General features: G+C 43.9%; 1 protein-coding gene and 1 pseudogene across 7 annotated transcripts; one reads left to right on the top strand and one right to left on the bottom strand.

The window, feature by feature from the left end:
- The first annotated feature begins 1,376 nt into the window (after positions 1-1,376).
- On the top strand, positions 1,377-59,705 carry RASSF2 (Ras association domain family member 2). Of its 7 annotated transcripts, XM_060396887.1 has the most exons (12): positions 1,377-1,682; positions 5,728-6,044; positions 33,288-33,375; positions 34,831-34,906; positions 37,186-37,337; positions 40,853-40,941; positions 47,090-47,250; positions 49,752-49,853; positions 51,634-51,685; positions 52,195-52,316; positions 53,734-53,831; positions 54,982-59,705. In XM_060396887.1, the coding sequence occupies exons 3-12, from the start codon at positions 33,317-33,319 to the stop codon at positions 55,049-55,051; spliced, it is 981 nt and encodes a 326-aa protein (XP_060252870.1). In that variant the 5' UTR covers positions 1,377-1,682; positions 5,728-6,044; positions 33,288-33,316; the 3' UTR covers positions 55,052-59,705. The 7 variants fall into 7 exon arrangements, with proteins under 7 accessions (XP_060252870.1, XP_060252871.1, XP_027832619.1 ...); XM_060396888.1 differs by lacking the exon at positions 5,728-6,044 and having other exon boundaries at positions 1,377-1,437; XM_027976818.3 differs by lacking the exon at positions 5,728-6,044.
- LOC121816200 (histone-lysine N-methyltransferase SETMAR-like) lies at positions 12,402-13,415 on the bottom strand (annotated as a pseudogene).
- Positions 59,706-60,948: the final 1,243 nt, after the last annotated feature.

The following is a 60,948-nucleotide window of genomic DNA, read 5'->3' as shown; positions in this document are numbered from 1 at the left end:
GCATATGTCTGGGGTGGAGGGAAGGCCAGTCTATGATGAAAGAGAAGAGCTGGCTCCTCAGAGAAGACTTTCTGGGTTACTGGAAGCCCTTCAAGTTCTATATTTGCTTCTTACGGAGCTCTCCCTGTAATTCTAACCTTAATGTTGGAGGGAAATCCTCATGTCCTCATAATACATTTCCCTTCTGAAGGTGCTCCTATTATCTGCAAAGCAAAGAAGCTTACTGAGAATTAACTCCAAAGTTTGGGGTGTGGGAGGGAGGATTAATGATTGAGCTTTGTGTTTTACAGCTCACTGGAAAGGAACCAGAAGAGTTTTTTCCTATAGAAAAAGTTGATCAGTGGTCTCCTTGTTCTGGGGTAGCTGACACAGTTTTCACCACTAACCTTCAGCTGCATTTTGGATTCAAAAGACTTTTGTGGCCAGCCTGGGAAGCACATCACCATTTATAACATTGTTTCTAAGGGAAACACATTCCATGCACCAAACAATGAATTTATAAAGTGTGTCTGGCTTCCAGGAGGGATGAGCTGACCCAGCTGTACCCTGAGGTATAGTTTAACCCTTAGTCTCTGACACCAAAAGGCCTGGAGATCAACTCTACAGGTCTGGAGTATGTATGTTAGTCGCTCAATCGTCTCTGACTCTGCGACCCCATGGACTATAGCCCGTCAGGCTCCTTTGTCCATGGAATTCTCCAGGCAAGAATACTGGAGTGGGTTGCCATTCCCTTCTCCAGGGGATCTTCTCGACTCAGGGATAGAACCAGGTCTCCTGCATTGCAGGAAGCCCATAGTATGTTTGTGGGGCTGGGGGAGAATTGCGATAAGAAGGAGGGAACAGATAAGGCGCCCCTCATCTGGGGTGCTCTAGGGATCCCTGTGCACTGAGAGGCCATGAGGCTCAGGGATGGCTAAGAGGGGGAGGTGAGAGGACAAAGAAACTTGGCCTCCATATTGGTGTCATGTGTGCCAGCCCGCGAAAGCCCGCGAAGTCCAAGGGGCCTTGCTCAGCTCAAACCCTTTCTGGAATAAGCAGGTGTTAGAAAACATATCCCATATTCTCTGCTTGGGGAATCCAGGGCGCTCGACTTGGGCTTCGCGGGGCAGAGTGACTGATCTCTGGGAGTGGCTATCACCGTCCAGAGCGAGCCAAGGGCCAAGACTACATCCCTTTCGGAGGTTTTGGAGAACGCGGTGAGCAAGCCAGCTCATTCTCCCCACCCTCTTACTTCTACCCCTCCACCCCAGGCCGGAAGAGGCGCTGGCAGCCTGAGCCCTGACTCGCAGGAGGGAAGGAGGCGACGCGCAGCCACAGCTTTGTCTGGGAGGGAGGGGAGAAGCCCCGCCCCCAGGGGGCGGGGGGCCGCGAGAGGAGGGGGAAGAAGAAAGGCTAGGGAAGGAGGGTGGAGGGAGCGGTGGAGAGCTAGAGAAAAGAGTAAGGGAGGGCGGTCAGATCCGATAGAGGCAGATAAAGACGGAGGGGCGGGAGAGAGGACAAGGAAGGGCGGAGGGGGGCGGGGCGCCCGACCCCCAGCTGCGCGGCTGCAGCCAGCTCTGCCGAGCTGCTAGGGATCCTGGCCCGCCGATTGCTGAACGAGCTCCGTGGCCACCCCCGCCCCCCTACTTTCCAATTCCACGGTCCCCGCAGCGCGCGCGAGATGCAGCCGGTTCCGGACGCAGGCAAGGCGCGGGGCGCGGGCGGCTGGGAGCAAGCCTCCCGGAGCAAGTTGCGGGGCGCGAGGTGTGGTGTACTGGGCGGTCCTCTCTCCCCTCGCTGAAAGTTTGCTCGCAGTGTCCCCTGCTTCTTCCGTGTCAACCCCTCAGTGCCTCGGCGCCCTCCTTTCCCAGACGCTGGGGGTTCCAGGCTGTGCGGGCTCCGCTGGGGCCGCGTAGGCGCGGAACCCCGGCCAGCCTGCCTTCTGAGGGACAAAGTTGTGGTCCAGGCTCTTCCTTCCCCTTCGATTCCCTGGGGGTTTCTTCCTTCTCTCCGCGCCAAGGGCGGCGGCAGGAAGCCCCCCACCCCCCAACCTTATTCCCGGGGTCCCCCGGGACTCCCTGGCGAGAAGTTGCCGGGCGGGCAGGTGCAGGGACGTCAGACCCCGACAGCCCGGGGGTTTGGGTGGGTGGTGGTGTCCGATCCTAATCCGGTTCTCTTCTTCCCGACTGAACCGAGGGTTCCCTGGAGGCGCGTTCCAACCAACAGCGCCTGAGCCTCCCTTGGCCTTCAGAAGGGCGTTGGACGCGTTGGGGGCCTCGGTCCTCCTTGCACTTCCCCTTTGCCGGCTCTTGGCCTGCCTCCAGAGCCTGAGGTCGTTGAGAACCTCGGCTTTGCGTCCTGTCTCACTGAAGAGGCAAGTGCCTTGGGCCGACTTCGGCCACCACTGCATTTTGAGCCCCTGCATTGCACTCAGTTCCTAAGCTGGGAAAGCCCTAGGGACAGAGAGAGACACAGTCGCCTGACAGGGAGACATGAGGCTCCATTTTATCCTGGGGCGCTCCTTGGGTCCTGAGTTATTCACTGCACCTCTGCCCCTCAGTGACAGAAGGAGCTGAGGGCCAGGCTTCTGAACCCTGCGATGCACTTTATTCCCAGGTGCGTGGAATCTGGATCCCTAGAGCTTGTTCTCCCAGAGAACAGAGTTGTCTAGAGCTGGCCAAGTTCATAATATGTACTTTACATGTGATGAGTGAATGTAGGCACCAATGAGCTGACAAATAACAATCCCTGTCACAATTGATCTTGGCACAATGGGAAGAAAGAATTAGAAACAATGATTCTTTTAAACAGCTGTGAGACAGAACCAGGGGCCTTCTTTCCAGAGCATCTGGTTGAGGAACCTGGGGTTGGATTTATTTTATTCATCAATCTACATTTACTTACTGGAAACTTTTTCTTCAGGTGGTCTGAAGAATTAAACCTCTTATGGCTAAGCTATATTACGTTGTTTGAGAAGAGGTTTTGTTTGTCTGTTTGCTTGTTTTTGTTGTTTTGTTTTAAACTTGTGTCCAAATTCAGTGTTTCAGGGACTAAAATTGAAGTCAGCCTGCGAGGTGCCCATTTGGGATCAGAGACTCTGAAGTAAGGCCATGAGTATGGGCAGCAACTGTGCTTTCTCCTCTGAACAGGTCAGCCTGATGCCTGAGAGCTGCAGCAATCCAGTGGGCCTCAGGGGGATAGAAGAGGGCCTCAAAGGATGACTGAGCTCAGAGAGGCAGGGTAGCTTTAGAAAGAGGGTAGTTCTTCCCCTGGGGTAAGGAGGTAGCGATGCCTGGGAGTCCAGCCTGGTTCAATTCAGGATTCCCTGTGCTAAGAAAGCTGGAAGGTGAATCCTGCTCCTCCTTCAGAAAAAGGGAGAGCAGAAGTGGAGTACTGAGTAGTAGATCTGTGACATGCAACCTAAACATACCCTTGTTTTTATGCTGGTGAAATCTGGTTGGAATGATGAGGACACCTTTGGGGGACCTGGTTGAGAGAAGGCCAGTGGACCAGAGCCCCTAGTCACATCCTTGTCCAGGGGAAGGTAATATGCCCTCTACACCTGGCCGAGCAGGCCAGGGCCTGCACAGTATCTGCCCCTGCTGTATTTCTAGCTGGCAGCATCCCCACCTTCCTGAGAGTGGTTTCACTCTGCTCCAGAGTCCACTTCTCTGGGGTTGTGCAGAGGTGGGACGAGATTATCAGAGAATCCCTTGGAGAGTTTGGGGAAACTGGACGATCCCAAGAGCAGTCTCAGGATTTGTCCACGTTCCTTTTCCTCTGCTCAGAGTGAGAAACTGGGAAGGTCTCAGCAGGGTTTTGGGGGATGGAATGAGACATCCAGTCTGTCTTCAAGCCATAGTTGCAGTTTATAAAACTAGAGCAGTGGTCCTTTTCTGCACCTCCTCACTAATCCCACTACTCATCACAATATGGTCCAGTTATTTATCCCAGTGACATACCGTGCCATTTAAACACTCCCTGCCTCTCCAGAAGAATTTTAAATAAATCCTTAAGGCTGGGTTAGCTACCACAGGCCCATGATTGCTAACTTCAATTGTTTGATTATTTGTGGGTTCCTATGGAGGATGAGGTGGGGGAGGGGATGGAGCTGGAGGCAGAGGGGAAGCAGAGCGCAGTAAACAGGAACATCCTCCAGATTCCATTGGCTAGGTGGCCAGGAGGTCATTTTTAATCATCCCTTGGATGGTAGACTCTGGAGCCTGTAATCAGAGGTTGATGCAGCTGCTCAAGGACTACGGCTTGAATTCTTGCCTGTAGAATTCTTGCCCAAGGCAGCTGTGACTGAACTAGAGAAGGCAACCTCACTGAAGAAGGGGCAGGGAACAGGCATTTGGTTAATTCTTGTGGGATGAACAAAGTGACTTAGAATGGCTTTTCCTAATCCTTATATTGATAACAATTAGCAAAAAGATACATTTTATTTCCTTGGACATGTTAAAAAAGTCATTTGGCAAATACATTTACTTTTACCAGCATGGCACTTTGCCCATAGTGTTAGTTTGATTAGCTACTCCTTTCTATAATGAAAAAGGTATTGGATTTGGAGTTTGAATGGCTTTCAAATTTTCTACCTGCATAATATTGGGCAATGGAATAGATGCTGTCAGCATCCATTCTGTGTTCCCTTGACCTCAAACAACGCTCTTGGGAGCAAGTCTATAAATGCTCCAGCTCCCTCATTTCTCTGTTGGGGCAGCTTTGGGGCATAGTCTATGCTGTCTTTCAGAGTTGCTTAGTAAGACCATTTCACAGTGACTCCCGTCACTGGCTGCCTTCCCTTCCCTCTTTCACTTTCCCACTCCCTTTCTACTTGCACTTGAATCCTTGTCCTATGGGCAACCTCTGGGGGAATCGACCTAAGTCTTTAGTTTGTAGTTAAAAGTCATTTTAAGTCTGTGTCTCCATCGAGAATAGACCTTGCCAAAGGGGAGGAGTGCAGGAGAGGGTTGGATTAGGAGTTTGGAACCAGCAGATGAAAACTATTATATGTAGAATGGATAAAAAACAAAGTCATATTGTGCAGCACAGGGAACTATATTCCATATCCTATAATAAACCATAATGGAAAAAATGGAAATGGAAAAAATGGAAAAAAATGGAAAAAATAAAGTTCTGATAGAAACTGGTTCTGATAGAAAGTGGAAGATTCCTCTCACGCAGCAGGACCTGAAAAGCTTGGGGCCACATTTCCAGCTACGTCCAGTGTCACTGCATCCAGGAATTGTTCCCTGACTGTGCCCCATGGGAATATGGCCCCATCTTTTGCATTCTTATTCACATTTTGCCCATCCCTTTCTTCCTTGTTCCATTGTTGTCTCTCTCTCACCTTGTACAGTTTGAGAGCTGAGTCCTTGATTGATACTTCAGTAGCATCCTACAGAATGCTTTTGACATCTTGGATTCCTTTTAAATATGGTTGAGTTAATAAAAAGTGAGAAGAAAAAAAAGGCTCTGAGTCTCAGTTTCCCCAACTGAATGATGGAAATGATAACTGTCTCACTGTAATACGTACTCAGACACAGCGAGCATCCAGGCAAATGTTTGCTGGCTCTTTGAATAGTACAGGTGAGGCTATGATGGATTTGGGAATGGGCATTGTGGTGGAACATGAATTATGCTTTGGAGAGAGAGGCTTGAGAGCCAGTAGGACCCAGCTCCAGCACAAGCCTGGCCTTGACTGGCCTGGGATGTGATCAGTGTCTTAATTTCCGATTTTGTACACAGGTGAGGAGGATAAGAATTACCTAGGTAATTACTAGGAGAAGGCAATGGCACCCCACTCCAGTACTCTTGCCCGGAAAATCCCATGGATGGAGGAGCCTCGTAGGCTGCAGTCCATGGGGTCTCGAAGACTTAGACACGACTGAGCGACTTCACTTTCACTTTTCACTTTCATGCATTGGCGAAGGAAATGGCGACCCAGTCCAGTGTTCTTGCCTGGAGAATCCCAGGGACGGGGGAGCCTGGTGGACTGCCATCTATGGGGTCACACAGAGTCGGACACGACTGAAGTGACCTAGCAGCAGCAGCAGCAGCAGCAGGTAATTACTAGGTAAAAAGAAATACTAGGTGTCGGAACTCCCCGGCAGTCCAGTGCTTAAGACTCCACACTTGTAGCGCTTCCACTGCAGGGGGCGTGGGTTGGATCCTTGTTTGGGGAACTAAGATCTCACAAGCCGTGTAGCATGGCCAAAAATATTTTTTAAAAAAGGATTGTACTAGGTGTCGAAATTTAGGGTATGTTCAGCTGTGTCCTAAACTGGCTGAATCATTGTGTATGAGACACTTACGGGATTCAGTTAAAAATTACTGAAGTGTCTATGCTCTGAGTTTTAGGGGTGGGGTGGGGCCTTGATTTCCTCTCCTCCAAGGCTAGAGATTAGATGATTCCACAGGTCCCTTCTAATCCTTGGTCTCCTCAAGAAGAGTCCATTACATTCTCCTTCTGTCCATACAAAAAAAACCTTTAACAAAAGAAAACCTTTCATGTGTCTACACATAGGTTATTCACCATGGGGCACCCAGCATTGGGCCATCCTAGAGTTTTAGTTTTACTATAGTCTTTCCTGCTGTCACAAGAGAGTTCAGTAGAACTGTCTCAGTATAATTTTGCCTTCCTTGTGTGCCAGTTTCACTTAATGACCTAGGCAGGCATGATGTGTCCCCGCAGGAGGACTGGGGAGTGGGTAAAGAGGATATGGAAATGATATGCCCTTTCCTGAACCACTGTGCAAAGTTGTAGACACCCACATGGAATCCAGGAAAAGTCCATGTGGAGGAAGACACATGGCTTCTATATGACAGAATTCAGCATTCCTGGTTGGGTTCTACTCATAAGGCTCTGTTGATAATCCTCCTGAGGGAGTCCCTGACTCAGCAATTCCACCCAGAGGAATTGGACACATGCAGAAAAATATGTGCATGAGCAATGTCCTGTGAAACGTTGTTTATAATAATAATAAAACCAAAAATGGAGACTCAATTCAGTTCAGTTCAGTCGCTCAGTCGTGTCCGACTCTTTGCGACCCCATGAATGGCAGCACGCCAGGCCTCCCTGTCCATCACCATCTCCCGGAGTTCACTCAGACTCAGGTCCATCGAGTCCGTGATGCCATCCAGCCATCTCATCCTTTGTCGTCCCCTTCTCCTCCTGCCCCCAATCCCTCCCAGCATCAGAGTCTTTTCCAATGAGTCATCTCTTTGCATGAGGTGGCCAATGCCCCCAAATAGTAAATTTGTTAATCATGGTGTATCGCTACATTAAAAATACCACGTGATTACAAAATATTTAGGATACAGATATGTATCTGTTAACATGGGGAAATATGCATTTGTAAAGAGCAGGTTACCAAACATTGTGCTGTTGTTGTTATTGTTCAGTCATTCGGTTGTGTCCAACTCCTTAACGACCCCATGGACTGTAGCCCACCAGGCTCCCCTGTCCACGGGATTCCTCAGGCAGGAATACTAAGTGGGTTGCCATTTTCTTCAGTTGCCATTTCCAAACAATGTGGTGGTTTTGTAGGGTCCATTTATATTTGCCTCTGAAAGGGTGTATGGAAAAATATTAATAGTGATTGTCACTGAGAGGTGGAATTTTGAAAGATTTTAATCTTTCATTTTCTTATATTAAGTATTTTCCATTTTATATTGTATTTAAAATATGCACAATATAAAATTAATCTTGTTAACCATTTTTAAGTGTACAATTCAGGGGCTGTCTTAGTCCGTTTGAGCTATACAGTATAACAAGTGCCATAGACTGAGTGACTTATAAACAACAGAAACTTACTGCTCACAGTTCTGGAGGCTGGGAGTCAGATCAGGCTGTGAACAGGGTCAGGTGAGGGTCCTCTTCCAGATCACAGACTTATTATATCCTCCTGTGGCAGAAGCAGCTGTGGGTCTCCTTTAATCCCATTCATGGCTCGACCTTTGTGACCTAATTTACCTCCCAAAGCTCCCCACTCCCCCCAACCCTTAATGCCATCATAGGATTTCAGCATATGAATTGGGAGAGGACACAAACATTCAGACCATAGCAGTGGCATTGAGTGCATTCACTGTGTTGTATGACCATAGCCACTATTCATTGCCAGAACTTTTCCAAACAGAGACTCTGTACCCATTGAACACTAACTCTCCATTCATTCTCCTCACTCCAGCTGCTGGTAACTTCTATTAACACCTTCATGACTTTGCCTACTCTAGGGTTAAGAGTGGAATTGTACTGTAATTGTCCTTTTGTTGATCTTAACCTTTCTGCTTTTCTATATCTCTAAAATTTAAAAAAAAAAAATCCGTTTTACTTGTATAAAAGAAGAAAAGGAACAAGGAAGCCCTGGAGAGAATTGTGGTATTTGGTCTCTCGCATTTTCATTTCAGACTGGGCTGCAAGGACCTGGCCATCCTTGTCGCTTCTGCTGCCATCACCTGGGGTGGAGGTTAGGGTCTGCCCTCCATCTCAGCCGAGCAGAACAAAGGGAGACAGCCAGTGGGCATCAGAACTAATCACATTTGGGACTTGCTGGTTGCTAGCAGCTGGGCCTTGGGCCCCAGGCCTCTACTGCTCAATCATCATATCCCAGGGTTTTTTGTGTGTGGTGGTGGGATAGAGTGTGCTTGGGGTTTACTGTGCCTTAAACCTAACAGCTATCCTATAGTGAGTAAGGTCCAAACCAGATGGAAGTTGGATTGTTGAGACCATCTTCCTTAAAGAATGAGAATGAGAGCCTCAGCCTTTCTATTTGAAACATCCTTTGTGTATTCCAGATCCTATAGCTCGACTCAACTTATTAAATACCCACCATGGCACCTGTGGCGGCTGCTGAATGTTTTTTTGTCCATGGGCAGGGTCAGCCTGCCTGGGATGCAGAGAAGACTTTAACTAGTGGAGTCCGTGAGATCCTAAGTACTCTGGGAGAAGGGTAGTGGCCTCATATAATCAATGCCCTCTTCCTAAAGCTCCATGCAAGCTTTTATAGACGTCTGGGCCAAGGATTGCTCTTTTGTGTGTATGGTGGGTTGTGTATTTGATAGAATAATCAGGAACATGGTGCAGAGGAGTGGAGGCAGGGGAGGTGGTATGTTTTTGTGTTTCAATCTGGTCTGAGGTGAGAGGAGATCAGGAAGCGTCAGTACCCAGAACCTGGATAGGTTGCGTGACTATATTCAGGGGTCAAGGGAGTAGGTCAAGTAGCTTTGCTGTGGGACTCCTTGTTCTATGGAAAATGCTTTAAGTTCCTCTTTAATCAAGCTCCCAGAGGAAACTGCCTGCCCTCCACCAAGTCGCTGAGAAAATGTAGGTCTGGGAGGGACAGATGTACGTACTGTGCTCTCTGGAAATTACTTTTCCTGGCTCTGCCTGTTTTCTCTCTGCCCAGCTGCTCTTTGAATCCCAGACAGTAAGGGGGAAGTGAAAAGACTTTACAGAAATGGCCTTTGAAGACCATTTTGAGAAGTTCAGCTTTTCATGGTGCTGATTTTTCTTTCGGGTTAGTCAGCTGGTTGCAGGACATGAGGAGGAGGAGAGTGTGAGTGTGGTTTTGTGGAAAACTTCCCCTGAGCCTCCTGGAAATGTTCTGGAAACCCCTGGATGAGCTGTCTCCCCTGGGTCCAAGATCTGCTGTATGAGGCTGAATTTCCCTGCCTGTACATATTGTAGGGTGTTAACGAGGTTAAGAAAGGGTGGATATAAGATGCACCATGGCTGCCCCCAGGGGGAGGCTCAGTACTTGCTGGACCCTTCCTCTGCTTGCCCTTCTTTACTGTTTCCAAGGGCAAGGAACCTGCCCATACCTGGGGGTGAAGGAAGCTAGCACTTTAGGCTTTTGCATTTCCTATCCTGGCTTGGGGGAAGCAAGGAGGGGAAACCCTAAGATCTCTGCACACAAAGCTGAGTCTCAGTCGATAGCACCAAAAAAGGGAAAGACCGCTGGGGTATCCTTAGGAAGGGGATGTGAGGTCAGAGATGAGTCTCAGAGAAGCACTCAGTAAACAGGAAGTGTGGCCAGAGAGAAACCTGTGCTTGTAGGAAGTGGGGCGTTGGCGGCTGCCTCCCAACTTGGCCTGGGTAAGCCAGCAGTCCCTGCCGAGCTGGTGGCAAGTGGAGGCTCAGAGCACGAGGAGTGACACAGATCTCGGGCCCTCCCTGTGAGACAGGGCTCCACTTAAATCTTGTAATTATTGGGCTGGAGGAGAGCTTAATTTGCCCTTCGGAAGGTAGGACTTTAAATACCCCATAAAATAACCCTCGGTTTTGAGAAATGCAGGTCAAGGAATGCTTAGTCTTATTTTCCTCCACCAACTTCCCATTCTTTCCTCGTGCCAAGTCAGTTATAAGGAATTTTGCACTTTGTTGAGTTTTATCCTGTGAGGGGACGCATCTTGGCAGGAGCCCTTTGGGTGAAGGAGATGGAGGAAGAGGTGACTAGGCCCTTCCCTGGGGGCCTGTAGATATTGGAAGTTATCTTTCTAGGTCTTGTGGGTTCTCTGAGCTATAGTCAAAGTTGTTTATACACACACACGCACACACACTCTGTCTCTCTCCACACACTCTCTCATACACCCCTACTTACACATTCATTTGCACACTTACTCTCTCCCTCACACCGATACACATTTACACATGCATACTCTTACACATTTACGCCTATACGTTTCCTCACACATCTACACCTACATATTCACATACATATAGCTTTTTCTGTATGCAGTCTTTGCTTCCTTTATGTCTTTTTGGTCCCACTCCAACACCCTGCTTATTTGACAAGAGGCTAAGGGTCTTTGGGTTTCCTTCTAAATATCTATTCAGAAAGTCAAAAACTTGTGGCTGTAGATGGGACTTCCCTATAAACAAGTAGTTGCTCATCTGGGCCCGGGAGGTGATTGTTTGGGAGGCTGGGTGGTGACTGTTGTGACTCTCCAGCTCTACTCACCTGGCCACCTGCCTACTAGCATGGGAGTAGGAGACAGGTCTTCTCAGCAGGAAACAGACCATTTCCTCAGAGCTTCCATAGGCACACTGAAGAATTCAGACTAGTGTGCAAAAGGCCTGAGCAAGAAGGATCAATGCCCAAGCTGTCAGCGGAAGGAGCTGGGGCTTTTGCAGACCATGCTCCTGGCATGAGGGAGCCCATTTGACCACCTGCTGAATCTCATGTACCCATCTGGCAGGTGTGCCAGGCGAGGCTTCTCCGGGGATAGGATTGAGGTTGCCTGTCAGTAGGGGCCTTGGACCTGTTGTTAGACCCCCAGGCTTTTTCCAGAACAAGGAGCAGGCAGTTTTGGGGCCCATGAGTGTGAGGAATAGCTTGTTCTGTAGACAGGGTGAGATATGTCTGGGCATTCATGGTCCTGTGACATTGCAAGTGCCCAGGTCTCTGGGTGGGATCTCTATCCCCTGCAGGGTCTGCTTTTCCTGCAGGTTGTCTGCCAGGCCAGTCACTAATTCGCCTGCCTTCCCCAGGACTCTGGGGCATTCTGTGGCTAGCAGCTGAAGCCAGCCTCCTGCTGCCTGTCCTACTTGGAGACCCTCGTACCCAGTGCTTAGCCAAGGCACCAGAGAAGGAGCACCGTTTTCATGTCAGCTCTGTGACCTGGGACAAGTCACCTAACCTTCTGTTTCCTCATCTTTAAAGTGATAAAAATAAAGAGTTCTTTTAAGGAATAGGAGAAAGCTTTTAGAGTCTTGTTACCAGCAACGCTAGCGGCATTTGGAAGCTTGTTAGGGATATACCTTCTCAGACTCCACTCCAGAAGTGTTGAATCAGAAATTGAGAGGGTGGGAGAAACGGAATCTGTATTTGATGAGCCCTCTGGGGGATTCTGATATATATTTCTCTAGAATATGGCCGGGTCAGGTGATTTTTAACTGAAAACTTCTTCACTGCAAGGCAGCTGTAGCAAATATAAGTTCTGTTTTGCATCAGACAGTCCTGAGTTTGAACTTCAACTCTGTCTCTTCCTGTGTGTCTTTGGACAAGTTATTAATACTTACCTTCTTTGTGCTTCAATTGCTTCATCTGCAAAGTGAGACTATTAAGATTTCTTTCTACATTGGGTTGTTACGGAGATTAAATGAGTCAAAACAGGTAATAGCTAGCATGTAGTAAGCTTGCATTTCTGTTGATCATTTATTATTCACATCTGTTGTTTTTTATTAGCTTAGTAATATTGTTGTGATTGTTCTGTTCACTATTTGTGAGGAGAATAGATTGGGGCTTCCTTTGACTAGTCTTCTGTTAGCTCTTTTTGCTGCCTGCCTCTGCATAAAAGTGCCATCCCTCCTCAGGCAGGACACACCAACCTCTTCCCAATTATTTATGTTGGTGCAAACGTTTTTTGTGGTTTTGGACTATAAATTTTTTAATTTAAATCATTATAACTAGGTTCAAACACATCTTTATTAATCAAAATAGGTACCATTGCAATCACATTTTTGCCAATGAGAAATAAGTTTGTTTATTCCTGTAGCTTAAAAATCCCTGCTTTGAGATTCCGCAAACTCTTGGAAAGCATTTTCTGTATTCTGTTGGTTGTGGAAGTATTTTCCCTGCAAAAAAAGTGGTCAAGATCCTTGAAGAAGTGGTAGTTTGTTGGTGAGTGAAGTGAAGTGAAGTGAAAGTTCCTCAGTCGTGTCCGACTCTTTGTGACCCCATGGACTGTAGCCTGCCAGGCTCCTCCGTCCATGAGTTGGCGAGAGCTCAAGTGAATATGGCAGATGAGGCAAAACTTCACAGCCCAATTCATTCAACCTTTGAAGCATTGGTTGTGCGACATGAATTCGGATATTGTGGTGGAGAAGAATTGGGCCCTTTTCTGTTGACCAATGCCAGCTGCAGGCACTGCAATTTTTGGTGTATATCATTGATTTGCTGAGCATACTTCTCAGATGTTATGGTTTTGCCAGGATTCAGAAAGCTGTAGTGGATCAGATTGGCAACAGACCACCAAACAGTGATCATGACCTTTTTTTGGTGCAAGGTTGGCTTTGGGAAGTGGTGTGGAGCATCTTCTCAGTCCAGCCTCTGAGCTAGTCATCGCCTTTTCGTTGAACGCCACAATCCGATCAAGAAATGGTTTGTTGTTGCGTAGAATAAGAGAAGAGGACACTTTAAAGCGACAGTTTTTTTGATTTGTAGTCAGCTTATGAGGCACCCACTTATTAAGCTTTTTCACCTTTCCAGTTTGCTTCAAATGTCGAATGACCATAGAATAGTCAATGCTGAGTTCTTCAGCAACTTCTCATGTGGTTCTAAGTTTCATGATGGCTCTCAGTTGGTCATTGTCAACTTCTGATGGCCAGCCACTACATTCCTCATCTTCAAGGCTCTCGTCTCTTTTACAAAACTCATTGAACCACCACCACACTGTTTGTTAGGAGTTCCCAGGCCAAATGTGTTGTTGATGTTGCAAGTTAATAAGAAAATTGCTCGAATTTGCTTTTTGTCTGATGTCATTTCCATGCTCTAAAATAAATATAAAATAAACAGCAAGTAGTAAGTCATTAGCAATAAATAAATAAATAAAGCAAGAAATATGCATTAAAATGATGCCACATAACCACATTTATTTAAGAATGTATTCCAGGATCAAACAGCAAATTTCAGCAATGCAAAAACTGCAGTTACTTTTGCACCAACTTACTACCTTCCCCTCTCCCTTTTCTCTAACCTCTAACATCTTTTTGGGGTGCAGAGGGGCAAAGCTTTGTATTCGCAGTCATAATAAAGCTGAGGAAATGGAGTACATATACCCAGTACCCTTGACCTTATATCTCTCCCTTTTGTGCTGTTTAGTGCTCTTTTCCTGAGCAGAGTGACTGAGAGCCCTGTAGGTGGTTCCCTGGAGGCCTGGACACCAGGGGTGGGAAAGGAATGGAGGAGGCATGTGGGTTTGGCCAGAAAGTGGACATTTTATTGAAGAAAGCAAGGGAAGGGAAAGTATGCTGTTCCTTGCTAGGCAGCCCAGATTTTGCCGTTGTCTAGGACAGGCTCAGGTGGCATCTCTTGTAATCTCTAGATCTTGGCAGGGCCCCAGGCCATAGCTCAAGTCTCCTTCCTTGTGCGGTGCTGTAGGACTGGGGTTTCCTGTTTGCCATTGATACTTCTTCCTGCTGCCATCCTAGTGAGCTGAAGTGCAGAGGGGCAGCCCTATCTCCTCTTTCACTGCTTGGTTATAAAGTGGAGTCCCTCTGGAGACCCGATGAGGCAGTATTCAACACTCTAGTATAAAGCACCATGTCAGAGAGCGTTCTTCTCCAATCCTGGAGCTCCAGATTGTCCCCAGAGGGCAGGGCAGAGCAGGGTTCAGAAAAGAGGTAGAGAAAGGACTCAAAAGGGGAAGCTGCAGGCCTCCAGTCAGTGTTTCATTTGCATCAGGTGCCTGTAGCTGACTTGCTGGTTTCTGTGGTGTGGTGCCCTGGTTTGCTGGATGGGGCCCCTTGCATCTGCTCTGTGCATCTCTTCTCATCCTTGGGGATGGTCTATGCTGTCCCCTCTCCCCTCTGAAGTTTAGTAATGGGAGGGGAATGCAAAAGACAACTCATTTGTTTTTAGAAAATTCTTTTCCTTCCCTTGAAAGACTACTTTGAGATGCGTTTGGGGGTGTCCTCAGTTTATACAGCTCTGTCTCCATCATATTTCATGATGGCTCTCAGCCGTGGTTGTACATTGGCATGACGTGGGGAGGTTATAAAAATGCTGATGCCTGGACCTTCCTGGAGGGTCTGAAGAAACTGGTCGGAGTTGCAGCCTCAACATCAGGAATTTCAAGTCAACCCTCCTACCCCTCCCTTGGCTCCCCAGGTGGTGAGGTAGTAAGGAATCTGCCTGCCAGTGCAGGAGACGCAGGAGATGCAGGTTGATCCTAGATCAGGGAGATCCCTTGGAGTAGGAAATGGCAACCCACTCTAGTATTCTTGCCTGGAAAATTCCACGGGCAGAGGAGTCTGGTGGGCTATACATAGTCAAGGGGGTCTCAAAGAGTCGGGCACAACAGCACGCACCAACATACCCTACTCCTACTCCAAGAGAGTCTAATGAGCCCCCAGAATTAGAACCTCTGAGATGTTGTGTGTCTTGAGGTCAACTGTTACTCCTTTCCACCTTGGTTTCAGTTGAGGCCTTGCCAACTGCATATCCTTCTTGCTGGTCAGGGCATAGCTCTGTGGAGTTTGCCCCACTGGGAATGCTTTGTGGAATAAGCCCTCCCCTTTCCCAGCCTGTCTCTTTCTTCTAGTTATATCTTCTTAGAGACTGGGACTGCCTGGGTCCTATAAATTGGCTGTTGTTCCCTCACTCCCATCCTACCCGGGGAGCTGAGGTGGGAGTCAGGATGTGGGGCCTGACTCTGGTTCTGGAAACAGGAAGACAGAAAACAAAGAAGCAAAGAAACCACTGAAGAGGTTCTTCATCTCACTCTGGGCTTTCCTGCCAGGGGTTTCCCCTGTTTCTGTTCTTTATTTGCCTGCTGGGACTTTCCAGTTGATCAATAAAATGAGAGACACTTAGTCTCTAGGCGGAATCAGAAGCTTTGTAGGGATTAGCCAGCCTCCTGGCGATGCTCTGAAACCAGATTAGCTTCAGTGTGTTCTCTGGGCTCCCTGACAGAAAGGGAGTGAGGGCATAGGAATTTGGAGGAACCAAGAACCAAGAACAGACAAAGCTGTTCTTTTAAGACAGCATTGAATGCCTTTTCTACCTCCTCAAGCTTCCTAAGGATTTAATGCTTTCTCTTCTCATAGGAAGTTGAGCTGGTTGATTTCAAGGGCCTGGATAGCCCCTCGTTTATTCTTGGGGAGTCTGGAAACACCTGTGAGTGGGGAGTCTGTGAAAAGAGAAAGGGAAAACTCCTTTGTGCAACAGCTACAGGGTAGCTGCAGGGTTTTTACTGGTCCAGAGCTCGGGCATCTGTCCCCATTTCTGCAGCTCAGCCTTGCATTGCACCCAGTGATGCTGGGTGGGCAGCTGTTTCCTCCCAGCTTGAGAGTGGGTGGACAAAGGTGACAGAGCCAGGAGCTGTTTCAAGCCCTAACAGGGGGCATGTGTGGTGGTCGCTGCTGGTATCCACCCAATCCCCTTTATCTACCGCATGTTGTAAGTGTGGACTGTTGACAGGTCTCAGTTGCTCCCTAGTCTTGAGAACTGCTCTTCAGGGAATGCCTCGGCCCTCACCCCCTCCTCCCAGTTGTGACTCTCAGCCAAGACTGACTAGTGCCAGATACAAAGGCCTGGTCTGCCTCTCTTAGGGTGGGACAGTTCTATGAAGTTGTTCACACCCTAGAGCTCCCATGGGATCAGGCTGTGGCTAGGCTCCAGTTCCTTCCCCAGCCCAGTCTTGCTTCCCTCACTTCCTTACAGGTTTCTCCTGAAGTCACTTCCTCAATAACTCATGTGCACAAGAATCCTCTGCCTCTAGGAATTCCCTGACATAAAACAGCAGGCTAGCTTTCCTAGGGCTGACTGTTGAATCCATTGTTTCCAAATAATTAATAATGAGAATGAAAATATTTTCAGGAGAGAGACACAGTGTGGGATCTGGGGCCCAAAGAGAGAAACCTCTAGGCCCAGGAGAAGAAAGAAACACTAAATTAGTGGTTTCTGTGTGGTGGTAAGTGCTGTGATGAAGGATAGACTGAGGTGTGGGTGCCGTCCCCTCAACACTACCCAGGGATGGTGGGAACAGTTTGTAGGGAGAGGTAAGTTTTGGCAGGGTTTAGGGAATGTGTGAGTTTCCTTGGGTCTGAGAAGAAGGAGTACCCTCACAGAGCATGAAAAGCAGGCCCCGAAAGTTCTCTGTAGCTGGGATGTCATCATCTTCAATAGCTTAGGAACCTTTGCTTTGTCAAGACATTCTCTTGGATCTTAGGGAAGATTGTGTCCTCAAGTCATGCTGGGAGCAGGCAGGAAGGGTCTTCACGTGAGAAGTACTAGATCCTGCTGACAAGCTGCATGGCATCACGCAGGCATTTAATGGAGCTGAGTAGAACACAGAACATTCTACTAGGGCATGAAGTGGCGCCAGAAGAGAGGACTGATTGGTTAGTGGCCTCAACAAGTGTCCAGTGTGTCTAGGTGACTAGGAGGCTCATGTCCTGACTCAGCAAGCCCAACAGTATTCATGTCTCTAGACATTTTAGCGGATGTGCTTTGTAGTTAATGGGGCTTCCCAGGTGGTGCTAGTGGTAAGAACCTGCCTGCCGATGCAGGAGACATAAGAGATATAGGTTTGATCCCTGGGTTGGAAAGATCTTCTGAAGGAGGGCGCTGCAACCCACTTCGGTGTTCTTGCCTGTAGAATCTTATGGACATAGGAGCCTGGAAGACTACGGTTCATAGAGTTGCAGAGTCGGATACAACTGAAGCCACTTAGCACACACGCATGCCTTCCATCTTTTAACGTTTTTCTAAAGAGAAGTTGTACTGATTTAGAATTCTTGAGGGCTAAGTGGTCATGTTCACAGGGGGGTTCAGTAGGTTTAAATATGTTTTAAACGTCAAAGATTATTTGTGTCAAATCTGCCCTTTCGTTCCTGTCCCATGCGTTCTCTCTTCTCCTTTCTCTGTATGGGACTCAGTCAGCTGTTTCAGTTCTGTGCCTGAGATGCTGGCTGATGTGGGAAGTCCCCTCCTTCCCCTCTCTCTTACTTTCCCCTCTTCCAAGAGATGGTGAAGAGTTGTTCTGCATTCTCAAGGCAATGTGGAAGTGATGCTTGAAAATGATCCTTACAAGGCATTTTGGAGTCCAGAAAGGCTTCATATATTCTTGTTAACAGAGAAGGCAGAAGAATTGCAACTAGCTAGCTGAGCAGATCTCTCTCTTCAAGACTGTGGATACTGGTGGGCATCCTTGGGAAAGTGTCCAATTGAATCCATATCCCAGCCCCATCAACCATCTTCCTCTGACTCTTCCTTGTATAAGAAGCAATATTCCGTTTAAGCAAGATTGGACTGAACTCTAAATTTTGGCCTTTTGTTTGCTCTGTTACTGTGTTTGCCTTAAAGTGTAGGTAAATTTAGCCAGCTTTTTTTCCCTCCTCTTCTGCTGGCTGGGGGTAGCCAGTGATTTGTGGTGATGGTTGGAAAGTTTATGAAGACAGATGCAGATGTTATCCTTGAGACAGACAAAGGAGGGCTTGGGTCCTAGAATCAGTTATCTGTAATTTCAATTCAACAATATGGTAGACTGTGTAAGTATTTTCCTAACATTCCTAATCCAAAAAATGTAAAAGTAAATAACAAAAACAAAAATGAAAAAACAGGTGGGGAGAAGTCAGGCTGGAGACAAAGACTGGGCCAAAGGAATCTATATGTGTGCTCAGTTGTATTCAACTCTTTGTGACCCCATGGACTGTAGCCCACCAGGCTCCTCTTCCCAGGAATTTTCCAGGCAAAAATATTGCAGCAGGTTGACATCTCCTACTCCAGAGGGTCTTTCCTACTCAGGGATCTAACCCACATCTCTTGCATCTCCTGCATTGGTATAACAGGTGAATTCTTTACCACTATGCCACCTTGGAAGCCTAGGTCAGATTTATAGTGATGGCCTTGGTGAAATCACTCACTAGGGAAAGAGTGACTGAACTTTAGAGAATTCCCACATTTGGGCCATCAGACTACTTGATGATTTTTATCAACCTGGTAAGTAAAAAAGTATGCATGGATGTGAGAGTTGGAAAGAAGCCTGAACACCAAAGAATTAATGCTTTTGAGCTGTGGTGTTGGAGAAGACTCTTGAGAGTCCCTTGGACTGCAAGGATATCCAACCAGTCAACCCTAAAGGAAATCAACCTTGAGTGTTCATTGGAAAGGGTGATACTGAAGCTCTAATACCTTGGCTACCTGATGCAAAGAACTGACTCACTGGAAAAGACCCTGATGCTGGGAAAGATTGAAGGCAGCAGGAGAAGAGGACGGCAGAGGATGAGATGGTTGGATGGCATCAGCAACATGAGTTTGAGCAAGCTCTGGGAGTTGGTGATGGACAGGGAAGCCTGGTGTGCTGCAGTCCATGGGGTTGCAAGGAGTCAGACACAACTGAGCAACTGAACTGAACTGAATAGCGCTGGAGAGAGAGGACAGACATTGCAGAAGATAAACCAAGAGTGGAAGGAAGAGAAGCAGCAATCAAAGATAGTATAGGATAACATTTCCCTGGCTGGAGAAAGACTTGAATGTTCAGGATGAGGTCTGTCAATGGACAGGCACCACTAATCTGATTTCCACTCTATCTAAACTTAGGAACTGGCTCTGGCTGAGGTTCCTCATAACCTTGTGTGGTAAATCAGAGACTGCTCTTGGTTTCTATTCCTTGGGTTCCCACCACCAGCTCCTGGCTCTGCTGATCATGGACTCCTTCTCTTGGTTTCCAAGATACTGTGTCTCCTCTTTTTCCTCCTCTTCTAGGGACTCTTTTTTTCCTGCCTATGCCTAACCTACTGGGTTCATTGGATCCCTGCCCTTGGCCCTGCCCCTTTAGTCCTCCCTACTCTCTCCTTGGTGACCTTGCCTCTCTCCTGACCTCCTTCCCCTCAGCAGAGCCAGGATTCCCTCCCTGGGAGCTCCACACTGTCTCTTTCCTGGGGCACAGACCAGGCAGGGCTTCCTGTCTTCAGCATCATAGGGTTCCATGACCTGCCTCAAACTCAGCCCATATTCCTCACAGCCATGTTTGTGACTGTGCATGGCTACCCAGCAGCCCCATGTAAGGTGAGAATCTGGCCCTTTCCAAATCTTTTTACTGACGGAATGTGACTTCTTTCTCTACCTCTTTAAACTCATTGGACCCTGTTACTCCATCCCACTGCCTGCTTCCTTGGGACAGGCCTCTCAATTGGTCCCTTTGCCTCTGTTTTCTTCCCTAATCCTTTTTCAAAGTAAAGAGTAGAGTGAAGTAATCATTCCAAAATTCAAGTCAGATCACACCCTTCGCTTATAACTCCCCTTGTTTTCCTGTTGCCGCTGTAAATGATCACAGACTTGGTGGCTTAAAACAACAAAAATGTACTCTCTTACATTCTGGAGGCCAGAAGTCTGACATTGGTTTCAGTGGGCTGAAACCAAGGTGTTAGTAGGGTTGCGCTCCCTCTAGAGCCTTTGAGGGGTGAGAGGGAGGATTAATTTGCTTGCCTTTTCTCTCTGTGTTCCTTGGCTAATGGTCCCTTTCTCCATCTTTCATCCATAGAGTAGCATCTTCAAATATCTTTCTCTGTTGAGGCTGTCTGTAGCAGAATCTCCCTCTGACTTTCTTTTAAGGATACATGTGATTATATTTAAAGTCCACTCCAGTTAATCTAATTAGGCTTATAAAAGGAAAGCTGAGTGCTGAAGAATAAATGCTTTTGAACTGTGGTGTTGGAGAAGACTCTTTGGAGAAGACTCTTGAGAGTCCCTTGGACTGCAAGGAGATCCAACTAGTCTATCCTAAAGGAAATCAGTCCTTAGTATGCATTGGAAGGACTGATGTTGAAGCTGAAACTCCAATACTTTGGCCACCTGATGCGAAGAACTAATTCATTGGAAAAGAGCCTGATGCTGGGAAAGATTGAAGACGGGAGGAGAAGAGATGACAGAGGATGAGATGGTTGGATGGCATCACCAACTCAGTGGACCTGAGTTTGAGTCAACTCAGGGAGTTGGTGATGGACAGGGAGGCCTGGCATGCTGAGTCCATGGGGTTGCAAAGAGTAGGACACGACTGAGCAACTAAACTGAACTGAACTGGGTGGCAACCCACTCCAGTATCCTTGCCTGGAAAATTCCATGGACAGAGGACTGTAGTGGGCTACAGTTCATGGGGACACAAAGAGGTGGACATGACTGAGTGTACATGTGTAGGTAATCTAGGATAGTCTTCCTATTTCCAGATCCTTAATTTAATCACATCTGCAAAATCCCTGTCTCCATATAAAGTGACATGGACAGTTTCCAGGGATTAGGACCTAGATATCTTTGGTGGCCGTTATTCAGCCAACCACATACTCCATCCCATTGCACTTCAAAGTCCAAACTCCTTGACATGGTCAAGGTCCAGCATATGTACTTCCTCATCTTGGTGCATGCTCCTTCTGCCTGGACCGCTCTGCCTTCCACCTTTGCCAGCTCCATCTCATCACTGAGGTCTCAGTTTGGAGTTCACTTCCTCCAGAAAGCACCTGGGACACCACGCAAGTCCAGATTAAGGGAGTTTCCTTGTCCTTCCCAGCTTCTAAAAGCCTTTCCCACATTTCCTTGGCTCACACCCTGCTTCCTCCAGCTTCAAAGCCAGCAGGAGTGAGTTGAATCTTTTTCACATTGTGTCACTATAACACTGATTTTCTGCCTGGTCTTTCCATTTAAAGTTTTGTGGCAAAACATGCATAAAATTTACCATTATAACCATTTGTAAGTGTACAGTTCAGTAGCCTTAAGTACATTCATATTGTTGTGCAGCCATCACATTATCCATCCACAGAACTCTTTATCTTGCAAAATTAAAACTACATCCATTAAATATCAGTAGTAACTTGCCATTTCCCTTTCCCCAACCCCTGGCAACCACCATTCTACTTTCTTGTCTCTTTGGATTTGACCTAGGTACCTGATTTAAGCAAAATTATACAGTATTTGTCATTTTGTGACTAGATTATTTCACTTGGCATAACGTCCCCATGGTTCATCCATGTGTGACATATGACAGGGTATCGTTCATTTTTAAGTCTGAATTTTATGTATGTATTATTAATCTAGTCATCCACATTGTTAATCTAGTCATCAGCTAGTAGGTACCTGAGTGGCTTTTGTTATAATTGCTGTGAAGAACACGGGTGTACAAATATCACTTCAAGGTCCTACTTTCAGTTCTTTTGGGTATCTACCCAGAAGTAGAATTGCTGAATTGTATGGCAGTTCTATTTTTAAGTTTTTGAGTAACTGCCATACTGTGTTTTTTGTTTTTTTTTTAAATTGGAGGATAATTGCCTTACAACGTTGTGTTGGTTTCTCCCATTCAACAACATGAATCAGCCATAAGTATCCATATGTCCCCTCCTTCTTAAACCTCCCTCTCTCCCACCCCCATCTCATCCCACCCCTCTAGGTTGTCTCAGAGTACTCAGTTGAGCTCCCTGTGTTATGCAGCAACTTCCCAATAGCTATCCACTTGACACATGATAATGTATATGTTTCAGGGCTATTCTCTCAAATCCGTCCCACCCTTTCTTTCCCCCACTGTGTCCAGTCTGTTTTCTATACCTACATCTCTATTTCTACCCTGAAGATATAGGTTCATCAGTACCATTGTTCTAGATTCCATATATGTGCATTGATATGCAGTATTTGTTTTTCTCTTTCTGACTTACTTCGCTTGGTATAACAGGCTGTAGGTTCATCTACCTCACTAGAACTAACTTAAAGGTATTCCTTTTTATGACTGAGTAATAATTCCTTGTATATATGTACCAACTTCTTTATCCATTTATCTGTTGATGGACATCTAAGTTGCTTCCATGTCCTATCTAGTGTAAATAGTGCTGTAATAAACATTGGGGTACGTGTGTCTTTTTCAGCTAAGGTTTTCTCAGGGTATATGCCCCATAGTGGCATTGCTGGGTCATATGGTAGTTTAAGTCCTAGTTTTTTTTTTTTTTTTTAAGGCATCTCCATACCATTCTCCACAGCGGCTGTGTCAACATTCCCACCAACTGTGCAAGAGGGTTCCCTTTTCTCCATACATTCTCCAGGATTTATTGTTTGTAGATTTTTTTTTTTTTTGGATGATGGCCATTCTGACCAGTGTGAAGTGATACCTCATTATAGTTTTGATTTGCATTTATCTAATAATGAGTGATATGTAGATGACACCACCCTTATGGCAGAAAGCAAAGAAGAACTAAAGAGCCTCTTGAATAAAGTGAAAGAGGAGAGTGAAAAAGTTGGCTTAAAACTCAACATTCAGAAAACTGAGATCATGGCATCTGGTCCCATCACTTCATGGCAAATAGATGGGGAAACAGTGGAAACAGTGACAGACTTTATTTTGGGGGGCTCCAAAATCACTGCAGATGGTGACTGCAGCCATGAAATTAAAAGACACTTGCTCCTTGGAAGAAAAATTATGACCAACCTAGACAGCATATTAAAAAGCCAAGACATTACTTTGCCAACAAAGGTCTGTCTAGTCAAAGCTGTGGTTTTTCCAGTAGTCATGTATGGATGTGAGAGTTGGAATATAAAGAAAGCTGAGTGCCAAAGAACCGATTCCTTTGAACTGTGGTGTTGGAAAAGGCTCTTGAGAGTCTCTTGGACTATAAGGAGATCTAACCAGTCCATCCTAAAGGAAGTCAGTCCTGAATATTCATTGGAAGGACTGATGCTGAAGCTGAAACTCCAATAATTTGGCCACCTGATAAGAAGAACTGACTCATTGGAAAAGAGCCTGATGCTGGGAAAGACTGAAGGATCTTTCCCAGCATCAGGGAAATAGACAATGAGATGGTTGGGTGGCATCACTGACTCAATGGACATGAGTTTGAATCAACTCCAGGAGTTGGTGATGGATAAGGAGGCCTGGCATGCTGCAGTCCATTAGGTTGCAAAGAGTCGGACACAACTGAGAGACTGAACTGAACTGAACTGATTAATGAGCGATGTTGAGCATCTTTTCGTGTGTTTGTTGACCATCTGTATGTCTTCTTTGGAGAAATGTCTGTTTAGGTCTTCTGACCATTTTTTTATTGGGTTGTTTGTTTTTCTAGTATTGAGCTGTATGAACTGCTTGTATATTTTGGAGATTATAACCTTTTGCCAGTTGTTTCATTTGCAATTATTTTCTCCCATTCTGAGGGTTGTCTTTTCATCTTGTTCATAATTTCCTTTGCTGTGTAAAAACTTTAAAGTTTAATTAGGTCCCACTTGTTTATTTTTGTTTTTATTTCCATTACTCTAGGAGGCAGCGGAGAAGGTAATGGCACCCCACTCCAGTACTTTTGCCTGGAAAATCCCATGGACGGAGGAGCCTGGAAGGCTACACAGTCCATGGGGTTGCTGAGGGTCAGACTCGACTGAGTGACTTCACTTTCACTTTTCACTTTCATGCATTGGAGAAGGAAATGGCAACCCACTTCAATGTTCTTGCCTGGAGAATCCCAGAGAGGGGGGAGCCTGGTGGGCTGCCATCTATGGGGTCACACAGAGTCGGACACGACTGAAGCAACTTAGCAGCAGCAGCAGGAGGCAGGTCAAAGAGGATATTGCTGTGATTTATGTCTGAGTGTTCTGCCTAGATTTTCCCCTTAAGAGTTTCATAGTTTTTAGCTTTACATTTAGATCTTTAATCTATTTTGAGTTTATTTTTGTGTATGTTATTAGGAAGTGTTCTAATTTCATTCTTTTATACATAGGTCCAGTTTTCCTAGCACCACTTACTGAAAGACTCTTTTCTCTGTTATATATTCCTGCTTCCTTTGTCAGAGATAAGTTGCCTATAGGTGCATGGGTTTATCTCTGGGCTTTCTATCTTGTTCTACTGATCTATATTTCTGTTTTTGTACCAGTACCATACTGTCTTGATGACTGTAGCTTTGTAGTAGAGTCTGAAGTCAGGAAGGTTGATTCCTCCAGCTCTATTCTACTCTCTCAAGATTGTTTTGGCTATTTGGGATCCTTTGTATTTCCACAGAAATTGTGAAGTTTTTTGGTTCTAGTTCTGCAAAAAATGCAACTGGTAATTTGATAGGGATTGCATTGAATCTGTAGATTGCTTAGGGTAGTATAGTCATTTTCACAATATTGATTCTTCCAATCCAGGAACATGATATATCTCTCCATTTGTTTGTATCATCTTTTATTTCTTTCATTAGTGTCTTATAGTTTTCTGTATGCAGGGCTTTGGGCTTTCCAGGTGGCTCAGTGGTTAAGAATCCACTTGCCAGTGCAGGAGGCACAAGAGACATGGGTTCAGTCCCTGGATTGGGATGATCCTCTGGAACAGGAAATGCAACTGGCTCCAGTATTCTTGCTTGGAATATTCCATGGACAGAGGAGCCTGGTGGGCTACCGTCTATGGGGCTGCAGAGAGTCAGATACCACTGAGAAACCGAGCACATACACATAGGTCTTTTGTCTGTTTAGTTTATTCCTAGATATTTTATTTTTTGTTGTTGTTCCAGTGGTAAATGAGATTGTTTCCTAAATTTCTCTTTCTGATTTTTCATTCTTAATGTATAGGAATGCAAGGGATTTCTGTGTATTAATTTTTGTATCCTGCAACTTTAAGTAAATTCATTGATTAGCTCTAGTAATTTTCTGGTGGCATCTTCAGGGTTTTCTATGAATAGTATTGTATCATCTGCAAATAGTAAGAGTTTTACTTCTTTTTCAATCTGGATTGCTTTCATTTCTCTGATTGCCATGGCTAGGACTTCTGAAACTATACTGAATAATATTGGTGAGAGTGGGCACCCTTGTCTTATTTGTGATCTTAGAGAAAGTGCTTTCAGTTTTTCACCATTGAGAATAATGTTTACTCTGGGTTTGTCATATATGGCCTTTATTATATTGAGGTATGTTCCTTCTATGCCCATTTTCTGGAGTTTCTTTTATTATAAATCAGCATTGAATTTTTCAGGAGCTTTTTCTGCAGCTATTGAGATGATTATACGGTTTCTATCTTTCAATTTGTTAATATGGTGTATCACTTTGATTGATTTGCATATACTGAAGAAGTCTTGTACCCCTGGGATAAATCCCACTTGATCATGGTGTATGATCCTTTTAATGTGTTGTCAGATATGTTTGCTAGTGTATTGTTCCAGGATTTTTGTGTCTATGTTCATCAGTGATATTAGCCTATAATTTTCTTTTTATGTGATATCTTTACCTGGTTTTGGTATCAGGGTGATTGTGGCCTCATAGAGTGAGTTTTGAGTTTTCCTCCCTCTGCAAGTTTTTTGGAAGAATTTGAGAAGCATAGGCGTTAGCTCTTCTCTAAATGTTTGATAGAATTAAACTGTGAAGCCATTTGACCCTGAGCTTTTGTTTGTTGGAATATTTTTGATCACAATTTCGATTTCAGTGCTTGTGATTGGTCTGTGTGTGATTTCTCTTTCTTCCTGGTTCAGTTTTGAAAGATTGTCCTTTTCTAAGAATTTGTCTGTTTCTTCCAGGTTATCCATTTTATTGGCATAGAGTTGCTCGTAGTAGTCTCTTATGACCCTTTCTGTTTCTGCATTGTCCATTGTAACTTCTTTTTCATTTTTAATTTTATTGATTTGTGTCTTCTTTTTCTCTTGATAAGTCTGGCTAATGGTTTGCCAATGTTGTTAATCTTCTCAAAGAGCCGGCTTTTAGTTTTATTGATCTTTGCTATTGTTTCCTTTGTTTCTTTTTCATTTATTTCTACTCTTATCTTTATAGTTTCTTTCCTTCTACCAACTTTGGTGGGTTTTGTGCTTTTTCGTTTGCTTAGGTGTAACATAAGGTTGTTTATTTGGTTTTTCTCATTCTTGAGGTAAACTTGTATTGCTATAAGCTTCCCTCTTAGAACTGCTTTCACCTCTTCCCATAGCTGTTAGGTCATTGTGTTTTCAGAAACTGTTTTCTATAGTGGCTGCCCCATTTTACAGTCTCACCTGTAGTTCGTAAGAGTTTCAATTTTCCTGCATCCTCGCCAACGCTTGTTGTCTCATGTCTTTGTAATGATAGCCATTCTAACAGGTGTGAAATGATATCTCATTGTGTTAAAAAAATAAATTATTGCGGTATAATTGATTTATAATGTCATATTTAATTACTGCTGTATAGTAAGGTGACTCAGCTATACACATACATATTCTTTTTCATATTGTTTCCATCATAGTTTATCATGGAATGATGAATATATTTTCCTGTGCTGTACAGTAGGACTTTATTATTTATCCAGCCTGTATTTAATAGTTTGCATGATTTGCATTTCCCTGATGATTAGTGATATTGAGCATCCACAGTTAGAAACCTCCCAACAAAGGAAAGCCCAAGATCAGATGGTTTCACTGGTGAATTCTACCCAATGTCTAAAGAAGTGTTAATATTGATCCTTCTCAAATTCTTACAAAAAATTGAAGAGGATGGAACACTCAAACTCATTTTACAAGGCCAGATACCAAAGTCAGATAAAGACATTACAAACAAACAAACAAACAAACAAACAAAAACACTACAAGCCGACTCACTGGAAAAGACCCCGTTGCTGGGAAAGATTGAGGGCAGGAGAAGAGGGTGACAGAATGAGATTGGATGGGATCACTGACTCAATGGACACAAGTTTGAGCAAACTTAGGAGACAGTGAAGGACAGGGAAGCCTGGCATGCTGCAGTCCATAGAGTCGCAAAAAGTCCAACACAACTGAGCGACTGAACAACAACAGGTCAAAATACTAGATTAAAATAAGTAGAAAAATTCTCAACAAAATACTGGCAAACTGAATTTCGAGAGTGCATTAAAAGGATCATGCACTATGATCAAGTGAGATTTTTCCCTTGGAATACAAGTATGGTTCAAAATATACAAATCAATAAATGTAATTATTGATTCAACTTATATATTTCTACTTGTTTATCTTGTTTTAAAAACCCAGCTCTTAGTTTCATTGACCTTTTCTATCTTTTCTCTGGTTTCCATTTCATTTATTTCTGCTCTGATATTTGCTATTTCCTTCTTTTTTGCTAGTTGTAGGTTTAGTTTTTTCTTTTTCTAGTTCTTTAAGGTTTAAAATTAGATTGTTCATTTGAAATCTTTTGTTTTTTCTTAATGTAGGTATGTATTGCTATAAACTTCCCTCTTAGAGGTGCTTTTGGTGTATCTCATAACTGTTAGTGTGTTTGCTTCTGTTTCTATTTAAGATGTTTTTAAATTTCTTTTTTGTTTCTTCTTTGTCTCTTTGGTTGTTCAGGAGTGTGTTGTGTAATTTCCACATATTTATGAATTTTTCAGCTTTTTTCTACTGTTGATTTTTAATTTAATACTACTGTGATTGGAAAAGATACTTAGTATGATTTCAACTTCTTAAATTGCTAAGACATGTTTTGTTTCTAATTTACTTTGAAATGTATGAAAAATAAGATGAATTATTGAATGAATAAAGGGATGGACAGATGTGTGATAGTGTAAAGGATAGTAAATGTTAAAGGTTCAGTTCAGTTAATCACACAGTTGTGTCCAACTCTTTGTGCCCCCATGGACTGCAGTCTGCCAGGCTTCCTGTCCATCACCAACTCCTGGAGCTTGCTCAAACTCATATCCATCGAGTTGGTGATGCCATCCAACCATCTCATCCTCTGTCTTCCTCTTCTCCTCCTGCCTTCAATCTTTCCCAGGCTCAGGGTCTTTTCCAATGAGTCAGTTCTTCTCATCAGGTGGCCCAAAGTATTGGAGTTTCAATTTTAGCATCAGTCCTTCCAATGAATATTCAGGACTGACTTCCTTTAGGATGGACTGTTTGGATCTTACAGTCCAAGGGACTCTCAAGAGTCTTCTCCAACACCACAGTTCAAAAGCATGAATTCTTCAGCACTCAGCTTTCTTTATAGTCCAGCCCTTACATCCATACATGACTACTAGAAAAACCATAGCTTTGACTAGATGGACCTTTGTTGGCAAAGTAATGTCTTGGCTTTTTAATATGCTGTCTAGGTTGGTCATAGCTTTTCTTCCAAGGAGCAAGCGTCTTTTAATTTCATGACTGCAGTCACCATCTGCAGTGATTTTGGAGCCCCAAGAAATAAAGTCTCTCACTGTTTTCGTTGTTTCCCCATCTATTTGCCATGAAATGATGGGACCAGATGCCATGACTTAGTTTTCTGAATCTTGTGTTTTTAAGCCAACTTTTTCACTCTCCTCTTTCACTTCAATCAAGAGGCTCTTTAGTTCTTCTTTGCTTTCTGCCATAAGGATGGTGTCATTTGCATATCTGAGGTTATTGATATTTCTCCCAGCAATCTTCATTCAAGCTTGTGCTTCATCCAGCCCAGCATTTCACATGATGTACTCTGCATATAAGTTAAATAAGCAGGGTAACAATATACAGCCTTGACGTACTCCTTTCCAGTCTGTTGTTCCATGTCCAGTTCTCACTGTTGCTTCTTGACCTGCATACAGATTTCTCAGGAAACAGGTAAGGTGGTCTGGTATTCGCATATCTTGAAGAATTTTCCAGTTTGTTGTGATCTACACAGTCAAAGGCTTTGGTGTAATCAATAAAACAGAAGTAGATGTTTTTCTGGAACTCTTTTGCTTTTTCTATAATCCAGTGGATGTTGGCAATTTGATCTCTGGTTCCTCTACCTTTTCTAAATACAGCTTGAACATCTGGAATTTCATGGTTCATGTACTGTTGAAGCCTAGCTTGGAGAATTTTGAGCATTGCTTTGCTAGTATGTGAAATGAGTGCAACTGTGCAGTAGATGGAACATTCTTTGAGATTGGGATGAAAACTGACCTTCCAGTCCTGTGGCCACTGCCAAATCTTCCAAATTTGCTGTCATATTGAGTGCAGACCTTCAACAGCATCATCTTTTAAGATTTGAAAATAGCTCAGCTGGAATTCCATCACTTCCACTAGCTTTGTTCTTGCTACTGCTTCCTAAGGCCCACTTGAGTTTGCATTCCAGGATGTCTGGCTCTAGGTGAGTGATCATACCACCATGGTTATCTGTGTCATGAAGATTTTTTTGTATAGCTCTTTTGTGTATTCTTGCCACCTCTTCTTAATATCTTCTCTTCTGTTAGGTCCATAGCATTTCTGTCCTTTATTGTGCCCATCTTTGCATGAAATGTTCCCTTGGTATCTCTAATTTTCTTGAAGAGATCTCTGGTTTTTCCCATTCCTCTATTTCTTCACATTGATTGATGAGGAAGGCTTTCTTATCTCTCCTTGCTATTCTTTGGAACTCTGCATTCAGATGCTTATATCTTTCCTTTTCTCCTTTGCTTTTGGCTTCTCTTCTTTTCACAGCTATTTGTAAGGCCTCCTAAGACAGCCATTTTGCCTTTTTGCATTTCTTTTCCTTGGGGATGGTTTTGATCACTGCCTCCTGTACAATGTCATGAACCTCCGTCCATAGTTCTTCAGGCACTCTATCAGATCTAATCCCTTCAATCTATTTTTCACTTCCACTGTATAATCATAGGTGATTTGATTTAGGTCACACCTGAATGGTCTAGTGGTTTTCCCTAATTTCTTCAATCTAAATGTGAATTTGGCAATAAGGAGTTCATAATCTGACCCACAGTCAGCTCCCAGTCTTGTTTATGCTGACTGTAAAGAGCATCTTCATCTTCAGTTGCAAAGAATATAATCAATTTGATTTCAGTATCAACCATCTGGTGATATCCATGTGTAGAGTCTTCTCTTGTGTTGTTGGAAGAAGGTGTTGGCTATGACCAGTGTGTTCTCTTGGCAAAACTCTGTTATCCCTTGCCCTGCTTCATTTTGTACTTCAAGGCCAAACTTGCCTGTTACTCCAGGTATTGCTTGACTTTGTACTTTTGCATTCCAGTCCCCTATGATGAAAAGGACATCTTTTTGTGAAAAATAAGATGAATTATTGAATGGATAAAGGGATGCACAGATGTGTTATAATGTAAGGATAGTAAATATTAAGGATGGACTAGCCAAAAGTATATTGCTATTCCTGTCTTCTTATATTTCGTTTCTGAAAAATTTCAGAATAAAATACTTGAGAAAAATTCTAATAATACTATTACCTGAGAGAGCTGGCCTTTCATTCACTTACATATACATATGCCAAGTGTTCTCAACTAGGGGCAGTTTAGTTCCCTGGGGACAGTGGTAATGTCCTGAGACATTTTTGATTGTCATGACTGGGGGCCATGCTCCTGGCATCTAGTGGGTAAGGGCGAAGGATACTGCTAAACATGTTTCAATGCACAGGACAGTCCTCCCAACAAAGAATGACCTAGCCCCCAAAGTCAATAGTGCTGAGGTTGAAAAACCCTAATATATATATACATATATATATATATATGTATCCATTCACATGAATGTATGTTGTTGTTCTTGTTCAGTCGCTCAGTTGTGTTTGACTTTTTACAACCCCATGGATCATAGCACACCAGTCTTCCCTGTCCTTCACCAACCCCTGGAGCTTGCTCATACTCATGTCCATTGAGTCAGTGATGCCATCCAACCATCTCATCCTCTGTCGTCCCTTTCTCCTCCTGCCTTCAATCTTTCCCAGCCTCAGGGTCTTTTCTAATGAGTTTGCTCTTTGCATCATGTAGCCAAAGTATTGGAGCTTCAGATCAGTCCTTCCAGTGAATATTCAAGACTGATTTCCTTTATGATTGACTGGTTTGATCTTGCAATCCAAGGGACTCTCGAGAATCTTCTTCAACATCACAGCTCAAAAACATCGATTCTTCAGCATTCAGCCTTCTTTATGGTCCACCTCTCACATCCACACATGACTACTGGAAAAACCATGTCTTTGACTAGATGGACCTTTGTTAGCAAAATGATGTTTCTGCTTTTTAATATGCTCTCTAGGTTTGTCATAGGTTTTCTTCCAAGGAACAAGCATCTTTTAATTTCGTGACTGCAGTCACCACCTGCAGTGATTTTGGAGCCCAAGAAAATAAAGTCTGTCACTGTTTCCACTTTGTCCCCAGCTATTTGTCATGAGGTGATGGGACCAGATGCCATGATCTTCATTTATTGAATATTGAGTTTTAAGTCAACTTTTTCACTCTCCTCTTTCACCTTCATCAAGAAGCTCTTTAGTTCCTCTTCTCTTTCTGCCATAAGGGTGATGCCATCTGCATATCTGAACTTATTGGTATTTTTCCCAGCAATCTTCATTCCAGCATGTGCTTCATTCAGCCCAGCATTTTGCATGATGTACTCTGCATAGAAGTTAAATAAGCAGGATAACAATATACAGCCTTGATGTGCTCCTTTCTCAATTTTGAGCCAGTCCATTGTTCCATGTCTGGTTCGACCTGTTCTTTCTTGACCTGCCTACAGGTTTCTCAGGAGGTTGGTAACGTGATCTGGTATTCCCATTTCTTTAAGAATTTTCTACAGTTTGTTGTGAGCCGCACAGTCATAGGTTTTAGTGTAGTCTTTGAAGCAGAAATAGATGTTTTTCTGAAGTTCTCTTGCTTTTTCTATGATCCAGCAGATATTGGCAATTTGGTGTCTGGTTCCTCTTCCTTTTCTAAATCCAACTTGTGCATCTGGAAGTTCTTGGTTCATGTACTGTTGAAGTCTGGCATGGAGAATTTTGAGCATTGCTCTGCTAACATGCAGCAAAGTAATGTGTATATATATGCATATTTTATGCTTGCATGCATGCCTGCTCAGTCACATCATGGAGCTTTGCAGCCCCATGGACTGTAGCCTGCCAGGCTCCTCTGTCCATGGGATTTCCCAGGCAAGACTACTGGATTGGGTTGCCATTTCCTCTTTCAGGGGATCTTCTCGACCCTGGGATCCAACCCACATCTCCTCCTGTGTCTGCTGCGTTGGCAGGTAGATTCTTTATCACTAAGGTAACTACCCTTGAAAGTAAAATTGCTCAGTTTTGTCTGACTCTTTGAGACTCCTTGGTCTGTAGCCTGCCAGGCTCTTGTGTCTATGGAATTCTCTAGGCAAGAATGCTCAGTGGATTGCCATTTCCTTCTGCAAGGGATCTTCCCAACCCAGGGATCAAACCTGGGTCTCCAACATTGCAGGCAGATTCTTTACCATCTGAGCCACTAGGGAAGCCTTACATGTATATTAAACAAAATTGGATTCATAGTTTTATAAGTTTGTTTTCATAATGTATTGTCATTTTCTCAGGTAATTAAATTGCCTTTCATATTGTCATGTTTTAATGATGATGTATATGCTGTGATTTATTGTGCACATTTCTCTCCGGGCATTTTTTTTTAAGGTTGTTTACCAATCTTTAGCATATCTCAGTAATATCAACCTTCCTTTTCAGACAAATCTCTATTCTGCATAGTGAAGTTCTCTTCAGGAAGATTCATTCCTTCAAACCAGCTTGGGTGCCAGCATCGTCTGTGGTTTTGGGGCTGTGCAGGGATTGTTATCTTTTGTTTGGGTTTTTTTCTCAGAAGCTCTGGCAAGCAGAGGCAGCAGCCAACAGTATGGCATCTCCCTGGCCCTTTGTCAGTGCTGGGCTGCTCAAGCTATGTATCTGGGGCAGGGACAAAGAACCATGTGCTCCCAGCCCCCAGCCCATGTTCTGTTGACTTCTTAAAGACACAACTGGACTTTAACTGCTGTCTTCTTTCAAATATAGGCCTCTTCTGATGAAAAGAGAAAGGAAGAATGGACTACCATCACCAAACTTCCCTAGTCCCATGTGGACAAGATAAATACATTTCCAAGTAAGGTTTTTTGCTATGGTGTTGTCTTTGCAGTGGCTAGTCCCATGTGGATGGAAGCCACTGGCAGAGGAGCCTCCTCTGTACACGAGAGGAGCTCCTATGTGTGAGAAGGAGAAAGCAACTGTGTGTGGACTAGTGGGAGCATCAAGCGAGTTTGCTGCTATAGTTAAAGAACATGCCCCCAGAGCCTGGCCATACAGAGTGAAGTTAAGAGGGTCTTCAAGACACAGTACCTTTAGAGGCTCAAAAAAGCTGATGTCCTAGAGAGTTTCTAGGAGGAGGAGTTGGTTGTGACAGCCCCAAATCTTTACACTGAATGACTGGACTTAAAGTGACAGAACGCCCTTGCCTCTTGCCTGAGAAGAGGCAAAAGCACGCCTCAGTTTCTCCGCAAGCTCCTCCCTCCTCCCAGGCCTCCCTTCATTCGCTTTCAGATAAAACTTGATCAGAGCATTTTCAGGTTTGACAACTCTCACTCTGATCACAAAGGGTGTCACATGCTCTCTCTTCCATGTTTAGTATTAACAGAGCTATGCTCCCAAGGGAACAACTTGGAAACCAGTATTTAGAGGCCTTGTAAGGTTTTAAAAAAATGTCTTTATAAACTAAAAGCACGTAGAATAAAGAGACAAAAGCACCTCTTGAAGGAGAGAAGAAGAGTAGATTAGATTAGTACATTAGAAAAGTAACGCAGAATATTACGTTAGGGGCTTCCCTTGTGGTTCAGCGGGAAATAATCTGCCTGCAATGCAGGAGACATGGGTTCAATACCTGGATTGGGAAAATCCCCTGGAGAAAGGAGTAGCACCCCATTTCAGCATTCTTGCCTGGGAAATCCCATGAACAGAGGAGCCTGGTGCGCTATAGTCCATGGGGTTGTAAAGAATTGGACACAACTTAGCGACTAAAGAACAAAGGTATGTCAGTGAAGCCTAAGTCAGTGGGGCCCAGAGCTCTCCCTTTTTAACTTCCTGAAATCCGTGGCGTTTCTGAGTCTCATGAAGGTCTGCAGTGAATGTCTTCTCACAGCATGTGTGAGAGAGGAAAGTCTGTGGAGAGGCTAAAGAAACCTTGTGTATGGGCTTTAAAGTGCATTTGCTTCTATGAATCTGCAGTTTAACAAGGCCTGCGTATTTAGCTTGGGTTTGAGAAATGTAGTGAGAGCTGCTAACCTTTGTCAGCAGACCAGACCTGCCTTGGTTTTCTGGAGTTGCTCCTTACAGTAAGTCTGTTCTAGGTAGTATTTACTCTTGATCTTGATCCTGGGAAAGTTTGTGATGGAAGATGTGTGGTTCTACACTCTATGGGTGTGTATATTTGTGTGTATGTACACATGTAGACAACACCCTGACTGGAGTGACTGAAGGCCAGATTAGAGGTGAGAAAAAGAGGGAGTAATTGCATTATAAATGATTTTAGCTGAGATTGTGACACCTTTTGTATTTTTCTCTTAAGGAATGAACTTCTCCTGCATTTGAAGACCTACAACTTGTACTATGAAGGCCAAAATTTGCAGCTCCGACATCGTGAGGTAAGGAGTCACAGGGAAGATCTGTGGGGCTCCTCCCCTAGCGGCCAGCCCAGTCTTCGTCTCCATGTCTTCTGGGTCTCCATGTCTCCATGTCACCCTCACCAAGAGGGTCTCTGCCTCTCTTGCCGCAGTGAGTAGCCTCTCAATGTTAGTGATGTTATTGGGAGTCCCTAGAGTTCTTTGAAAGTACACCCCGGGCCCAGATTTTTTCTAAAAAGAATGTGTTTTCTGTTCTGGAGATATTCCTGTGGCTGGACTAATACTAGCCTCAGAAGGAGGACCCTCCAAAAGGATGCTTTCATGAAATGACTATTTCAGATGGTACTCAAGCAACCTTTTTCCTCTTGGGCAATTCAGGAACCTCACCCTGTCCTCTGTGTTGGCACATCTGGCCCATGTGCTCTTGCAGCAATCTGGACAAGTTACATAAGCTTTGGGTGGGAACTCGGCTTTTCCCCACAGCTGCAGCAGCCTTCCTAGAATGCTTTCTTAGCATGGCTTTTGTTATCCACATGTCTTTCCCCAGCCCCATCCTGTATCCATTTCTGTAAAGCCTATTTCGGGTAGATGGTGAATTATATGGGAGCCTGGTAGAATAATTTATACTCAAGTGTTCTTGGCTGATAAGAAGGTACATGTAATACCCTTCTAAACACATTTTCAGGTTATCAAGCCATGTTGATTTAATCTGTAGAAACAGATATCAGATGGTAGAATTTCAGCTACCAAGGCAGGCAGGTTGGGTATAGTATGTAGTGGCTTTTAGTATGTTCCTCAAACTACACCACTTAGGCAAAGTCCTACTTTGGGTTAAATTCTGCCCTCTAATCATGTGGTATAAAGTATTGATGCCAGCCTTGACCACTTAGAAGACCATACATGTAACCTGTGCTTAAATAACACTTTTCTCCTTAAGATCCCCAAACACCCTAAAGTTGTTCCACCCCTCTCCTGCCTTCTTTTATTACCCTCTCCCTCTCTAAGGATGATCTTGGGACCCAGATTGGTTGTTCACTGAGCATGTGTCATCTTCTTTCATGGGGCTTGTCCTGAAGATGTAGCCATAGCCCAGACCTTAGGTCTTGACCCTGCTTATAAAACATGGGTTCAAAAGGTTTTGCTGAGATTCTAGAAAGAAGACCTGACTCTTTAGGCACTGTCCTCAAACCTTCTACTAATTAGTGGCTGGATCAGTAGCAAGATTTTGTTCCTTAAACAGCTTTTCTGCTGCTGCTGCTAAGTCACTTCAGTCATGTCCGACTCTGCGTGACCCCATAGACAACAGCCCACCAGGCTCCCCCGTCCCTGGGATTCTCCAGGCAAGAACACTGGAGTGGGTTACCATTTCCTTCTCCAATGCATGAAAGTGAAAAGTGAGAGTGAATTTGCTCAGTCGTGTCTGACTCTTAGAGACCCCATGGACTGCAGCCTACCAGGCTCCTCCATCCATGGGATTTTTCCAGCAAGAGTACTGGAGTGGGGTGCCATTACCTTCTCTGATACAGCTTTTCTGAGGTATGTCCTATAGATGACTCAAGGGTCTGGTGATTCCTGAGATCCATTTCTTTTTGAATAAAACATCAGATATTTTTAGAAGGCCTTCGCATTTAAATTCTTATCAGTCAACAACCCTTGAGTATAAATTTGGAATTCTTGCAGAATTTATTCACCTCTTAGAGAGTTATTATGTAGCACATTAGCTAATTATTGGCTCTGGGAAGTTCTGCTGTTAAGAAATCTGATAACACATCATCTCCCAACTCACGATCACTTGATACTCTTTTTAAGGTAACAGTTCATCTTGCCAGATGAGCTAGTATTCTGTTGAACAAACTTGAGGAAATGTTACTTTAAATCATCAGCCGGTGGGTCAGATTGCTAAACATGTTATAATGAAAGACGCATCACTTTCTATAGTAGGGGAGGGGAAAAATAGCTAATTCAAGGTTTTAGCTCTTGCTTCTATTAGCAGAATTTAAGAATAACAGGCTATTTTCTCACATACTTTAAGAAATATATTTATCGTTCTTTAAAGTCATTAGTATAAAAAACAACAAAGAAACCATTGTTAGAATTTGCACATGTCTATGAATTTTGAGGCAACTATGTGCGGACCTCCGAGCTCAGCTTCAGAGCCTGGAGAGTGGCTCAGAGCTGAGGTGTGACTATAACTTGGGTGCACCTACCTGGGCACATCAAGAAAATTGTCATTTACCATAAACAACATGGTGCTGGCTTCTTTGGGACTTTTCTGGACTTATCCAATTGCTTTGTGGCAGGAGGAAGATGAGTTTATTGTGGAGGGGCTGCTGAACATCTCCTGGGGACTGCGCCGGCCCATTCGTCTACAGATGCAGGATGACAATGAACGCATTCGCCCCCCTCCATCCTCTTCCTCTTGGCACTCTGGCTGTAACTTGGGGGCTCAAGGGTGAGTAAAGAGAGATAGGACTGGGGATTTACCAGAGGTATCTGGGGGTTGCATGTGTTCTCAAGCTGGTAAAGGCTACTTTCTTCCAGCAAGCCTTGATCAAGCTCCCGTTCCCACTCCCCCCTGCTCTAGACTTGGAATGAGGAGAAAAGGGCATATGTTGGTGTTACTGGGCTTCCAGGCCTGGCACCGCAATCAATGAACGGAAGAGTGAGGAAGGGAGATGCTGAGTCCAAGAGGAGAAGCACTAAGGCTTGAGTGAGCAGCGTGCCATCGCTGGTGGAGACCCTACCTCTCTGAGGGGTATTGTAGTGGCTAGCCAGCCTCAGTCTGCAGATTTCTGACAGGACACCCAATGCCCCAGCATCCTCCCGACTGGGACCACTCCTCACAGAGTGACCCCACCCCAGAGTCGTTTAGGGCTCAAAACTTCTGTCCAAAGCTCTCTGTGTCTTAGAGGAACCTGAAAGTGGAGAAAGCATGTCAGGCCCTGACCAAGCCAGCCAAGCAAGCTCTGCTTCCTTTAGGTTACACCTGGAGTTGGGCGGTGGTGTGATGGTCTGGGAGGTCCCCTCTCCCGTGTTCCCACTAGAAGGTCTGTGGAGCCTAAGCCTGTTCCTTCCTGTAGCCAGATGAGTAGCTCTGTACATCTCGTAAGGCACACCCTCTTTACTGTTGTGTGTGTGTGTGTGTCTGGCTGTGCTGGGTCTCCTTGTGGTGCATGAGCTCTTCATTGCTGCATGCAGGCTTCCTCTAGCTAAGGTGCACAGGCTTCCCATTGAGGCGGCTTCTCTTGGCAGAGCACACTCTCTAGGGTGTGTGGGCTTCAGTAGTTGTGATGCATGGGCTTAGTTGTCCCACGGCATGAGGAATCTTAGTTCCCAAACCAGGGATTGAACCCATGTCCTCTACGTTGGTGGGCAGCTTCTTAACCATTGGACCACCAGGGAAATCCCTACTATCTGGGATTTCAGTTTTTAGGGTAAAGTAACAACCCTTTGTTCCATCCTAAAATTTGCTAATGCTGAATGCCTTGGGGCCAGAGCATGGTGGAATGCACCAAGATCCCAGCCAAAACCACAGTGATGTTTTTTTCTGTTTTAAATGAGAACCAAGCCCTCTCTGTTGGCCCCATTGAACATTTTGTTAAACTCCACAGCCAAATCTCTTCTTGGCTGAATTTAAGAGAAATCTACAATGTTGCCCAAAGCCTGTAGCTGATCTGGTTTATTTCCAAGGGAATTTAAGGAGGAAATTCTTTGCTTGTACCATCAGTGCTGGGGTTGGGGGTGTGGGGGGAGCCGCGGAGAGGTCCAGTCAAGGTTCTTTGGTTTCATCTAACTTTGCAGTTTCATACTCTTCTTTGCTTTCGGCATTTTCACTGTATTTGGTTTCAAGTGGGCCAAACCCATTCCATAGCACCAGCCTAGCCCGTGGAGTATTACATTTCGTTCCCTAAGAGAGATGGTTTTTAAAATTCCATTTGACCATGTGGCCTTTGGCTGGCCTGCTCCAAAAGTCTTTCAAGCTGTACACTTGTTTCTTTTCCCTTCCTTATGGCATCAAGCTGGTCTTGGTTGCTTCTTCAAACCTGCAAATACTTTGACAGAGTTTTCAGGAATGATAAATAATGTTATTCCAGTGCCTGCTATAGTAAAGTGAATGCCTGGACCACTATTTTAAGAAGAATGCTGAGTTTGGAGGAGAATGGATACATGTATATATACGATTGAGTCCCTTCGCTGTTTACCTGAAACTATCACAACATTATTAATTGGCTATACCCAAATACAAAATAAAAAGTTGTTTTTGTTTTTTTTAAAAGAAGCATGCTGAGACCAGTTTCTGCTTGGGCAATAAAGAGGGTTTCAGACTAGGGAGTAGGCAGTGGCTGCTGTGGGTGCCAAGTGTACACCATTCCTGAGAGTCTCTGATTTCATTCTGGGGCTCAGACGCCCACAAGTTATAACTATACAACAAGTAGTTCTTTTAGATGTTCAATTTTCAATTGTCTTTCCTTAAAGTTATCATCCCTGGCGGTCCAGTGATTAGGACTCATATTCTCACTGCAGAGGGCTCAGGTTCAAACCCTGGTCAGGGAACTAAGATCCCACAAGCCACATGATGTGGCAAAAAAAAAAAAAAAAAAGTATCATCCCTGGACTGTAAGTCCTGTCTCTGCTGAGTCGTAGTATTACCAAACCAAATTTGGGTCTGTTCACCTACATGCAGTAAAGCCAATTTACTGACACAAGGTTATGGTGAAGGGAGGTGCTGCATTTATTGCAAGTCCAAGCAAGGAGTATAGGCAGTTCGTGCTCAAAAGACCTGAACTCTTTGATGGCTTTCAGGGAAGAGTTTTTAAAGGCAAGGTGAGGGAGACTGTTGCAGAGTGGTAGATGCTCTTCTCATTAATTTGGTGGTAAGGTAATTAGGTGGTACTTCAGGAGTCAACATTATCTGGTTCCAGCTGGTTTGGGGTTCACCTGCTTGTGGTCAGAATGCAGTTAACTTCATATACCTGGTGGAGGAGTCAGTATCTGCAAAACATCTCCTGGGTATGGCTCAGGATATTATCTATAGCCCCTGAGGAAGAACTAAAGGTTCTTGAATTGTTTTATGGCTAAACTATTATTTTTTTGTCTTGCTTGGCTGTTTTCCTTTGTTTCTGCATTTTCTCACGTCTCTGATTTTTTTTTTTTTTTTTTTTTTGAACTCAGAGAAGGCCTAGAAGGCTAAAGCTTTTTAACAAATAAGAAGAGGATGCAGGGGTCTGTTCCTGGGAAGCCCCCATAGGGTCTTGCTTGGTTTCACCAGGGCACCTACATTCTTCTCACCATGGGAAGGTCTTAATTGGTCAAATACGATTCTCCTTTCTAGCCAAATCCTCTGTTGATTTTGGTTGTGTTTCTCTGAGCTTCTTCCATTGTCCTTCTGAGCTTTGGGAAGTTATTTCCCAGTTATCAGGGCAATACCAGGTCTCAACTCAGATTGCCTACATGTGACCCTCTCTCCAGCAACCCTGAGCACACTGTCATCAGTGCCACTCTATAGTTACTCTGACTCTCATAGCAACCAACCTATTAATTTCTATTCCTGTTAGATTCCAGAAGAAATTTCTGAGTAAATCCTCCAACATAAATGGGTCTGTACTAGAATCTTGTCCCTAAAATTAAATGACCATTATTAGGGTTTTCTAAATAAGGCATAGACTTTGTAGGTGCTTAGAAACCCAGCACAGGTACCACACAGCTATTCTTTGTTGTTCTCTGTCCTGGGCTTGATGTTGCTACAAATGCTGGGAGCAAAACTTTCTCCCTCCAGAATTCACCTTCCTTGCTCAGTGCTTGGCTCAGGAGCTGGGCCAGCCTCATGAGGCCCTCAGCATAGCCTACCATGTCCTTCATCACCTACTGCATGATCCCCAGAAGTATTTCCTTTGCATGAGTGGTTTGGGGTGGGATTGAGGGAGTTCATCTGCAGGGGCTGAACCTTTTGTTTGTTTTTGTTTCCAGTACCATCCTGAAGCCCCTCACCATGCCCAACATTCCAATCTCAGAGGTGGATGCCCTGCCTGAGAGTGATCAGACATTGAGCTCCACAGGTACATGCATGGTGGGAGGATCCTCCGGTTTGGGGCCAACTGTGTGAAGACTGATGTGATGAATGTTGCATACTGTTACTTATTTTTTGGAAATATAAAATTCACATGGTTTGAGATTCAAAACTTATTAAGAAAAAAGAATTCAAAGTTTCACATCTCATCCACCTGCTGATTTTCCCTCCCTAGAAGCAATCTGAAGGCTTTCTTCCCAAGATATTCTTTGCAAACACAAGGAAATACACAGCAACAAAGCTTAATGTTTGGATGTCATTTTTTTCTTTCCCTTTCTTATATCAGTGGCAGCATTTTGCACATCCCATTTCTGTTAGTTTGTCTTGAGGATTGTTCCATACAAACCCAGAAAGAACCTCTGCAATCTTTACAGCTCTGCAGTATTTCATTGTATGAATAAATAATTTAATCACTTCTATTGATAAACATTTAAGTCGTTTCTAGTCTTTAGACAGACAAAAGTGTAGACAATGTCCTTGTACATGTCTCATTTCACACATTTGTGTCTGTAGAATTCATTCAAATTAAGTTTCTAGGTCTGAGGCTGTGTGCGTTTGTAATTTTGATAGATATTATCAGTTCATAATATCTTGCAAGTCCTTATATCATGCTTATCCTGTGCCTGACACTGTTCTAAGTGCTTTCAATTAATCAACTTATTTAAACCCGTACAACAATCTTGTTAGGTGGATGCTATTATTCCCCTTCTATAGGTGATGTAGCTGAGGCACAGAGAGGTTAGTGATATATGATGTTGGAAAGAAAGACATTTTTCTCTACCTGTTACCGAGTCCAGGCTCATTCTACTCCACCACACAACAGGCCAATAAACTGAAAGCTGAGGTGCTGAGGCAAAGAATATGAGTCAGAAAGCCATAGAGTGAGAAGATGGCAAAATAGTGTCTCCAAAAAACCCATATTTATCAGGGTCTGGATTCCAGTTTCTTTTGTAGAACAGAGAAGGAGAGAAGGTGAGGACATAAAGTACAAAGGCCATTTATCTTGTAATATAGGAGAGGATGTGTTAAATTCATCTTTTCTGCAACTATTCTGCAACTGATGGGCAGGGTCAGATTGTCTCCCTGTGAACTGAACAAAGCCACTTTAGCTTAACAGTTAGACAGAGGGGCAGATTTCCTTGAGGCAGGCCATTATGTATTTTTATAATAACAAAAACAAAGGTAAAGTCAAAGAGACAGATCCAACATGGAATCAAAACTGGCTTTTCCCTATTATAATCCCCCGCTGTCAATGTCTGTTCCATAATCTTGTGGAAAGGGGGTAATGACCATTCTAACTGCTTCATCAGATGGACCTTTCTGGGAGTGTTCACCATTGGTGCCAGTGTTCCAAATGGTGAGATTTGTCTTCTTTTGTTCCCCTTTGGAAAGTGCCTTCTTTGTACTTGTAGACTTAAAAATATTCACAATCTCAAAGTTGAGAGTTATGTTTTATTCAGCAAGAATTTTTTAGGACTTCAAACCCAGGAGGCAACATCTCAAGTTAAGGAATTCCATGCTACATGTGGGAAGATTCCATGCTACATATGGGAAGATACAAGAGTTTGGGCTCACTAAAATCATTCTTTTGATATACTTCTCAGTTAACTAAGGCTCTGTATCCTCTATTCTCACATCCTGAGTTTCCTCAGGGCTCACCATAGGGAGTGGCCACAATCTGATGGCTACAAATGGCAAATAGTCCTTCCTTCTTGAGTTCCCTCAGGGCTCATCAGCTCACACTGGAGAGCTGCAATTACTGATGACTGATCTCCTCTTGGTCAGGAATTTGGCCAACATTTGGGAAACATTTCATAATCAAACTTTGTCGCATGGTGCTGGCTGGGAGGCCCATCCAAGATCAGGCGAGAATTCTTGCTATGCCACTCCAGCTGCTAAATTTTTGGTTAGGCCCTGTCAGTAATAAAAGATCATTTAGATCTTCTGTCTAATTATAAACCAAGAGACATTCTCCCTTGTTGCTTCTTCCCACACCTAGAATCACACTATTACAATTACTCTATGTAATAAATGTGGTCTGTGCCTCAAGATGTTTAGCCATAGTTTTGTTGGAGGCCTGGTTACACACTCGGTACTGTAAGAGACAATAATCTTGTAAAAAAGACAGGATATAAGTAACACAGCTAGTAACATTAACAAAGACATAGTGCCGCAGGGAGACACAAAGCACAAACAACTTGGAAAAAAGAATAATTAAAATGATGATTAGCATAACCAGTTGTAGCGTTAGTTGGTCAGTCCTGTCTGACTCTTTGTGACCCCATGGATTGTAGCTCGCCAGTCTCCTGTCCAGGGGATTCTCCAGGCAAGAATTCTGGAGTGGGTAGCGATTCCCTCTTCCAGGGGATCTTCCCAACCCAGGGATCTAACCTGGGTCTCCTGTACTCCAGGCAGATTCTTTACTATCTGAAGCACCAGGGAGTCCAATTGCAATAAAATATCAAGTCCACAGGAGAGCCAGCTGGGGCCTCCAAATTTTGGTTGGATTAGATAGAAAATGAGAAATATTTCAGCTTTGTTTGCAAACGTATACTTTATCAACTTGTTGTAGGTCATACCATAAAAGTTTTTTTTTTAATTAAAGCTAGTATATTTCTCAAAGTCATAAAATTATGAACCATATTCATCAGTCCATGTACAAAACTTAAAATAGCCTAAAGATTTGAGTAAAATGCAGTTAGCAGGAAACTTGGTTATTTCTGTGAGATATAACATTTTAGATAATATATCAGGACATATCAGATGTTAGGGATTCCACATAAATTTTGGAATATCTACATTAGTGGCATTTATCCATACACTATAACCTAAGGTTCTTCTCCAACCATTTGACAAGGATTTTGAAGTAATTTAACATATCAGATAAACTTAGTTTGACCTTCCTCTTTGAAATGTCTCAGAGATGTTCTTTTGAAGTATCCCAGAGTCAGCTGGAGGCTAAAAAAGCTTTAGTCAGAAAAGTTTGTTAAAAATATCAAAACGGTTTTAAAACACAATAGGTCACTGTGAAACAATATTTATTCATTTAACCAAAGTCTCCAAATGATTAAAAGAAAGCAAATATGGATCACCTAAGGGCCCAGAAACTCATGCAACTGTAACCAAAAAGGAGCACTTCTAATAGAAAGAGATATATCAAATTCCAGCCTTATATTAGTTTACGTAACAAAATCCATTTACCTAGTCAACTTCAGTCTAAATCCTGACCTTGTATAAAACTTTCTCAGTGAAATGTAATCTCATGCCTCATACCTTCTTTTTTTCTTTTTAGCATTTATTAACTGGGTCTTTTTTAACACTGTTAACCGGATCTTCATTGCTGCATGCAGGCTTTCCCTAGTTGCAGTGTGGGATGGTAGGGGGTGGTGGTGGCTACTCCCTGTTGTGGTGTGTGGGCTCCTCAATGTGGTAACTTCTCTTGTTGCAGAGCCAGGCTCTAGGTGTGCAGGCTTAGTAGTTGTGGAGCACAGGCTTAATTGCTCTGCAGCACATGGGATCTGGGACCAGGGATCAAACTCATGTCCCTTGCATTGGCAGGGACATGGACCACCAGGGAAGTCCCTCCTCATGCCTTCTTAACCTCACACATTCTACCATAAAATGTTTTATTGTCTTCAGTAGCTTTAATTATATATTTAAATTAGAATTCCCAACTCCTAAAAATCTTAAATTCTAGTGAAAACCAAGAGACAAATAATAGTTACCAAAATATGGAGAAACTATTTTAAATGATTTTTAGCTAAAGTTATCAAGTTATTTTTTCTTGCTGACAAATTTGCCACAGGTATAACAGAATTTCCTTTAACCTCTATTTAAACTAGGTACAGTGAAAGAGTGCTACTTAATATTGATGGTTCCAAAGACATATCTATATTAATTAGATCAACAAACAAACATTAACATAAGATATTAATTTAATACTAAATACTTTCCTGTTCACTGAACCTAACACTAATTTAGCTTAATTTCCTTTGTATTTAGAATTGTTTGGTTTGTAAGCACTTACTTTTCTTTAAGGCAACTTAAACAGAGCTCTTTTATGAATTAACCTTAACAATAATATCCAAAGACACTTGCTGAGATATACACATATCCACATAGACACAATAAGAAATATTATACTTTATTTTCCAAACTTAGTCATGAATCAGATATCACAATACAGAACTCACTAATTTGTAAATGACAGAATAAGAAAAAATTTTAAAGGCTTCTTCCTTTTTTACTAATATTTATGGAAAACAAGTCAAGTTCTAAATTACTTGACCCTTTTAAAAAATTTGCATTTTAAAGAGATGGTAGAGATGAGGAGACCAGATAGGACATTTGCATCTCAAAGATACAGGGAAATTTCTCCTAAGATGACTTTGTTTCCCCTTTGTTTAATACTTGCCAGCCTCTTACTGGGTAGTATTTGGGGACTTCAGAGGGGAGGAAGGCAATTCACATGGAGATGGAGAAGCAATGGTTGGTCAGAATTGAAAGAGGCACGTGTACCCCAATGTTCATTGCAGCACTGTTTATAATAGCCAGGACATGGAAGCAACCTAGATGTCCATCAGCAGATGAATGGATAAGAAAGCTGTGATACATATACACAATGGAGTATTACTCAGCCATTAAAAAGAATACATTTGAATCAGTTCTAATGAGGTGGATGAAACTGGAGCCTATTATACAGAGTGAAGTAAGCCAGAAAGAAAAACACCAATACAGTATACTAATGCATATATACGGAATTTAGAAAGATGGTAACGATAACCCTACATGCGAGACAGCAAAAGAGACACAGTTTTGTACTCTGTGGGAGACGGTGAGGGTGGGATGATTTAGGAGAATGGCATTGAAACATGTATAATATAATATATGAAATGAATCACCAGTCCAGGTTCAATGCATGATACTGGATGCTTGGGGCTGGTGCACTGGGATGACCCAGAGGGATGGTACAGGGAGGGAGGAGGGAGGGGGGTTCAGGATGGGGAACACGTGTATGCCCATGGCAGATTCATGTTGATGTATGGCAAAACCAATATAATATTGTAAAGTAATTAACCTCCAATTGAAATAAATAAATTTATATTTAAAAAAAAAAAGAAAAGCAATGGTTGATAAACAGATGTTTGCTTGGCCCTGAAAAGACAGTGTGACATGCGGTGAACTTTGATCTCTGTTTCCTTTACCACATTTAGCCCATATTCTTTGTAGATGTCTCTGATGGTAGCTTTAGGCCTGTAATAGGCCTACTATTTTAAATCCTTGACAGTTAGGGGAAAAGTCAGTTTCTTTCTGAGTTTTTTGGCTGAAAACTTATTACAACCTAAAAATTAAGAATTTTAGGGAATTTTTAGGACTTCAAACCTGGGAGGCTGTATCTCCAGGAACCCAGACTGAGAGAGCTGCTCCAAAGAATCCAGTGGTGTGCAGCTAAGATATACAGGAGTTTTGCAACAAAGGACAGTTAATCAGAAGATAATTGTTAATTTTAAAAACCCAGATATTTCAAGTTAAGGAATTTAGTGCTTTTCTATGTATGGGAAAATGCAAGAGTCTGGGCTCAGTGAAATCATTCTTTTAATATGCACCTCAGCTATCTGAGGCAAATATCCTGTGTTTTCACTTCCTGAATTTCTTCAGGGGTTGCCGTAGGGAGTGGCTGCAGTCTGATGGCTGCTAACTGGCAGGTATTCTTTCCTTCCTGAGTTCTCTCAGGACTTACCAGCTCACCATCGGCTGTGACTGCAGTCGCTGATGACAGTGATAGCCTTTGTTTCCTGATACGGCGGGTATTGTTCCATTTATCAGTCTTTTGGGTCTTGATTATTTTCAGCAGACCAGTGACATTTTGGGGTGGCAAATTTTGCTTCCCTACAGTGGCAGTGGTAGAACTGGAGTTTGAACCTGGGAGTCTGGCTCTGAAGTCTGTGCTCTAAACTTTGTCACTGTATTGCTTTTTGGTAAATTATGTATCATGTTTTTTCCCCAGCAAGAAATACTATTTTTATAAAATATATTTTTGGGGAAGCTGTACATACTGTAGCATTGGTCAAGAAGTTACTGTAACTGCCACATCCCAGGTCCAGGCATTCAGAGCTCATTTCCTCTTTCCATCTCAGACTCCAGGGGCCTGAAGTCCCTACAGGAAGATACCCCACAGTTGATGCGCACACGCAGTGATGTTGGGGTACGTCGCCGTGGCAATGTGAGGACACCCAGCGACCAGCGGCGAATCAGACGCCACCGCTTCTCTATCAACGGCCATTTCTACAACCACAAGGTAGGGGAAGCAGGGTAGCACGGGGCATGGGGCAGCCCTAGTGGGAGCAAGACCCCTTCCTGGGCAACTGCCACATCAGGGCTGCAGACACCACCTGGGAAGCCACTCAGTCTTTGCCTTGTGGGTGGGCTGCTGGCTCTGTTAGAGATGAGGGCCTCCAGATCAGGAGCCCCCCTAGGCGGTGGTGGTGTAGGAAAAGCTGTGAGAAGATGATTGTGTCCCAGGTCTTAGGTGAGTCCTTTGGGATGGGCCACCAAATGAGGGTCCTTGGCTTCCCACAATTCAAGAGTGAGCCACAGTAGAGTGAAAGGAGGTTTATTCAGAGAGCTACACATTCTTCTGTAGACAGAGTGTGGGCTGTCTCAGAAGGGGGGGTTGACCTAGGGCATGGGGTCACCTGAGAAAGTGAGGGCAGTGCTGGGAGAAACACACTCCACAGAGAGTGTAGCCCTGGGGGATACACATCCACAGACAGAATTCAGGCCATCTCGAAAGGAGAGTGGTGGCCCCAGGACAATGGGTCATCTGGGAATGTGAGAGCAGCCCTGGGCTATGGGGGTGGTTAGTTTTTATGGGGTGGAGAATTTCCTAGGCTAATGAGTGGGAGGAATATTCTAACTATCTTGAAGAAGGGATGGGGATTTCCATGAATTGGGGTACCACCCACTTTTTGGCCTTTTATGGTTGACCTCAGAACTGTCATGGCACCTGTGAGTGGGTCATTTAGATGCTAATGGATTACAATGAGTACATACGGAGGTGAAGGTCTACTGGAAATCAGATCTGCTGACATCTTGGGCCTAGTAGGTTCCAACCAGTTTTTGTGGTATCCTGTTCACAATGGCTGTGCCGTTCTTTTAATGGTTGTGCCCCGCCCACTTTGTTCCTGTCTCAGTGAGTGAGATGTGAGATGACCCATAGACAACCCTCATCAGAATCACCCCCTTTACCCCCAGTCCATGTGTTACTCTGTTTCTGCACCATGTGCCTCCAGCTGCTATGGGGCCTGACTTCTCTGTGTGTGGGTGTCCTCCCTAATGAGGAGGAGCATAGTAAAGAGGTGTTTAATATAGGGCAGTTCTTTTGGGTCTTTGTCTTCCACCTGGCCAATCATCTTGTTTTGCCACCCTGGCTAATTTGTCTCAAGACCTTCCCCCTACGTGCATATGTACATTTCAGACAAGATGGATTTTGAAGGAAAGCATCCTGGGAGAAGCAAGACTCATCATGGCATGGCACTGTCTCCTGACTTTTGTCCCCCAAGGAGCCTTTGTGCACATGTGCAGTGTCTCCTTTGCCTCAAAGATGGGAAATATGTGGTCTCCTGATCCTTTATGCAAATAAGATTTAGCCCATCTCTGTTCCTATCAGGACTATTATCTTAAGGTAAATAGATAGGAGACAAAGCCTCCCTATTTACCCTGTTTCTGTTACTCCATTTGGGAGAGCAAACTTACCTAACCTGGAGCCCACCTATCTCCTGTCTCGGGAAATACAAACAGGAGGCTAATTGTAAGTGTCCAGCCTGAAGCCTACTTTTCCCTGCCCGTGAAATGCAAACATGAGACCAATTGTAAATGCCTAGCCTGTGGCCCATCTAGCTCCTGCCTCAGATTCTAGTGGAAAGGCCTGTGGGTAGTTGACATCATACCCCCTCCCTTTTTGACCTCCAAGGAGCCTTTTTGCACATGTACAATTGGGGAGGTCTCCTTAACTTCCCAGGTGGCTCAGATGGTAAAGCGTCTGCCTGCAATGTGGGAGGCACAGGTTCGATCTCTGGGTTGGGAAGATCCCCTGGAGGAGGCAATGGCAACCCACTCCAGTATTCTTGCCTGGAAAATCTCATGGACAGAGGAGTGGTGGGCTACAGTCCATGGTGTCGCAAAGAGTCGAACATGGCTGAGCGACTTCACTTTCTTTTTTCTTTCCTTAACTTCAAGATTGAGAAATATGTGGTCTTTTTTCTCTTATCTGGGCAGAGCCCAGCCTCCTCCATCATCTTGCTTTTATGGAGTTTCTACTATGAAGGCATTTCTACCCATGGGGAGAAACTGTTCAGCCTGGGGCCCCTCTATCTCCCGCCTCAAGACCCCAAGCTAGCTGACCCTCCTTCAGTCTTGCTACTTGGCTTTAATCTGGCCCTAGAAACAATTGCATCATGGAAGGATGATCACAGACTTCCTCCTGTTGAAGTTGCAGTGGAAGGTGCTTTGTGTGTGTTTTGTTTGGATGGAGGGCCTCCCTTATCTGTTCCTCTTTCCCTCCCCAGGCCTGCCAATTGGCAAGCTCAGATCCCTCCAGCCTCCTATGGTGGGGTGGTTGCAAGTTCCTGAGCTAGGCAAAACCCAGGGCTCTTTGTTGACCTCAAAGCCTGATACTTCTAGGTTGTCAGGGGCAGGGGACCCTCAGGAAGCACAGATTGAGTGCCATTGTCCTTGTCTCTTGGATTTTAGTGCCCCATTCTTGTACATCCACTCTGAGTCAGACTCTTCTGTTAACAGACATCAGTGTTCACGCCAGCTTATGGCTCCATCACCAATGTCCGCATCAACAGCACCATGACGACTCCACAGGTCCTGAAGTTGCTGCTCAACAAATTTAAGGCAAGTGCTCTCTGCTGGCTGTCTCAGACAGTGACATGTGTGCCTTGGGGCCCCCAGAGGTGTAGAGGTGGGAGCTATGGAGAGTGTGTGTTGCCTGGTTAGGAGGACCCAGGGCAGAGAAGGTTTAGGTTCTTTAGATCCCATGAAATCAGCATCACCTGGGAGTTTGTTGGCAAAGTAGGTTTTCAGGTCTCTCTCTCCCTTGAATCAGGCCCACTGGAACAGGAACTCAGAGAGGCCAGGGAACCTGTTCAACAAGGCTTACAGGGATTCTGATACCACTGAAGCCTGGGAAGCACCACCCCTCAGATCCTTCTCCACCAGAGAAGGACCCCAGACCTGATGACTGGATCAGGGCTCCATGTACATATTGACTTCTGTGCATTTAGGGAAGCTACTTTAAAAAATCAGTCTTCAGTAAATGTGAAAATTATAGTGCATGGTGTTTTAAAAGTCTTGTTACTCTGTATGTGTTCCACCATCACCTTCTAAGTCTTTTGGAAACCAGGTATTCTTATTTTTATAGAAGCCAGTGGTTCCTAGTGGTTTAAGGCATGGCCTCTGGGTTTGAATCTCCATCCATCATCTGCTGGTTGGATGATTTGGACAAGTGACTTAAAAATCCCTGTGCTTCTGCCTCCCCATCTGTAAAATGAGGTTGAGAGCACCCATTGCTGGTGTCAACCGAAAAAAAAATTGCACAACCTAAAAGTTGAGAGCTATGTATTTTTTCTATTTAAACAAAATCTTGAAGTTTGTCTTGGAGTATAGCCTATTAACAATGTTGTTAATAGTTTCAGGTGAACAGCAAAGGGACTCAGTTATGTGTATACATGTATCCATTCTCCCTCAAATCCTCCTCCCCTCAAGGCTGCCACATAATATTGAGCAGAGTACCCTGTGCTATATAGCAGGTCCTTGGTGGTTATCCATTTTACATACAGCAATGTGTACATGTCCATCCCAAACTCCCTAACTATCCCTCCCCCCAGGCAATCTAAGTCTGTGAGTGAGAGCTATGTTTGGCGGATATTCTTAGGACTTCAAGCCCTGGAGGCAACATCTCAAGTAATCCTGAGAAAATTGCTCCGAGGAGACAAGAAGGGAGCTAGAATACATAGTTTTACAACAAAGGGCAAGTAGTCTGAATGTCAAAAGATTATTGTGAATTAAAGGAAAACCAGATATCTCAAGTTAAGGAATTTAGAGTTTTTCTAGGTAGAGGAGGATGCAAGTGTCTGGGCTCACTGAAATCATTCTTTTGATACGCACCTCAGCTATTGGGCCAGAGTTCGGTCTTTTCACATCCTAAGTTTCCTCTGGGGTCACGTGTGGAGTCGCTATAGTCCAATGGCTGCTAGTTGGCAAGCACTTTTTGTTTCCTTCCTGAGTCCTCATCTGGACTCACGGGCTCACCATTGGAGGTGCCTGCAATCGCTGATGTCTGTAACATCTTTTGTTTACCGATATGCCAGGCAGCATTTTACTTCTCACTGGATTTTCATGAGTATTACATGAATTAAAACATGTAAAGTTTGTTAGAACTGTGTCTAGCATGGTGCAATAAATATTAGCACCTATTTTATTACCTATTATTATTAATAAAGTTACTTACCTGCCCCATCTCCTCATCACTTTTAATGCTGTAGATAAATAATCCTACCCTCAAAAGAGCCTGTCATTTATTTAGCTTTTCAGTGTTCGAGAAGAAGAAATGGCCACAGTTTAGAAGTGTAAATGTATGCTTTTAGTGAGTATCTTTTGCTCCTTCCCAATTCAGATTGAGAACTCGGCAGAGGAGTTTGCATTGTATGTGGTCCATACCAGCGGTGGTAAGTTTAAAGAACACAAGGCGCTTAAAACTTTTAATTAACTCAAAATAGCAAGTTAAAAACAGAATCTCTCGCTTATTTGCTTAGTTCTTAGTTTTGGAAACCTCCAAATGTTGTTTGCCTTCAAGGCGGGTGGGCTCCCTGGGTTAGTTCACTGGGGAATGCCATATATGGTCAGTAAACAAACCCTAAAACCTAACTGCCTATAAAAAAAAAGGAACTGGATTTTCTCAAAGCACAGAGAAAACTATTTTCTCCAATGCAGCATCTTTCAAAAGGCATGAGGCATGGAAATATTGCTGAGGGGTAGGGGAGCGGCAGCGGTTGCTTTGAACAATACCTGTTGAATCTCTCATTTACAAATCAGTTTTCCTGACTTGTATGGCCGCATCGCCTAAGGTGCCTGGTCCATTTAGCCCATTTAACTCAGGGGCTACTCACTGACAGCTACTTACAGTGAGAAAGACCTCAGGCAACTCAGAGCTGCTCTTGGCTGTGTGTGGTTCCAGAGAAACAGAAGCTGAAGAACACGGATTATCCTCTGATTGCCCGGATCCTCCAGGGCCCGTGTGAGCAGGTCTCCAAAGTGTTCCTTATGGAAAAAGATCAGGTGGAGGAAGTTACCTATGATGTGAGTCCCTTTTCAGTCCGATATCTGTCCCAGGAGGGTGGTGGGTGGGTTGGATAAATGATAACTGGGTTATAAGCTTGGTTTTTTTGCCCAACTTTGTTGCTATTTCTCAAAACTAGGTTTTCTTGAATGGTAATGATCATGGGGCCAAGGAAAGTTAATGTAGAGGCTAGGCTGAGGGTGTGTCCTGTGGGAATTAATTGGAAGAATGCTCAGGCACAAAATGATTTCCATAGAAAGAATAAATTTATTGAGGCTTTTAGGTATATTTAAGGGCTGAAAAATTTCTGCAAACCTTTTCTAAGCAATTTCAAGAAGTTAGCTGAGATCTTTACCTTGCACATTAGTCTGCTTTTGCCATAGTAACAAACATTCCCAAATCTTAGTCACTTAACAACAGCAAACATTTACTTTCTTGATCAGGATTCTCCAGGCTGGTAGCAGTCATTCCGCTTTAGATGTGGGTTGACTTCAGGTGGCTCAAATGGTAAAGAAGTTGCCTGCAATGCAGGAGACCCAGGCTCAATACCTGGGTTGCGGAGATCCCCTGGAGAAGGAAATGGCAACCCATTCCAGTACCCTTGCCTGGAGAATTCCATGGACAGAAGAGCCTGGTGAGCTACAGTTCACAGGGTCACAAAGAATAGGACACGACTGAGTGACTTTCACTTTAACTACATGGTGTGTCTTATTCAGAGGCCAAGGGTTCAGAGGCAGTGGCTACTTAGGTATGCTCCCTATGGCAGATGGCTGGAGTGCAAGAAACCATGTAAGCTCATTTAAAGCCCCCACTTGGATTTGACACATGTCACACCCACATACATGTTCCATTGGCCGAAGCAACTTGCATAGCTGAGCCCAACATTAAAAGGGTGAAGACATATACTTCTCACGTGGAGAAGCTGATAGAGCAGGGTGAGGATTCGGGTGAGGGAGGAGGAGTGGCTGGTAGGGGCCACTCTCTCACTTACAGCTTCTCAAGAGGAAGTTCACATTTGGATACCTGTTTGAGACTTGAGGCACAAAACATCATTCTGAGCATGGTTCCTTAAATTCTTTTAGGGGAGATCAGAGGGGTTTATTGAATGTTATGAGTTCCAATCTTCTCTGCATGACTGAATCAAGAGAAAGTGCTTTTCTGTGTTTGACATTACCTCTCGTGGTATTGAATACATGAGATAAAAATGAAAAGTCATGAGATAATGTATTAAATATCATGTAGATAAAGCAGTCTTTATCATGGACTCTTTGCCCACCTTGAGAAGAATAAAACTTGGTTCCTGTCTTTGAGGAAATCCTGAATTAGCACAGAAACAGATTTCCCAAGCCTTTGTGCCTAACATGAGAGAGATGCCCAAAAAAGTTGGAATAGTGCTGATAGAGGTCTTATAGCCCAGACTTACTTTTTCCTCCTCAGGTGGCTCAGTATATAAAGTTTGAGATGCCTGTCCTTAAAAGCTTCATTCAGAAGCTCCAAGAGGAAGAAGATAGGGAAGTCAAGAAGCTGATGCGCAAGTAAGCATGGCCCCTGGGGTGGCTGGTTGGATTCTCCCGAGGCCTCAATGAGAGAAGGCTCTGCTCTGGAGCCCTGCAGGGGCTACGTGAGCTGCTGCCGGGATCTGGGTCTTACGGACTTTGTTCAGGGGACTTCCTGTTGACAATGCCATATGTCAGGTGGGGACATGAAACTTGTGTTGGTGTGTTCATCTTTCTGCTTCTTATTCAACTTCTCATTTTGATATGGGACATAAAAATATTCCAAAGATTTTAGGAAGATTGTCTCGGTAGTGGAAATTCATCTGAGCAGAGTACCTCTAAAATCCCTTCCTTGTATCTTTCCTCCTTTTTTTTTTTTTTTTAAACATCTCTTCTGGAAATTGCATTTGAGTTGAAAAGTCCAGTACTAAAACTTTGTTCTAGGAAGGATTTTTTTTTTGGTCATATTTAGTCACAAAATAGATTACATTTCACAGATATGGCAGAACAACTGAGGTTTTCTTGCCACTAGAGAATAAAGTGATAACTAGTATGATAGCAATTAACATTTATTGAGCACTTACTATGCCAAACTTTAAAAATAGTTTTTGCTGTGTAGTGGAAAGCCATGTTCACTCTGTATAATAGTGTCCACTCCAGTATCTGAATTGCCATAATTCAGGAAAGGTATAAAAAACAGTACTTATCAATAAGCCATGGACCTCCATGCCTGGTAGTTACTATATCCTCTTTGGCAAAATGCAGATACTAATATTAGGTTGAACCATATGAAGTTGCCATTTTTGTAGGCTCTTCCAAATGGTAAAAATAATGGCAATTTCCTATGGTCCAGCCTAGTTGAGGATTATGTAATCCTCTATGTATAGTGCCTTAAGCATATTAAGCACTCAGTGAAGGGAACCTTATTACTGTTCATGTTATTTCACCTTCTCATTCTTTGTCAGATTTTCTAATAATTATAAAATAATTATAATAGTTTGGAGTGAGCCTCTTCAGCCCTTTCATCCTGTTGTGGTAATGAACACAAGTAATGAAGTGGTTCAAGAGTGGGCCAGTAAAAGAAGCAAAGGGTTGACGCATCTGGCCCCGCTGTGACCCAGGTGGTGGGGAGGGTCACGAGAGGGAGTGTGTTGCCTTCCGCTCTCCACTGCAGCTCTTCTTTCCCCAGGTACACTGTGCTCCGCCTAATGATTCGGCAGAGGCTGGAGGAGATAGCTGAGACCCCAGCAACAATCTGAGCCACTAGAAGAAGGGGATCCAGATGCTGCAGAGGCCTTTGTTGCCAGAGAAGACTCACAGGAAGCTGGATGCCTTCCATGGAAACATTTAAAAGCAAATCTTTCCAGCTTTCAAACCACAATGGAGAAGCCAGCAACTCCCTCTCCTTTCTTTCCCTGCTCCTTTGCTTCACTCATGAGGACTTTCAATTTTTATTATAAGGAGGACCCAAAATGTGTGCACACGTGTGTGCTCATATGGTACACATCCACATGCCTACATGATATATTCACATGCAGTTCAATTCCAAGCAACCAGCACTAGTGCTTGAGGCTGGCAAATATGCTGCTTGTAGGCAGGAAAATCAGAGAAGTCACTGCCAGTCTGAGGGGTTTCAGACTGAAGAAAAGATTTCTCCTCTCAAGTGCCAGGGAGCAACCATACATATCTGCTCAACTTTAGAAGGAAAAGAAGGCCTAGCAAACTCACCATCTGGGGTATTTATGTGTTAATAGGAGCTTCCCTGGTAGCTCAGCTGGTAAAAAATCCACCTGCAATGCAGGAGACCCCGGTTTGATTTCTGGGTTGGGACGATCTCCTGGAGAAGAGACAGGCTACCCACTCCAGTATTCTTGGGCTACCCTGGTGGCTCAGATGATAAAGAATCCGCCTGCAATACAGGAGACCGGGGTTTGTTCCTGGGTTGGGAAGATCCCTGGAGAAGGGAATGGCTACCCACTCCATTATTCCTGCCTGGAGAATTCCATGGACAGAGGAGCCTGATGGGCTACAGTCCATGGAGATAAGACTGAGTGGCTTTCACTTTCACTGTGTTAATAGATATTCTCTTTGTATGCCTAGAAGGATCTGTGAGTCTGAGATCCTTGGAAATAAACAAATTAATTAACAAACCATGCCCTCAAGGCAGGTCTGATGAAAAAAAAGAAGATAAACTATCAGTGGGATAGATGCAATAAGCCCACAGGTTTTTACACTGGAAACTTTGATTGTTCTAAATAACAAGGATGTATCTGTCTGGATGCCAGTAAAGAATGGACCCTTCCTTGGCCCTTGCCTCCCTAGCTACTTCTTGGAGATAGGGGGAGCCTGATGTTTCTCTCAGCATGCCAAGCTGTTGACCCCAATTCTTTGGTGCCTCCTGAGTTGAAAGAAATGTCTTATGAAACAGGTCTCACTTGTTTGTATAAGGTGCTGACTGGCTGGCGAGATCAGGGCCTAGTCTTGGGTGGCTGGGAAATTTCCCCTCCTTAGGGAAATGTGAAGACTTCTTGTAGAATGACAGGTGCCTGTAAGTTCAGTCTATTTGCACATAATCAAGGAGTCTTCCTGCACTCGGAGCTGAAGTCCTATGTTTGAAGTCAAGGCTTTAAACTTTCCAACCACTATATTCTTGCAGGTTGCTCTCACATTGTATGTGGAAATGGACTCTTAGGAATGAAGACTTCTGCTGTTTACCAAGTATGGGGTTCAGAGATGCCTTTTGGGCTGCCCTGTGATGGTGCATAGTTAAGATGGAGCCTCTCTCTCAGCTTCTCTGAGCAGCTACCTGGGTGATATTTAGAGAGACTCCAATGGAGGGGAAAGGGCAAGAAGAGTCTGTCCCCTGGAGCCCCCACTGGGAAGACTGACAAGTAGCTCAGCCCCAGCACAGCTGATACTGTTTGAAGAGGGTTAGATGGATGGTTGGAACAGGGTGCTGGCTGTGGAGGTCAACCAAGCAGGGCCAGAAGCTCCTAACAGCAAGAGTCTGAGTTGGGGTAGAACTCCCCATCTCTTCTCTACCTCCTCTCTGAAGATTTGGAGAGCTGGGCAGTTGAGGAAAGAAGAGCCACTGATCTGTGCCTGCAAGGAAAGTGGACCTTTGCAGCAGAGCTCTTCCTGCCCTGGGCACCCTTGCCCCCATCTGCCCCTATGGCTTCCAAGAAAGACCTCTTAAGATGGCTTACAGCTGTGGTTTCATTGTTGACTTTTGAGAAGATGATATGCTGCCACCTGTCATTTGGCTAAGCTTACTGCCTCTGTGGGGATATCCACCAGCCTTGTGCAGGGTGGACTGGAAATCAGGAGGGCCTTAGCCTCCTCAGTGGGCTTCTGCAAAATGCACAGAAAATAATAGGAGCCCAGGGAGAGGCTTCCTTTGTTACAGATGGGAAAGAACAGTTTTGTGAATGCAAACATACTTCCTGAATTTTGCATTTGAGAAATGACTTGGAAAACTTTTCTTCTGGTTATTTTTATTTTGAATGTTCAAAGCCTTTGTTGGCCCTAATAATCTTCCTTGAATGGCTTGGGAAAAATTTTTCCACAATGTAAATTACTAATGACTAACTTTTATTGGACAGCTATTTTGGTTTATGAAAGTTCTCTTTAATTTGCACTAACATTTTGATAGTATTAAACATGGAAATGTTGCAAAATGTCAATTTGCCAGATCACTTTCTGAGAAAGTGATACTGGGGTAGACTTGGTTTTTTTAAAGATTGGGGATTGGGGTGGAATTAAGGGAAATCTCTTACATGATACATTCCACTTAATGCAGACCCCAATTTTCCATTTTGGCTCACCCTGTTTAGAAATCATTTCTCATGTACTAATAACCCAGTCAGGAATTTTGGAAAGATTCTTTGAAATAGAGACACTGCTGTGATGTAGAGCTGTATTTTCTCACTGGTATCACATGGCCTTGCAGCTTTGAACTCCTGGACAGATTTGTGTGCATTTATGTAATTGTGTGCAATGAACCTGAAATCGTGTGATGAACAAAGGGCCAATTTATAGGGTTTTTTCCCTCACTTGTGAAAAGCAACATAGCCTCATCCAACTTAATCTTTTTCCCGGAGCTTATGTTATAAGGTGATCAAATGAAGGAAAAACTTGAGTTTATCTGATTGGTGATAAGGGGATCCAGTCCTCCAGGTGATGTTGGAATTAAGCACAAGGTAACATTCTTAGTAATTACATTAGTGAGAACGTGAGGAGTTAAATTGTAGGGGGAGGGGGAGTGGTTACCTTGAGGAGGAACTGAAAAGCACAAAATAGGCTTGACTGTGCAAACTGTGACGAATGCATACTGACTTCCAGGCTTTTGGACTTTAACTCTGAGTTGAGGCTGAGGTGGGAGAATCTGAGATTAGCCATCCCTGTGATAGATGCTGAGCCCTGAGGTTGAGGTTTTGGCCTGAGACTTCAAGGAATAATATATTCACCTTTCCCTCCTTTCTACCAGAAAGAAAACAAGACACTCTCCTAGAGACTTCCAGATAATGATATTTTGTCATCTATGTCGATAAGACTTTAGGACATAAAGACCAGAAAATAAAAAAGTCACTCAAAACACAATCTCTGATGCAAAAATGTCTTGGCCAGAATTCTTTCTCTGGAGTTTGGGCAGTTATTTCAGGGTTAGGAGATTGGAAGGAGAGATGGATCACAGAAGGAGAAGAAGCTCCCTTAAAGAAAAGAGATGCTGTCTTTAAAAAACAAAACTGTTTCAAAGCTCTGTAGCACAGAACACGGTGCCGTAGATACGTCTCCAAGAGAAATTTCTGTATGAACAAAGGAATTCCATAGGTGGCCCTAGTAGTAATGAACCTGCCTGCCAGTGCAGGAGATCTAACAGACACGGATTCAGTCCCTAGGTCAGGAAGATCCCTTGGAGAAAGGCGTGGCAACCCACTCCAATATTGTTGCCTGGAGAATCTTATGGACAGAGCAGCCTGGCAGGCTATAGTTCATAAGGGTCGCACAGAGCTGGATAGGACTGAAGCAACTTGGCACAGCAGCGTAGCGCCCAAACCATGATGTGAAGGCCTAGGTAGGAGGCAGAGATCTCCTTGAGCACCGATGCAGCAATACAGATTCTCTAGTCGTCTCTACTTAAATTGCTTTACACAAAGTCTTCTTGTTGGAGGCAGACGAGATGAGAAATGATCTAGAGAGGTAAAAATAGAGAAATGCGGCACCCTTTCTTTCTGAGGGAATTGACAGCATTTATCCAGTGGCACCCCACTCCAGTACTCTTGCCTGGAAAATCCCATGGACACACAGGAGCCTGGAAGGCTGCAGTCCATGGGCTCGCTGAGGGTTGGACACGACTGAGCTACTTCACTTGCATGCATTGGAGAAGGAAATGGCAACCCACTCCAGTGTTCTTGCCTGGAGAATCCCAGGGACGGGGGAGCCTAGTGGGCTGCCGTCTCTGGGGTCGCACAGAGTCGGACACGACTGAAGCGACTTAGCAGCAGCAGCAGCAACCCTGTCGTGGGAGGTTACAGCTCCCGCTGTGTTATAGCCGAGCGCTAGACATGGACCAGCTGTAAAGGGAGAATCTCAGTTTACCCGTAGAGCCTCCCCAGCGGATCGCAGACCTGTTTTCCAAGCTGCTGGTTTCTGGTGTATAACTGCTAGTGTTTCTTAAGGGTTTCCCCATTTGATTTAGCTTTGTGAAGTATCTTTTATCATAATCATAACTTGCTTTTCAAGCAATGGTACATGACCTGGTTCAATGTTTGGTTCTGAATTTATAAACTGATGTGTTTAGATATCTTAATGTAACTTGACAAGTCCTCAGTAGGGAACTGTGAATTTCTGTAACATTTTGATATGTTTTAAAGCACCTGACTTAGATCTTTTTGAATAAAGCACTCTCAAAAAGAATTTTCTGGTGGATGAGTATGTGTGTCTGCTGTATTATAGGAGGGTTGGGGTTGGGAATGTGAAGGTGCATCTGGGAGAGGCTTTGATATTCTTCCTTCAGAGTTTATGGTTTGAATGTGTTCGGACTTGGTTCCAGTTTTCCAAATAGAAAGTGAAATTAGAATATTCCTTAGGAATCTTGAGTTCAGGCCCCCGGTGGAACCAAGAATTGTAGGAATAGCTGGGGACAGCTGTTCAATGAGGCTGGATTTTTGTCCTAACTCTACCCTGGGTTTTTTGGGGCCAATTCATTGAACCTTTTTCTAGGACTTGTTCCCTCATCTGTAAATGGTCAAACCACTGTCTTTGGGTTGAGGACCTGGGTTTATCTCTGTTGGTGGCAGCCCCCCAGGGGTTGCCAAACCTAAGACCTACTAATTAGGGCCCAAGTTCCATCAGATGATATGGGGGAAGGATGATGGTTAATTTTATGCACAACTTGGCTAGATCATGGCACCCAGATATTGGTCAAACACTAGTCTGGCTATTGCTGTGATATTTTTAGATGGGATTAACCAGGTGGCACAAATGGTAAAGAACCCAACTGCTAATGCAGGAGCCGTAAGAGAAGCAGGCTTGACCCCTGGGTTGGGAGGATCCCCTGGAGGAGGGCACAGCAACGCACCCCAGTATTCTTGTCTGGAAAATCCCATGGACAGAGGAGCCTGGCGGGCTACAGTCCATACAGTCACAAAGAGTCGGACATGACAGAAGTGACTTAGCATGCACGCAACATTGAAATCAATAGACTTTGAGTAAAGCAGATCACCGTCTATGATGTGAGTAGGCCTCATCCAATCAACTGAAGGCCTTAACAGACAAACACTGAGGGAGAGGGAGAGGGAATTCTGCCTCCAGTCTGCCTTTGGACTACAGCTGCAACACTGGCTCTCCCCTGACCTCCAGACTGCCAGCCTACCCTTGAGATTTTGGATTCCTCGTCTCCCACAATTGCATGAGCCAATTCTTTAAAGTAACTCTCTCTATATCTATCTATCTATCTATATCTATATCGATATAGATATACATTATATCTATATATTATATATTTAATATATTATGTATATATAGATATGTATATATATGTATATGTATCTCTTCATCCTGCTGGCTCTGTTTCTCTGCAGAACTCTAACACAGAGAAAGGTTGTGTAGTTGGTTTAGAACATTTAAATATATGATTGACAGTTGTCTTCTTAGG

The sequence above is a fragment of the Ovis aries genome, chromosome 13 (genome assembly GCF_016772045.2).
Source record: "Ovis aries strain OAR_USU_Benz2616 breed Rambouillet chromosome 13, ARS-UI_Ramb_v3.0, whole genome shotgun sequence".
NCBI classification, from domain to species: Eukaryota; Metazoa; Chordata; class Mammalia; order Artiodactyla; family Bovidae; genus Ovis; species Ovis aries.
The sequence above is the reverse complement of the archived record's forward strand: the minus strand, read 5'-3'. Positions and strand labels throughout refer to the sequence as shown.

Bases quoted from the DNA above. Each gene is read 5' to 3' on its own strand.
- RASSF2 (XM_060396888.1), top strand. From the start codon at position 33,317: ATGGACTACCATCACCAAACTTCCCTAGTCCCATGTGGACAAGATAAA. The intron at 34,907-37,185 runs GTAAGGAGTCAC...GCTTTGTGGCAG, and splicing joins TGCAGCTCCGACATCGTGAG to GAGGAAGATGAGTTTATTGT. The intron at 47,251-49,751 runs GTAGGGGAAGCA...TTCTGTTAACAG, and splicing joins GCCATTTCTACAACCACAAG to ACATCAGTGTTCACGCCAGC.